The sequence below is a fragment of the Bubalus kerabau genome, chromosome 2 (assembly GCF_029407905.1).
Source record: "Bubalus kerabau isolate K-KA32 ecotype Philippines breed swamp buffalo chromosome 2, PCC_UOA_SB_1v2, whole genome shotgun sequence".
In the NCBI taxonomy this organism is placed as follows: Eukaryota; Metazoa; Chordata; class Mammalia; order Artiodactyla; family Bovidae; genus Bubalus; species Bubalus kerabau.
The window spans coordinates 191,162,343-191,232,595 of record NC_073625.1 but is presented as its reverse complement, the minus strand read 5'-3'; the positions used below and the strand labels follow the sequence as shown (position 1 = coordinate 191,232,595).

Sequence of the window (70,253 nt, the reverse complement as noted above, 5' to 3'; positions counted from 1 at the left end):
ATAGAGGTTCTCCATCTTTGGCTGCAAATAATATAATCAATCTGATTTCAGTGTCAACCATCTGGTGATGTCCATGTGTAGAGTCTTATCTTGTGTTGTTGGAAGAGGGTGTTTGCTATGACCGGTGCGTTCTCTTGGCAGAACTCTATTAGCCTTTGCCCCACTTCATTCTGTATTCCAAGGCCAAATTTGCCTGTTACTCCAGGTGTTTCTTGACTTCCTACTTTTGTCTCCTTTTTATTCACTTAAGCATGCCTGCTGCCGCTGCTACGAAGTTGCTTTAGTCACGTCTGACTCTTTGTGACCCCATGGACTGTAGCCCACCAGGCTCCTCTGTCCATGGGATTCTCCAGGCAAGAATACTGGAGTGGGTAGCCACGCCCTCCTCCAGGGGATCGTCCTGACCCAGAGATCAAATCTGTGTCTCCTGAAGTTCCTGCATTGCAGAAAGATTCTTTACACTGAGCTACCTGGGAAGCCCCTAAGCATAACTACTTACTAGATTATCTGCCCTGACAACCCCCAGACAGAGTGTTCGTGAGCCTTATTCTGCTGTCTGTGGTTCTTTGGCTCATTTATGGTGCCTTATTGCCTGGGTGCATTGTGAGCTTTTACTAGGACTTCCTGTGTCCTGAACTTTTACCCTGGGAGCCTTTGGAGTCAGGTTGAACTTGGGTTCTCCCAGAGGCACTGCCAGCCTGAAACTACTTGAGCTGAAATTATGTGCCTTGGACCCCACAGGGGATGTGAATTTGGGATGCCAACCTCCTGAGGGTCTGCTGTGGACACAAATCTTGAGGGAGAGGCTTCCTCCACTGCTCAATGGCAATTAGGGGCCGGCAGTCCCCTGGATGGGGGTTGGGGTGCTATTCTGGTTCATCCATATGAGGAGGATGCTGGCTCTTCCATGGGTAGGAGGCCCCACTGGAGTGCACTTCCCCCCAGCAGAGTGCACCCCCACCAGAATGCACTCCCACTAGAATGTACCCCCCACTGGAGTGCACCGCCCCTGAGCCTCCCCCACCTGGTCTCCCCTGGCTCCCCCAGCTCCTGCACACGCTCCAGCTCCAGCCCCTGCATCTTCACTCCTCACCTGCCAGCTCCTGCAAATGTCTGAGGAAACACTGCTCAGCACTTTTGCTTCCAATGCAAGTGGCGGGCAGGGAACCAAGTCCCAGGATGTGCCAAAAGTAGAAGTCTTCTGTGTGCGTGTAAGACCCTGGTGTGTGTAAGCCCAGGCAGAGGGCTCCCCTGCCTGGACCTGGGATGTGAGGGGAGGAAGGCAGGGGATGGCCCTGGCTGCCCAGAGGTGACCTCTGCACCGATGACCGCGATGGGGCTGGGGAGTCAAGGATGGTCTGGGAGAAACGCTGTTCCCTCTGTTACTGCTATACGGGTCATGCAGCACTTGTGTGGCAGTTCCCTCTGTTACTGCTACATGGGTCATGGGTCACACAGTGCATGTGTGGTACCAGCCAGCTCTGCTCAGTAAGATGCATGAACTGTAGCCGTGTCTCCACATGTGCTGTGTGGAGAGGTTCTTGCTACTAGGATACTCCATAGCATTAGGGTGTCCTGGATCTGGGTCCCTACTTGCCCAAGAGGGAGAAACCACCTGGTCCTGGTTTCTCTGCTCCCAAAACAGCACGGTGAGTAATGAAAAGGCCTTGTGTTATCAACAAGGACACTGAGACCAAGGGGCCGATCCTATGGGGCCAACTCGGGGCAGGACTGTCAGCCAAGCAGTCACTGGGTGAGCGGGGGATCCGGTGATCCAGGGAGGGACCTCCCTACTTGAGAGGGAGTGTGTAAGGCCTGGATACGGAATGCTGGGGAACACAGCCAGCACAGCAGGACCCGGAAGGTAAAAGTCATCTCTGCACACGGCTGGTTGTTCACAGGTCCCTGTCACATACACTGCCAGCTTCATCCCTCATAGCCCTCAGCAGGCATAACTCACATCCTGCTCCCCATGGCCCCACAGCCACACTCGCCATGGCCCCGCCAGCCCCAGGGTCATGTCTCCCAGGTTGGTGGTCCCAGTGGAGGGTCTCTTTTCTCCTTGTTCTGCTGCAGTCCCAGGGAGGGTGCTCCCTGGCTGGGTCTGGGCCCAAAGCAATGGTGGGAGTTTGGGCTGTTCTGGGCTCAAGCTGCTCCTCAGGTCCAGTCCACGTTCTCAGTGTCCTGTGCATCCGGAGTGACCGTGTCCAGGCTGGTACAGGCTGTTGGCCATGGCTTTGTAATTCTCAGACACCTTTCTGCTCCCCCAGTGGAGCTGGCAGGTGGGAGCAGGAGGTCCCTGGGGTGGCTGGCCTGGAATCAGGCTGTCCAACCTCAGGTCCAGTCCATGTTCTGGGGGCTCTGGGGACCCTCTGGTACTGACCTCCCAATGCCCCTTAGGCTCTTCTCTTGTGTTGGTGGGCAATTCACCCCAGCCCTGCCACTCGATCTTGATGCTCAGGACATCAGCCAGGCTCCCCACAACATGGGCCAAGGGTCCTCCCGCCTTCCCCCCAGCCCTGCTCCCCAACCAAGCCTGTCTGTGGTCGAGGGGTTCCTGGACACTGCAGCCCAGAGCCTCCCTGTCCTGCCTCGGGCCTAGCCCAGTCCAGGGTCTGGCCCTCCTGGTGATCACCTGCCCTCCTAGGGCTGGGAACAGCAGCAGCTCCTCAAGGTGGACTTTGTGAGGACAAGGATCAGCAGACTGAGTGGGGTCACACAGAGTGGGGTCACACCTTCCTTTGATGTGGAACACCCAGCCAGGGTGGTGGGCATGTCCACACCCTCCTGTTAGCCCCTATACCCACCTCTCTCCTTTGGTGGTCCTCTTGGGCTGACTCAGCCTCCTCCACTTCAGAGGTGAGCAGGGTAGGGGTGGGTGGGGGAGGGGTGGGGGGATTGGAGGGGGTGGGGGGGGCCCTGGCTGACCAATCAGTGCACTCCACCCTGGCTTCACAACCATGATTAGTTCAGGATGAGCATGTGACTCCTTCCTGACCAATGAACATCTTCCTTGGGACATTAGCTGGAACTAGGAGAAAAGAGGCACAGTCAGCCAGCTGTGTCCGCCAGGGGGACGTCACCCTGGGGCTGGCCGAGGCCATGGACAGTGGGGCCAACAGGAACTCACTAGAGTCAAGGGGAGAAGCAGAGATGACTCTGCCCAGGCTGAAGGCACAGGTACCCCAGGAAAGCAGCCCCCTGAGTGGGTCTAGCTGGTTAGAGCAGAGCCGGCCTCAGGTGAGGGTGTGTGGGGGTCTCCTGCTCCCGCCTTGACGGGTCAGAGTGGTGGGGTGGAGACCACACCCCTGCATTTGGGTACACACCACCCATTGGCGAGGACAGGTGTGAACAGCGTGTAAGCTCTCAGAGTGTTCGGCAATCAGCAAATATGCTCTGGCAGAAGCAGGTGCCAGGTTTTTTCCAACCACATAACTAATGCATATTTATCACAGAAAAGTGAGAAAACAGGCAAAAACAAAGTGATATACGCCGCCCACAGTTCCAAAGTAACAGCAGTCGGTTGCTCTCTCCTTTTGTAGACATTCTCCTGAGCAGAAATTATACCCATCAGCACCTATGCGTAAAATGGTTCTGCTCTACACACTACTTAGTAATTCTGCTTTCACCACCTAGTGTACCATGAATATTTCTCTATGACAATAAATAGAGAATGTTGTCATTATTTTTAATGGCTATGTGGTATTTCACTGTGGGAATCAATGATGCTTTAAACAAACTGTCCATTGTTAGTGGACATTTATATTTGCTGCTTTTCTTTGTTTGGGGTTTAAACATCTTGTGCATGCATGGATCTCTTTGCACACTTACCTAATTAGTCCTTTAGAGTAAAAGACAAAGCCGAACTCCTGCCATGCCTGTGTTCAACGATCGCATGCATGTGGCCCCAAAATCTCTCGGAGGGGCGGGGATGACAAGTCCCAGCTCTGCTTTGTCACCCTCTGGAGGCTGCACACTTCCCCGTTACAATCTGTGATTCTGGATTCCTAAACCTTTCACGTAGTTCCTGGCTACTTGTGTTTCCCTGGTAATGGACCTCTTTCTCACTTTTAATTAGAGGTGTGTCTTGGTTTGATTCCCTCAGGACTAGATCCTGAGTCCAGGTTTGCCTCTAAGTGGCTTGTTTGGGAGAATAAGCCACCACTTACCGTGTGGCTCAGTCAGTAAAGAATCTGCTTGCAATGCAGGAGACACTGTTAGATCCCTGGGTCAGAAAGATCCAGAAGAAATGGCAACCCACTCCAGTATTCTTGCCTGGAAAATTCAATGGACAGAGGAGACTGGCAGGCTACAGTCCATGGGGTCGCAAAAGTTGGGCTCAACTTAGCGACTAAACCACCACCACCCACCTTGGGAGGGCAAAAGGGGCCAGAAAGAGAAGGCAGCCAGTGCGGGGATCCTATAAGCCACTTGCTGTCCCACTGGGTTGGGTGTCTCCTCCCAAGGCTGGGAAAGCTGAGCAATTGACCCCAGCCCCCATCAGGCATTGCTGAGGCTGCTGGTGGAGATGGGGCTGGGACACAGCTCCCCAGGACTCCAGGCCACCACCGTGCAGGCCCTGAAAAGAGGTGCAGGAGACTCGGGTGGCAAGTGAGGGGGCCGGGACATCTGGCAGGTCAGCCACACACCCATCCTCCGGGTCTCTGCACAGTTCAAAGCACTGACTATCTCGCCACACACTGCGTGCACTGAAAAGCCTGAAATCCCTGCCTCCCACAGCCATTTCCCTTCCCAGTTTGTTTGTGGACTATTTTCAGACCTGCAAAAAAGTTTCAATTCTTAATTTAACTCTGAATCCTTAATTTCTGCTTTTATGAGATGCTTAGAGAGTATTTCTTCACTCAGTGAATACAAACGTTGTGCTCATCTATTCCTCGTGTTTTAATCACTGTGTTTCACCCATCTGGAATGTGGCTTCTTTGACTCCTCACTGGTATTTTGGTGAGAAGCTGGCAAGGGATGTCTGGAGGGGCTGTGAGGCTGGGGGCGTTTTGGACCCTGAACAGCCCAGTTTTGAGTTTATGTCTGTAACAGAAAATGACATAAATCTAGACAAGATCAACGACATAAGTCCCTTTTGTGAATAACAGTAGCAAACATTTACACTACAACGCACTTTCTCACATGGGTCCCTCCCCAGCCCCGGGCACTTGTGTGGACAGGGCAGGGAGTGGCCTCCAGGTTCAGGGTAGAGTCAAGGCCCAGTCCCTGCTACCTGCTCAGCCCGCCAGGCTGAGGAAGGACGGGGACACGGCTGGGGCTGCCCAGGGGTTCCAGTTCTTTTGGGGGCAAGACCCGGGGCAATGCCTGCACAGAGGCCAAAGCCACCCCTCCCTGTGGAACTGCTCTCCAAACAATGGGCAGCTGTGCTTGCTCCTTCCATTCGGACTTGGTGACTCTTCCCAGGAGAGGCAGAGAGCCAGTCTGTGAGGCTCTGTGAGGCTCTGTGGGCCCCTCAGCCTCGTGAAGCTTCTCAACTACACAATGGCAGCCACAGACTGTACATAAACAAGACACAGATGAACGTGCTGTGTGCCGGTAAACCATGGACCCTGACATTGAATTTCACATAACTACACAGGATCATGTCCCATCCTGTCTCATGTGGGGCCCCAGCCCGCCTCTCCTCTGCTCCTTTCCAGGGATGGAGATCTTTGAGCCAGGGACCATCTGGACAGCAGGGTGGCAGGAGAGTTACTGAGCTCCAGGTGCATGGAGAGGCCCCTGCGGGCCTGTTCCTGTCCCCGCACCTCTCCCACCTCCTTCTGCCTTCAGTGCTCGTGGATGACCTCAGGGTGGTGCCACACAGAGCCGCGACCCTCAGCACATTGACAGCAGTCATTGCTGGGGATCAGACACCAGCCCCGGTGAGGCGAGGGGCAGCGTGGACTCTGCAGCCTCGCCTCTCCCCAGAGGTCAGATGACAAACCGCCTGTTCTGCCCCATGACCCTCATACCTGCGTGTGAGAAGCACTGCGGATTTCTGCCCTGCTTGACTCTGCAGAAGTCAAAGGCATTTCCGCTCTTTTCTCCACTTCGATGAATGTTTAGCTGCATGCACTTCCCCCGGGGCTCATCCTAGTGGCCGGGGATCAGCAGCCGGGTCTCAGGGGGCCGGGACAGCATGTGGCTTTGCTGTGCACAGGTGAGAGCAGACTGAAGCATGGTGGCGGGGGAGGATGGCGGTGGAAGCAGAGGCCTGTGACCAGGTGGGTCTTCACAGACATGGGGCTCTGGCACAGCCAGCAGATCCCTTGCTCCAATTGGTCATTTTTTTCCTTCTGTTGCAAGTGCCTTTGGTATCATACCTAAGAAATCTTTGCCAAGTTCAGTGTCGTGGAGTTTGTGTCCGGTATTTTCTTCTAAGAGTTTTGTTTTAGGTCTTAGATTTAGGCGTTTGATCCATTTTGAGTTCATTGTTTATATGGTGTTAGGGGAGGGTCTGAGTTCATTCTTTCACACGGGGAGGTCCAGCTTTCCCAGCACCATTTGTTGCAAAGACCATCCTTCCTGCTGAATGGTCTTGGTGGCCTTGTCAAAACCATCTGGCCACATGTGCAGGGGTTGGCTCCCCATCTGGTCTGTTGGTCTACATGTCTGTCCTGGGGCTGACACCTCACTGTTTTGGCCTCTGTGGCTTCGTAGTAAGATTTGAATTGGTTAAGATTACATCCTCCATGAGTCCTCTTTTGAGTTTGCCCTGAGAAATCTGCATCCACCTGGCGAACAGCGAGGCCCCGCAGACCCGGCACATGGGCCTGCTCTGCAAGGACAAGGGGCTGCCCGGGCCAGTCCCCACATCTGACCTCTCATAATGGCAGCCAAGTTGCACCGCAGAGGCCGCCTCTGTGACTGGCCACGTTGTCCCATCCAGTCGTCCTTCTTCCTGGGACACTGCTGTGTGCCTGGTGCCCAGCCAGCCCCTTACTGCTCCCCTGCACACACGTGTGCTGTGAGGCCTGCCGTGCAGGCTGGGTGTCTGGGCAGGTGTCACTGTCCACCAGTGTCTCCTCTTGTCATCTGTCCCGTCTACACGTGCTGACCCAGCCATGCCTCAGTTTCTGGATGGTTCCTCTCTGGGGGGGTGTTTTCCATGGCTCTATACTCACTTATCCACCAGCACCTCTCACTTACCAGGTGCACCGGGGTGCCACACGGAGCAGGGAGCCCAGCTGCCAGAGACAAGGACTACCAGCGACAAGTCACGGGTGTCACGTGCTGGGAGAAAGTTGGAGTGGCTGGGAGGATGCGGATCGATGCCAGCGGTTGGTGTTGGGGTCGGGGGTGTGGGTCTATGTTATAGTGGTGGCAGAGGAAGCCCTAGGAGGTTACTTTGGACAGAGAGCTGCAGGAAGATGCCCGCCTAACCCTGACAGTGCTGCTGGGTGGACGTGTGAGGTCAGAGGCAAGCGGGTGTGCGGGGCCGGGTTCCCTGGAGGCAGGAGCCCGGGGGAGTGGCCCTGCAGCTGTTGTATCCAGGGTAGGGGTGGGGGCCAGGGTAGAGCAGGAGGCGGATTGCCTTGGAGGGGTGCCGGTGGCGGGCTTCCAATGCTTATGAATGAAGGAGGAGCCGGTCCGACTGATCTGTTGCTAGGCAGGTTCCAAGGCCGTGCCGCCGCAGACAGTGCCCCTGGGTCTGGAGCGCCACCCAGGGCAGCACTGCTGACAGTGACAGGCCATCCTGGCCTCCCCAGGGTGCGTCCACTGGCTGTCCCTGCTGCACTGGCCGGTTTGGAGGCCAAGCGTCCGGTGCGCTATGGAGGCCATCCTGGGTTCTGACCCACTCCCACTCCTGGCCGCACCATGCCACTCCTTCTCCCGCCTCCATCCCTTGACATCACAGTGAGGTTTTGGGGCAGCATCGTTGGCGTCTGGCCACCCTGACTGACCCCAGATCCGCGTGGTCCCCGGGAGATGGGGAATGACACTTAAGAAGCCCCGCTCCTCGCTGCTGCCCTCCTGACACTGAGAACAGCCCTTGTGGCTGACAAAAGCCCAGGCGGCCCAAGTGAGGGCCCCTGCAGGAGCAGGCGCAGCCGTGGACTCTGCTTAACATGGCTCCCCCCGCCCACTGCCCAGCAGGCCCGCAGGCAGGGTCTTGACCTCTCCCGACGGCCAGTGTCCTCTGCCAGGTCCCCAGGCTGGCCCTCTCCATCCAGGCCCAGCGCCAAGGCTCTGACCTGCCAGAGCCCTGATGGCTCTGGTCAGCAGAATAGTGGCCCCAGGGACGGCCACGTCTGGATCCCCAGACCAGTGACTGTGGTGGCCTATGTGACGAAGGGGAGCCAACAGCTGACCTTGGGGAGAGTCTCCTGGCTGAGGAGGTGGGCCCAATGCAAACATCAGGGTCTTGGACATGGAGGAAGGAGATAGGAGAGAGGGACAGAGGGAGGGAGGGGGGATGACTGGCCCCTATGAGACCTTGAGACAGAGGAGGCGCCACAAGTCCGGGACTCTCAGAGCCTCGAGAAGCAGGAAAAGGCAGATGTGGTTCTGCCCTGGAGATGCCCATGCTGTCCAGACACCTGGCCTCCAGCTCTGCAAGGAACATTTGCTTATATGGCAGTGATGGGAAAATGGGGTGTCAGGTCTGTGGTCTCTGGTGGGGCTTCTGGCCCCTGCTAGGGGCGCCCTTCTTCCCTAGGACCTCCTACTCTGCTGGGGCCACTGTATGCCTCTCCCTCCATCCTCTCCCGTCCAGCCCATCACACCTGCCAGGAGCCATGGTCCAGGGCCAGGGCAGGCAGCCCCCAACACCAGGCCTGGAGCCCTTAGGTTTTAGTTCAATGACCCACCAATGGGGCCGCAGGAACGACGAGCCCTGAAGGCAGGGACTGGTGGGGACGGTGGCGTCTTTAGCGGTGGGTGCCCCTCCCCCAGCAAGCCACAGCCTCCAGGAAAGGCAAGGCCCAGTGCAAGACCCACTGGATACCCCCAGTGACCTCACAGACCACAGCCACCATGTCCCCCCAACAGCAAGACCAGTCGTACATGGCAATGGACTTGCAGTAACTCTGTGTCTGTCCCCCGTCACTGCCACAGCCCCATGCTGATGTCAAAAGCCGGTGTGTCCACAGACCAGGCCAGCCCAGGCGGTTGCTGCTGGCTGTGTAGACATGAGGTTGGAAGCTGAGGTCCCTACACGGAGGCCATGGCCACACAGAGTACCGGATGAGGGCACCCTGGGCTCGTCCCGTGGAGCAGGACACAGACAAGCCAGGCAAGTGGCCACGCTGCTCACTGGCTGGGGGAGAACTTAGTTCTTTTTCTCTAAGTCTTCTTGTCCATAGCTCTGTTTGTTCCAAAGCCGTCCTGGCTGGGACCTCAGACTCCTCCTTATACAGGCCGCGTGGGGCAGGTGTGGCCACTGCCTCCACGCCACCACCCAGGAGCCTCAGGCTTCATCCGCAGGGTGGGGACCTTCGTGGCAACAGGTTAGCCATTCCCCATCTGTCCCCCGCATGGTGGCTGAAACAGGCAGCCTGGGGGCGGTGTGGGAATGGAGCCCCAGGGTGTCCTGCCCACAAAAACAGAGCAGTAACCAGAGGCCTCCCCAGAACCCAGCAGCGACAGAGTGTACATGTGGGAGCCGAAGCTGAGCCGCTTCCCAGCACCGCCCACCAGGATGCCAGGGGCCCAGGGCTGAAGAATGTCTGGGAATGTTGGATGGCGGGCGGGCAGGGTGAGAGTGTGCAGCCAGCAGGGCGCAGCGGGCCTCAAGGAAAACAGCGCACAGATAAGGCCGTGCTCCCTTCCCGGCCTCTGCTGACTTTGGCACTAGCAGCGCCCACACTGGACCCAACGCCAGGGGACAGGAGAGGACCGGCTGGGGGGAGGGAGGGGCTTGGGCCCTCCACATCCAGATCCAGCTTCCAGGGGGGAATGCAGGGCTGGCGAGGCCAGAGCGACTCCAGGTCCCTCTGCTCCCTGGCGTCCTGTCGCCAGACTTATCAGGAAATAACGGGCTTGCTGATGAGCATGGGCTGAGCAGTGCAGGGGGATGGGACCCGGGGTCCCTTGGCGGGTTTGGGCCGAGCGTGGGCATACTGCCATGACTATTCCTCCCTTTACACATCTACCTGGTCAGAGCCATAACTGCACGCAGTGTGAAGGTCGAGCAGCACTGACGGGAAGCCCGACCCAGCTGGAGCCGCTGCCCTTCTGGGACACCACCACCACCCTGGGGGCCTCGGCCCTGCCTGCCTCTCCCCCAGCGGTCAGCCTGACATGGGGCCGTGCAAGCGGCGCTCAGCCCAGCACCCTGGCTGTTTCCCTTCTCTTCTGTCCCCCTCGCAGTGGGAAACCCATCCGTGCTAGCTTCCAGCAGCTCCTCGGCCGTCTTGGTGCCATCTTTCTGCCTTTCCCCAGGCCGCGCCAGAGGCTCTGGGGCCATCAGGGTCATCACAGGGGCCGCATGCCCTCGATCGACCTCCCACCGCTGCTCCCCTGGCCCCTCTCCCTTCCTCCCACGGGTCCCAGCCCCTAATCCAGGGCTTGCTCTTGGCTCGTGCTTGGCTGTGGGGTACATCCTGTGAGATCTCACCGGAGTCACAGGTGTGTTGACTGCAGAGGGTGGTCTTGCTCCCCCAGTCACGCAAAGGAAGGCTGACTGCCCCTTGCCTCTAGCCATGCGGAGGCTGCCACGTGCAGCCCCCGGTGACTTGCTCCCCCGGCAAGGGGTCAGGATGGAGCAACTCGGCTCCGTGGGAACGTCTGGGTCATGGAAACAGTAGACCAGACCTGGCATTGCCGAAAAGTGGGCAGAACCAGGCCTCAGGCCACAGCCCGGACAGCCCAACTGGGCAGTGGAGGAGGGCCATGTCCAGTTGCTCTGGGTCCCCTAACAATGCTGCTTCATTTCCCCAGTGGCCACACGTGGAGGGGGACAGTGGGGCTGGGAGCGGCTGGGAGCTGTCCAGTTCCGGGTGGACAGGACTTAGAGGAAGGGAGAGAAGGCACGGGGAGAGGAGAGGCCCGGGGCCGCCCAGGTGGGAGCAACCAGATCCTCGACCGCAGAATCTGGGTCTCTGTCAGCTGACTGCTTCCACTTACTTGTGGGGGCAGGACCGGGAAGCCATGACCGATGGAGAAAATGGTATTTGACCAAGACTTGGCCTGGGGCGTTGGTCTCTCAGCACTGGCCCTGAAGGCCTGCCCAGGCCGGAGGCCCAGAGATGAGGGGCCCCAGGCTGGGAGGAGGGGCACATGTCTCACCCCCAGACTGCTGGCAGAGGACCCATGTGACAGCAAACCCTGGGGACCGGGAGACAGGGGTGCAAGGAGGGGCCTCACCCCCACCCCCACTTCACCTGGAGGAAGAGCATCAGCTCTCTCACCTGGAGGACCCCGCTGTCTTGGGGAGGGCCTGGGAGGGGCTCACCCCAGCCCTGCACAGCTGTATTTCCTTCACGGGAAGGAGCGAGCTTCTGGGATCAGCGAGCTGAGCTGCGCCTTGATGCCCCTGGGCCGTCTTGTGATGGGGTGGGTGGCCCTGCATGTCCGCAGGAGCCCTCCTCGGGCAGGGAAGCCCCTGCTCACCTTAGCCCCATGTCTGTCCGGCCTGTCCCCTTGCTGCCACGTGCAACATTGGGCCTGGTACCACTTCTGCATCTGTCCAGATGCTCTGGTTGCAAAGCCAGGTCCATTCTCTGGTGTATCTCCCACTTAGACAAGCAAATAGCATGGTGGTTGGAGCAATGACAAAGGTGAGGGGACTGATCTGGGCCAGGGAAGCCAGGAGTCCAGGTGGATCCAGGGCCACTGTCCCACCCACTCCCAGGCCTGTTTCTGCAGAGGATCTCCCTCCAGGCTGGCCCGGGGTGACCTCCATGGCTAGCAAGCCCCAGGAACAGAGAGGGCCCTCCCCCTGGGGCCAGGGAGAGTGTCCAGATGGCTCAGCTCAGACCACATGACCATCCCTGACCCATTCTGACCAGGATGATGGGTCAAGGCTGCCTCACACACCCAGGTCTGGAGCCCTATCTGGAGCGAAGCATGTGGTCTGAGAACGGGGCGCCCCATCAGACGTGAGGCAGATACTAGACATAAAGCCGACTGCAGGGCAGGGTGAGGGCTCACCACTGATTGTTCACAGAGTGAAAACTCTAGGAAAAAACCAGCATCTGACCACAGGGCTGGGTTAGACCCACTCAGGTCTGCACACCCGGTGGGATGTGGAGTAGCCAGGACACGCACAGGGAGGCTCTCAGTCGCCCGCACAGACAGAGTGTGACATGAGAAAATAGGCTGCCAGTGACAGCCACAGGGCGGCCCCACAGTGTCTGAAATGCCGCACGACAAAGTGGACACCAACACAGATTTCATCACAGCGGGAGAGTGCCTGCGGGGTTTATTGTCCTCCTTTGGACAATCTGCATTTTCTCAAGTTTCTAAAAGGAACACACATTAATTCTATAATAAAGAGGAAAGCACAGCTATTAATATATGTCCGCGGGTACCCCAGGCCCGGCTCAGCTTCGGCAGGGTCTATGGGAACGGATGTGTTCTCGTGAGGAGACAGTGCTGCTCTCAGCTGTCATTTGTGGGCTGCGTGGATGGCCTGGCACCACATGCCCGCCAGCTGGTCATCCTCCATGCAGAAGAGAGGTGAGGACTGCAGACACCCAGGGTCTTCACAGAGGCCCCATCTCCCTAGCCGTGGGCCCAGGACCTCACACCTGGCCTCACCCGGTCAGGCCCTCTGTCTGTCCTGAGCAGAGGGCACGTTCCCCATGATGCCCGCCTCCCACCACTCACCAGCTCCTGAGACATGTCAGCAGGACCCTGACCCCCTCCACCAAGCAAAGAGAGGTCTGGTGGTGTCACAGAAACACACACAGCCTCCACCTGGGATCACAGCACCCCCCCAACTTGGGGTCCAGCCTCCAAACAGGGTCACAACTCCCACTTGAGGCCACAGCCTCCACCCGGGGTTATAGCTTCCACCTGGGGTCACAGCCTCCACACGGGATCACAGCCTCCACACAGGGTCACATCCCCCACCCGGGGTCACAGCCCCCATGCGGGGTCATAGCCCCCACCTGGGGTCTCAGCCTCCATGCAGGATCACAGCGTCCACATGGGGTCACAGCCTCCACACAGGGTCACAGCCTCAATGCAGGGTCACAGCCCCCCGAAACCTGGCTGCCATAGACCCCCCTCAAAGTCCCTCCCCAGATCACCTCCCTGGCTCCCTGCTGCCCCCCTGCCAGCATTAAATGATTCTGGTAGGAAAATAAAAACAGGAGTCCAAAAATTGATCTCACGGGAGGCCTGGTCTGCTCTGATGAATAATTCACTTAAAGCAGGCGCTGCTTACACTTCAGTTCTGAATTCTCTGGTCAAACATCCATCAGGCAAATGAACAGAGCTACTTAAAATGGGCTGCCTGCTGGTCTGCGCCTCCTGGGCGGAGCCATTCTTGGGAGAGGGGCTTCTGCCAGGGCGCAGGGCCTGAGGCCAGGCCGGGTTCCAGCAGGGCTGCTGGGTGAATGAGGCTACATCTCTGGGTGGGTGATTCCCTGAACATCTGGCTTCTCAGCCTCTCACAGGCTAGGGGTTTGCTGACTTAGAAAACAGCCTGCCTCCACGCATCCGGCCAGCAAAAATGGAAAGAACAGAGAGGTCGCTATGCTGTGGGGTGGACATGGCCCAGAGTCGGTGGGCTGGCAGGGGGGCTGCCATCTGCTTCCGAGGCTTCTGCAGGTGGCCTTTCTGACTTCACTCTTCATTCCTGTGTAATGGGCACGAAAGCAGTTCATGAACGGGCACTGTTGGGCTAGGTGGGATCTTCTCTTCCTGGCTGGAAACTTGCAGGGTGCTTGTCACATCCAGTCCAACCTAAACCTCCCCAGACACCCGGGACACTAGGGTGGTTCCTGTCCCTCCCCTCCCCCACCCTCCCCCTGGCTCACACAGCCCCTCGCCCACCCTCTGGTGGTCATGCCCTTCCGGTGGGAACATCCTCCCGCCAGCCCCCGAGGCTCCACTGCCAGCTCTCTGCCCAACACCTGTGGGTGGTTCCTTTGCTCCCTTCAGTCCTCTGTCTTGGCTGCCTGACTCCCCATTAGAATAGGAGCTCAGAGCTCCCATCAAAGGACCAGGCCCTCGGGGTGCCAGTCTCTGGGAGCGCGGCTGGGGGCTCTGTCAGAACATCCCCAGTGATGAGCGCGCACACCCACTTCCGGCATCCCATTCAGGAGGCTCCAGGGGCCTGACCCTCTGTCTGCCCAGCCGAAGAACAGAGGGTGTGTGGTGCCCAGGTGAGGAGAGGCCAGGCTGCAGAGCTGAGGAGTCCTGCCCTTCCCTGCAGAGATCCACCCCCCTGGACCCAAGCTGCCCACAGCGAGGGGGCTCAGGGGACCAGGGTCACGTGGCCCAGCCAAGTGACCATGTGGGACCATGTGGGGTGTTGGGTGGGCTCTGCTTCCCCTCGGCCACCAGTCACTGCTTCCCATACCTGCTGATTAAAACTTATAAATTCACATTTTGAGGCAAGATAAGAAAAATTGAAACAGAAAGCTTCTGTCTGCCCTTTGGACTTCAGTGTTCACCTGCATTGACCAGACCGCCCCAAGGACAGGAAACTCAACCATGATCTAACTTCTCTCCTCCTGACACCAGTCATGTAACTTCTGAGAAGACATCCGTTTCTCAGTCCTGTACAAGATCACAGTGACCGCCCCACCACCCCCCCACCACACACACACACTGGCCTTGTACACAGACATCTTCGGTGAATTTGGAGTAAAATGCCAGTATGTCATTCCCCTTAAAGGCAGTGGTTTAGAACAGACTGCTCAGACACCCAGGGAGATACTGGGCTGGAAGTTCTGAACATAAAGATCAATGGTTGTGATCGTGCAATGCTTCATGGAAGAAGCAACATGAGGGACTCATTTCCTGGGCCTGAACAGACCAGTAGGACAGGCAGCCCAGAGGCTCTGGGCCTCATCTGGGGACAGAACATGAAGGGAGCATTCTCGCAACAACGTCCTCTCCTGACCCGGGAATGAGCCCCCAAGGGCCTTGGGACAAACTGATCATGAAATGCCTCCAAACTTTGGTTGAAATTAAACCTGAAAGTCTTCCCTGGTAGCTCAGTTGGTAAAGAATCTGCCTGCAATGTGGGAGACCTGGGACCTATCTCTGTGTTGGGAAGATTCCCTGGAGGTGGGCATGGCTACCCACTCCAGTATTCTTGCCTGGAGAATTCCCATGGATGGAGGAGCCTGGCGGGCTTCAATCTGTGAGGTTGCAGAGTCAGACACAACTGAGTAACTAAGCATAGCACACATCACAAGACTGAAAGGGAGGGGATTCTAAAATAAGGAACATTACCCGCCCCCCCACCCCCAGCTCTATGAGGATCAGGTCATTGGGGGTTCAAGGTGAGGAACAGGCTGAGGCTCTCTGTGCTCCAGGAAGACAGGCAGAACTGGCCCTCAGATGACATCTTCAGGAGAAAATGTTTATGATCCTGGATTCCTGCAGATTCCATGCTTAGAAAAGCACTAAAGCATTAATGGAGGCGTCTATTCCCGGGGACCAGCAGCAGCCTTCCACCAAGACGTGTGCTTGATTACACACACTCCTCCACCAAGCCACACGTGTACAACCGCCACCTCCTTGGAACAGATCTCAAAGTTACGAGAGGCTGCCCACGGGGCCAGTGCTCAATTTGGCTCATGTACAAGCGTCCATTTCTTTCTTAGACTGACTATTGATTAGGGTTTTCATGGACAGAATGAAGCCATTAAAAGCACACCCTCCACGAAGGTGGCATCAGGACAAGCTGACCTTCCACAGCTTGGTGACGGGTGGTGTGCCATGGGGCCCTCCCCCTCACTCCTGGCAACCTCCACCGCCAGGTCCTGCCCCACAGCTGTGGATGCAGAGAGGGGTTGGCCAGGAGGGGTCTGGGGCAAGAGGAAGGGTTTGTCAGTTTCAACGTGACCGGAAGGGGTGTGTCGAGAACTGCAGCCCCCGTGACAGGAAACAGGGTACCCACCAGCCGCAGGGAGCCGGGAGATACCCCAAGAGCCATCTCTGGACCAGAGGAGGTAACAAATGGCCAGAAAACCACATCATCTCTGGGGCCCAGCACCCATGCTGCTGTCTGGGTTTACCTAGCCTCTCTGTGAACAGGAGCCCACTCTGCTTGCACACCTGGAGCTCAGTGAATAGGAGCCCACACGGCTTGCACACCCAGACCTCGGTAAACAGGAGCCTATGTGCTTAGCTGGACTCAGGAATTTCATTTTTCAGATCTGCCCTGAGGAAGTGCCACACTGAGACCCATTTACACACACGGAAGAAGCCTGACCCCCACCCATCCGAAGTTCAAGAAACTGCTCCCCAGTTTCTGCAGATGGGGTGGGGAGCCATTCTGCAGGGTTTTCTGACCAGCTAGGACTTGGCCTGGGCAGGGCCAAAGTCTGGACAGGCGCTGCGGGCTCCAGAGGCTGAGGGGCAGCAGGCAGGGAGGGGAGCTGTACCTCAGCCCACCAATCCCGGGCCCACCTGGTTTCTCTGAGTCTAGCGCTGGCCTGGTGGTGCCAGGAGGCTGGAGATGGGGCATCCTTCTCCTGGGGTGGACACAGGAAACATTATGCCATTAAGAACATCAAACATGTCAGCTGCCAGTGAGATTGTCTGTGATTCCGACTTGTTTCTTCCTATTTCTGCATTTTCTAGATTTCCTACAATAAACTTTTTCAGTTCAGTTGAGTCACTCAGTTGTGTCCAACTCTTTGCAACCCCATGGACTGCAGCACACCAGGTCTCCCTGTCCATCACCAACTCCCAGAGCTTACTCAAACTCATGTCCATAGATTCGGTGATGCCATCCAACCATCTCATCCTCTGTCGTGCCCTTCTCCTGCCTTTAATCTTTCCCAGCATCAGGGTCTTTTCCATTGAGTCAGTTCTTTGCATTAGGTGGACAAAGTATTAGAGTTTCAGTTTCAGCATCAGTCCTTTCAATGAATATTCAGGACTGATTTCATTTAGGATGGACTGTTTGGATATTCTTGCAGTCCCAGGGACTCTAAAGAGTCTTCTCCAACACCACAGGACAAAAGCATCAATTCTTCGGCACTCAGCTTTCTTTATGGTCCAACTCTCACATCCATACATGCCTACTGGAAAAACTATAGCTTTGACTAGATGGACCTTTGTTAGCAAAGTAATGTCTCTGTTTTTTAACATGCTGTCTAGGCTGGTCATAGCTTTTTTTCCAAGGAGCAAGGGTCTTTTAATTTCATGGCTGCAGTCACCATCTGCAGTGATTTTGGAGCCCAAAAAGATAAAGTCTCTCCCTATTTCCATTGTTTCCCTGTCTATTTGCCATGAGGTGATGGGACCGGATGCCATGATCTTAGTTTTCTGAATGTTGAGTTTTAAGCCAACTTTTTCACCCTCCTCTTTCACTTTCATCAAGAGGCTCTTTAGTTCTTACTGCCTAATAAACATCTTATTGTCTAATAAAAGGACAATACTTCCCAACAAATGGAGTGACCGGGACTGGGTTACTTTCCTACCTGAAACCACCACCACAGACGGAACACGTGACACCAGGGTTTCCAAGGCCCCAGACATCGGGCCACAAAGAGCCACGAAGCCAGGGAGGTGGTGACAGAGGAGCCCTGGGCCGCTGTCATACAGAGTTTCCACGCCTCAGCACAGGGGCACCCAGCAGAGCCTGGTGGACCTCCCAGGTTGAGGATACTGAGAATCCAGGGAGACCAAGGCAGCAACAGCTCTTGTCATGTACCCGTGAGGATAGAGCTGCACACAGACCCCAGGGAGACCCAGAATCCCTGCATCCGCAGAAGAGCACAGGTTAGAAACTGAATTTGTGGTTGGAAACCTTTCCACACAAATAAGTCCAGGCCTAAATGGCAGCCTGGAGGATTCCACCCAATAGTTAAGGCAGAACTTGTAGTAATTCTACATAAAATCTTTCATAAAATTGAAAAGAGTAATTCCCAAGTCATTCTATGAGACTATGTTGAAACTCAGCATTCAAAAAACTAAGATGATGGCATCTGGTCCCATTGCTTCACGGAAAATAGAAGGGGAAAAAGTGGAAGCAGAGACAGATTTTCTTTTCTTGGGTTTCAAAATCACTTTAGATGGTGACTGCAGCCATGAAATTAAAAGATGCTTGCTCCTTGGAAGAAAAGCTATGACAAATCTAGAGAGCATATTAAAAAGCAGAGACATCACTGCTGATAAAGGCCGTATAGTCAAAGCTGTGGTTTTTCCAGTAATCATGTTTGGATGTGAGAGTTGGACCACAAAGAAGGTTAAGTGCCAAAGGATTGACGCCTTCGATCTGTGGTGCTGGAGAAGACTCCTGAGAGTCCCTTGGATAGCAAGATCAAACCAGTCAATCCTAAAGGAAATCAACCCTGAATATTCATTGAAAGGACTGATGCTGAAGCTGAAGCTTCAGTACTTTGGCCACCTGATGCAAAGAGCCAACTCATTGGAAAAGACCCTGATGCTGAGAAAGACTGAAAACAAAAGGAGAAGAGGGTGGCAGAGGACAAGATGTTTAGATGGCATCACTGACTCAGTGGACATGAATCTGAGCAAACTGGGGAAGACTGTGAAGAACAGGACAGCCTGGTGTGCTGCAGTCCATAGGGGTGCACAGGGTCAGACACGACTGAGCAACTGAACAACAGCTACAAATTCTATGAGACCAGCATTATCCTGAGAGAAAAAATCAGACAAGACGTCACCAAGAAAAGATGCAGAAAGTATCCTTCATGAACATAGATGAAAAATCCCAAATAAGTTTACTCAATCGAATCCAGCAACATACAACAAATGTAATACACAGTTTAGCCCAAGAATTCAGGGTTGACTTAGCATTCAAAATTTAATCCGTGTAAATCAGCATACTAAAACCAAAAGAAAAATAATATGATTATCTCATAGACACAGAAAAAAACACTCGACAAAGTTCAACATACATTCTGATAAAAACTCTCAGCAAACTAGAAATAGCCGGGAACTTCCTCCATTGATAAAGAGCATTTAGAAAAATCTACAGCTGACGTCATACTTACGGGTGAGACTGCATGCTTTGCGCCTCAGATCAGGACAGGAGAGGAGGTCTGCTCTCACAGTCCGTCCCGCTGGGGTGGGAAAAAAAGGAACGGAAGGCTGAGGTCACGGCTGGAGAGGAAGAAATGAAGCTGTCTTTGTCTGCAGATGACTGGCTCATCTATGCAGAAAATGTAATGGAATCCACAAAAAAAGTGACTGGAACGGAGGGGGCCTACCAGGTCGCGAGATCAAGGTCAGTGTGAGTTTCTGCGGTGAGCCATAAACAACCAGAAAGTGAAATGAAAAGGAAGACCCCATTTATAGTCACATGAGTTTAAAATATTTAAGGATAAAACTGACAGAAGATGTGTAAGACGTGTACACAGAAAACAATAAGACGTTGCTGAGGAAAATTGCAGAGGACTTAAAGAAATGCGAGGTTACTCTGCATCGTGGTTGGAAGCGGTGATGTTCTTGCAATATCAACCAGTTGATCTATAGAGTCAACAAACATCCAACCAATGTCCCAGGAGGCTCTCTTTCTTCAGTAGAATCTGACAGATGTCCTCTAAAATCCATAAGGAAATGCAAAGGACCTGTAGTAGCCGGAGTAATTTTGAAAGAGAAAAATGAAGTTTGAGGACTTATGCTGAACCTGATTTAAAACTTAATGAAGATAGTAGCCAAGATAGAGTGTTTATATAAAATCCAGATTAAATCCTCATGCAAATGATTTTTGACAAAAATTCCAAGGCAGTTTAGTCGAAAGGAGTCTCTTTTTTAACAAAGAGTGTCTGGACAATTGACTAGCCATATGGGGGGAAAATGAATGTTTATCTATACCCTGCACCATATACAGATATTAAATGAGAATGAATCATAGGTCTAAATGCAAAACCTAAAACTATAAAACTTGTAGAAGAACACACAAGAGAAAATCCTTGTGACTTTGGTTTAGGCAAAATTTTCTTAGGTTCAATACCAATAGGATGATCTATAAAAGAACAAATTGATAAACTAGATTTCATCAAAATTTTAAATTTTTGCTCTTCAAAAGGCATTATTAAGAGAATAAAAAGATCAGCCATAAAATGAGACAAAATATTTGCAAACTATATTTCTACTTTAATTCTGAATATGTGAAGAACTCTCAACACTCAATAATAAGAAAACTAATAACCCTTTTTTAGATTTGAACAGATGATTCACCACAGAAGATACACAGTTTGCAAATTAACACTGATATAGTTTGTATAATTTCCCTGATTCTGGGGAAGGTTGAAGGGAAAAAGAGAAGGGGCCGGCAGAGGATGAGAAGGTTAGATAACATCACCGACTCAATGGACATGAATTTGAGCAAACTCTGGGAAACAGTGAAGGACAGCGGAGCCTGGTGTGCTGCAAAGAGTCAGACATATGTAGAGACTGAACAACACAACGTATTAACACCAGAAATGCTCAATGTCATTAGCCATCAGGGAAAATAAAACTGCAGCAAGATGCCACGGTCAACCTATTAGAACAGCTACAAATAAAAAGATTGACCAAATCAAGCATGGACGAGGATGTGGGCCAATTCACATTCTGCTGGTGGGAATGTAGAATATGACTGCTTTTGAAAAAAACCGAACAGTCTCTTAAAAAGTTAAACACATTCCTCGCGTATGATCTAGCCATTTCACTCCCCAAGAGAAATGAAAACATGTCCATACAAAGACCTGTACGTAAATGTCCACAGCAGTTTTATTTGTAATAGCCCAAAACAAGATGCAAGGCACACATGTCCATCAACAGGGGATGAGACATACAGACTACCATTTCAGCATAAGTTTAAGCATAATCAGGTTCAGCATAAGTCCTCAAACTTCATTTTTCTCTTTCAAAATTACTCCGGCTACTACAGGTCCTATACAGAACAATGGGGTTCTGTTCAGCTTTAAGTAGGAATGAAACTGGTTCACACAGCAACATGGATGAATCTCAAAATATTGATGCCGAGTGACAGAATGATTCCACTTACATAAGGCTGTAGAAAATGCAAACTAATCTACAGTGACAGAAAGCAGATCAGTGGTTTCCTGGAGACGAAGAGCAGTGCAGAGGGTAGGAAGGGGGGACCCAGAGGCGCATGAGGAGTCTGGGGGGCTGGACGGTTCATCAGCTCCACTGTGGTGATGGCTTCATGGGTACACATGTATGTTCAACACTCGTCAAGTTGGGCTTTACATCCGTATAGTTTAATATGCCAGCTTTACCTCTGTAAGGCTGTTTTTAACATTCTGAGTAATGACATCAGTAAAATGGCAGAATGGGGACATCCAAAAAGCCTCTTATCCATAAAAGCAATGAGAACTTTGGCAAAAATGATCGGAATCAACTGTTTCAGACCTCTGGAAATCAACCAAAGACTTGCAATGAGGAATGTTTATTCAAGAAAAACAGCTGAATCTCAGTAAGAACAGCGAGCTCTGTGGCATTTTAACTTGCCCTCCTCCCGTCTGCCTCCCCCACCTCCACAGTAGCCTTGAAAACCAATAGGCTGGCAGCTGGTGGAGGGGGCAGAAAGGAGGTGCTGCCCCCAATCATCAATTCCCAGAAGATCATCATGGTCTGACCTGTCTGGTGGTCCCCAAAGACCACACTTGCAAGGCCGTCTTCATCTGACTTGAGCTGGAGCTCACCCAATGGGAACAGCCATTTCCCCAAGGGCATTTGTTTCTTAATCAAAAGCAAGTGGTTAGGATTCTGGGCTTTTACTGCTATGACCTGGGTTCAATCCCTGGTTGGGGAATTGAGATCCCACAAGACGTGCGGCACTGCCAAAAAAGAAAAAAAAAAAAAAAGAAAACAAACCAGAGGCAGTCATTTAACATTGTAGCTGCCTAAGCCAGCCCATAAATAGCTGGGGCAAGAAAAAGACAAACAAACAAGCTTAATAGGAGACACTGGGGAGTCAGATGTCCACAGGGAGACTTGGAAAGCTCCCATGTATTCCTGGGAGCCTGGAAGGCCATGAACATGCCCAGCACTGTGCATTGCTTGATGAAGCCCTGCATTCTCACTTCTGGCCAACCTTCAGGTAGGAAGTGAAGGCTAAGGCAAAGTTGGCAACTGCTGGCTGAGTGTTGAACGTGCCCCAACACACACACACAGAGCCCCCCAGCAATGACTGAGACATTGCTGATATTGGTCAGCAGTTTAAGGAGCTCTCTGTCCATCCATCAGCTGACCTCTAAGGTAGCTGAGGAGACATTTCAGTAGCTACACAGGACAAAGAACACAGACTTTATAGATTAACTCAGAAAATCAGAAACAACAACCACCAAAATACAAATCTCACAACAACAAACCTTGGGGAGGGAAGAGAAACGGACTTCCAGGGTTGCCCCATTGCATTATTTTAAACGTCCAGTTTAAAAAACAAAAAACAAAAAAAAAACAGAGACATGTAAAGAAACAAGAAAGCATGTCCTATACACAGGGAACAAAGCAACCAATGGACACTGTTCCTGGCGCTGTCCAGACACTAAAGTTATCAAAGATTTCAAGTTAGCTGTTTTAAATATATTCAAAGAACTGAAGGAAACCAAGTAAAAACACTAGAAGAGGGACTTCCCTGGTGATTCAGCGGCTAAGACTCTGAGCTCCCAATGCAAGGGGAACTGGGTTCAATCCCTGGTCAGGGAACTGGATACCACATGCCACAACTGAAGACCCTACACAGCTGAAGATGCCACACGCCACAGCTGAAGACCCCACCTGTCACAGCTGAAGACCCCACACGCCACAGCTGAAGACCCCACCTGCTGCAATGGAGACTGAAGATCCCATGTGCGTCAACTGGGACCTGGTGCAGCCAAATAAACAAATAAACACCTGGGGGGCGGGGAACTAAAAGTATGAGGACAACGGGTCATCAGATAAGGACTATCAACAAAGAGACATGAAGAGAGCCAGATAGGATTTCCGGAGTCGAAAAGTACAATAACTGAAATAGAAAATTCACTGGGGGTCTCACTGGCAGATTTGAGCAGCAGAAGAAAGAATCAGCAAGCTTGAAGATAGGTGAGGAGCAGAACAACAGAGGAAGAAAAGAAAGCAAAAGGAGCAGAGCCTCAGAGACCTGAGGGGCACCACTAGCACCCAAAATCCACATCAAAGGGTCAAGAAAAAGACAGAAGGAAGGACCAGAGGGAATATTTGAAAAACTAATGACCTACAGCTTCTCCGATTTGATGAAAAACATCAATTTACACACTGTAGAAGCTCAATGAACTCTAGGATAAACTCAAAGGGATCCCCATCTCTGGATACATCATACTTGACTGTAGAAACATTCAAGTCAAGGAGCGATCTTAAAGGGGGCAGTAGAGAAGTAGGGAGTGTGAGAAAGGCTGAGAGTTAATTTCTCATCAGAAACCATGGAGATCACATTCACAGTTCTGGAAGACAGACAGTCAACCAAGAATTTTATGTACAGTGAAACCATCCCGCAAAGTGAAAGGGAAGCTAGGACACGTAAATGGGGGCTTCCTTGGTGGTCCGGTGGTTAGGACTTGGCACTGTTGCTGCCAGGCCCTGCGTTCAGTCCTTGGTCAGCGAACTAAGACCCTGCAAGCCGAGTGGTGGACAACAGTGAGAACACAAAAGACACATAAACAGAATAACAAGATTCAGTGATAAAAAGAAAGAATACATACCTTTATAAATATTGATGCTTTTGAGCTGTGGTGTTGGAGAAGACTCCTGAGAGTCCCTTGGACTGCAAGGAGATCCAACCAGTCCATTCTGAAGGAGATCAGCCCTGGGATTTCTTTGGAAGGAATGATGCTAAAGCTGAAACTCTAGTACTTTGGCCACCTCCATGCGAAGAGTTGACTCATTGGAAAAGACTCTGATGCTGGGAGGGATTGAGGGCAGGAGGAGAAGGGGACGACAGAGGATGAGATGGCTGGATGGCATCACCGACTCAATGGATGTGAGTTTGAGTGAACTCCGGGAGATGGTGATGGACAGGGAGGCCTGACATGCTGCGATTCATGGGGTCGCAAAGAGTCGGACATGACTGAGCAACTGAACTGAACTGAACTGATGATACACATAGTTTTTAATTTTAACAAAATGAATAAAAGTAAATAAAATCTGACAGAACCCATCACTAGCAAGCCTACCCTACAAGAAACACTAAAGAGAGGTCTTTGGGTTAAAATGGAAGGGCACTAGATGGTCACTGGAATTGACATTAAAAAGGAAAGAACATTGGGGGCTTGCCTGGTGGTCCAGTGGTTAAGACTCTTCACTCCCAATGCAGAAGGCACGAGTTCCATCCCTGGTCAGCTGGCATGCAGCCTGGCACAGCCAAAAAGAAAGAAAAAAATTAAAAAACATTGGGAAAGGTAAAGATAAAAGATGGAACAAATGTATTTCTCCATTTACAGTCTTAAGTTGTTAGAAACACAGTTTCCGTACTACCCAGAAATTCCACTTCTAGGTGGAGAAACACATAAAACCTTGTATAAGAATGTTCATTTCACTATCATTCATAATAGTCAGAAGGTGAAAACAACCCCAATGTCCGTCAGCGATAAAGGGGTGAACACAGTGTGGTCCGTCCATGAAATATTACTTATCCATGAAAAGGAACACCCCTGACGTGCTACAGTTTGCGGGAGCCTTGAAAGTCTATGTTCAGGAAAGGAAGTCAGGCTCAGAAAATCCTACACTGTCTGAGTCCATTCATAGGAAACATCCAGATAGGGAAACCCATAGACACAAATAGCAGAGCCGTGGTGGCGAGGCTGGGTGTGGGGAAGAATGGATGGGATGGCTGGTGAGCACGGTTTGTGTTTGCGTGCATGCGTGCTCAGTCACTTCAGTCATGTCTGACTCTTTGCAACCCCATGGACTGTAGCCCACCGGGCTCCTCTGTCCATGGCATTCTTCAGGCAAGAATACTGGAGTGGGTTGCCATTTCCTTCTTCAGGGAATCCTTCCTGACCCAAGGATTGAACCCAGGTCTCCTGTGGCTCCTGCATTGCAGAAGAATCCTTTATTGCTGAGCTACCAGGGAAGCCTGGGTTTGTGTTTGTGGTCATGGAAAAGTTCTGGAACTAGAGAGGGGACGGTGTCCTTCATACAGCAGTGTGCACGTGCTAAATGATGCTGAACGACACTTTTAAAGGATGAATTGCAAGGTATGTGAATTATACCTCAATTTTTTTAAATTCTGAAAGAGAGGATTGTTTTCAAAGATGACAACTATGGCTAAAAGGAGCACGAATGCCAATGCATGTCCGCTGTGCCAGAGCCAAGGGTCAGGCCTGTGCCCACCTTTGGGGAGTATGCGCCCAGGGCCGCCAGGAGCTGGTCTCCTCTGCAGCTCTCAAGGAGCAGTCTGGGCTGTCCTGACCCAGACGCCCTCATGCAGTGGGTGCCCTGGCATCTTGCTGCAGCAGCTGCAGCTTCTTCTGGCCTTGGCTGGCCACCAGCCCTCCCCCCTGCCTGTCCCTCGGAGGCCTAATCTGCTCACATCTGCCATTGATTTCTAACTGGAAGGATGTTGTGTTTACAGTGTGGTAAGCTGAGCAGACCGCAGGAGTCAACCTTGGGGTGGGGGAGGCGGTGTGCCGGGTGCGCCTGGCCCTCGGCTAATGTGCCTGTGTCCGCAGAGTCTGACCTGGGTCCCAGGGCCTGGTGTCAGGGTACGAGGAGGCATAGAGGCGGGAGGAGGAAGCCCGGCCAAGCCCCACCACCGGGCAGAGGCAGGCTTCAGTCTCCTTGAATCTCTCCAGCAGCTGCTTGCTATAGACTCCCACATGTAACGCATCCTCTGACTCTGAAATATTAGGGCCACCTGGCTCCCCTGTGCACCCATCACCCCAGAAGGTATGCAGCTGGGGAGACCTAGAGGATTTTGGTTCTGTGATCCCTGCCCTCCTCTTCAAGGAGGTGCTAAGACAGGCAGGGGTCTGTGCGTCTGTCCACAGCCCTCCCTGGCACACAGACATCAGGACAGATGGACATGACTCCTGCATTCATTCCTGCGGAGGTGGGAGGGTCATCTCCCACGTACCCGAGCATGCCAGCTCCCCTGCTCGGCTCGCTGAGACCCCACCGGGACACGCCAATCAGACTGTCAGGCTCAGGGCCAGAGATCGAGGCCTGAGTGCAGAGCAGCGGCCCGAGGTCCTGACCGCCCAGCTCAGCACCTGCCAGGACCACCTGCCCCTGCACGGGCTGCTGCTGGTCTCTGAGATGCCTGCAGGAAGCCACCCTGGGCCCCCACGTTTAGGAGCCTCCCCTCATGCCCTTGGCTGGATCTGGGGCTCTTCCTTCTACAGACACTGTGGGGCAGTGGAGGATCTCAGGAGCCAGGGTTTCTGGGCCCAACTGAGCCATGAGCCAGCTGCGTCCCCACAAGTCTTATCCCCTCCAGCCGAGCCACTTGGACAGGATGACCTTAGAGGCAGGTCTGGCTCCTGAGTGCCCCCCACCCCAACCCACTCGCTCTGGGCTTCCTGCCACCGTATCACCGTGCCTGTACCTGGCAGAGCTATTGGACTGGACATCACAGGTCCCCCAAGCCCCAGAGCTGGTGCCAGCTTCCCCTCTGTAAGAGGCCAACTCAGAAACATGGCCTCTTCTAGGAAGATGAGCAGGGGGCTGGGATGGCGACTCTAGATGTAGAACCCATGGAGCTGGCTGCTTATGCACAAGCCAAGAACAGTGGACGGCATGCCCAGAGGTTGTGTCCCAGCTCCAAGCTACGGCCACTGGGCCTCTGGTCACATGAATGTCCATGGCTCCGGGTTCCGGCTCCCGTGGGGTCAGACTGTCCCAGCGCCAACCGGCAGAGGGCAGTCACACCTGTTCTCCAAGGCGGCAGTCTTACCTTCCCCAGGATGTCACAGAAATGGGCTCCGACAGGAAATGGGCTCTGGGCTCCGGCTTCTTTCACTTGGAAAAATGCACTGAAGGTTGGTCCATGCCGTGTGAAGGCCAGCGTGGTCCTTCCTGTCCTATGAACGACCCCACCATAGGCATGTGGTGCCTGCTGGAGGCACCTGAGTTCTTCCCGCATTCTCATCCTTACAGAGGACAAGCTTCCAGTTCACCTGGGCAAGTGCATTAGCTTGACTGTGGACATGTACACCAGTGGGGACTAAATACCATCTTAAATCTGGAGAACTGTTGGAAGCCGGTCATCTCAGGGGAGCAGTGCCTGCTGAGGCAGAGGGCAGGGGGTTGGGGGGTGGCGGTCCTGGGGCGGGGGCATCAGCCCAGAAGAGGAGCACGCACCACAGAGCCCACCTGGGGACAGCTGGAGGGGACAGGAGGCAGGGACCAGGCCACAAGCCACCTTGGCCTGAGTGTACAGGTGGGCTGTGCTGAGGCTGTACCTGAGCTTTGGGTTCTGCTTTTCCACAAAGAACTCAGAGAAGGAATGCACACATTCCCAGACCAGGGCCTGAGACGCCTGCTGAGACCCTGCTCACACCACTGCCCGCAGGACTGGTGCCGAGCGAGTGGGCAGAGGGCCCCGTTCTCTCTCCGCCATTGGAGGAAGCAGTTAGGGCCACTTGGAGAGACTTTATTTCTTGGAAAACATCACAGCACAGATCTGCTTGCTCTTGCAGTGTTTGCAAATATCATAGAATAATTGGAAATTACCCTTGCCCGGAAAAAATTTCACACAATCAGCTCTCTCGCCAAGAACTTCTGGAGAAAGAAAGAAACAGGGAAAGTCCAGGCCACGCTCATCTGAAGATCCAGGCCCGTGGCGGAGCTCCGGTTTCATTTTAGTGCAGTTTTAAAAACCGCGGTGCCTCTGGGCCATGGTCCCCTGAGATTGGAGCTGTGTCTGGCCACCTTCCTGATTTCCGTGTGTGTCCTGGGTGGGCTGGATCACCCTGCGTCCCCAGCAGGCCCCAGATCTCACGACAGCCCCCCACCCCCACCACACTCCCTGCCTGTGAGGGTCGCCCAGGGAGTTACTCTAGGGCCAGAGCAGGAGAGAGCAAGACACTGTTGACCACACAAGGGCCCTGAACATCTCTGCTTGGAAGTGAGACACTCTCTTCTGGGCCAAAGCAGGCTGATAGCCACGGCAGAGCAGACAGGAAATGCAGCCAGCAAGGAGAGGGCTTGGGTGCCTGTGATAACCCAAGCTGAGGCCTCTGGGAGGGACCCCCTGCTGCCCAAGAGAGGTCAGCACAGCCAGGGGTCTGGACTCTGCCCCCCCAGGACCAGACAGAGAGAATGGGGCGTGGGGTGGGGGGTGCATGCGGGAGAGACAGGGTGGGTGGGGCCTGGGTTCAGAGCAGCTCAACTTGAAAAGGCCAGATTGCCACCTGGAGAACAACAGTCCACAGGGTCAGGGAGCCACAGTGGACCCAGGAGAAAGGTGGGGTTTGAGGCTGATTGGTACCTGGAGGGCAGGGGTGGGGTCTCAGAGAGCCTGTGGTCACTTCCCACGTGAAGGACGCTTCTGACCCTGAGCCTTAATGCAGCCGGGACATGGTTGACCCAGGAGGAGCCCACAGGGCCACAGCCAACCCCAACCTGGACCCCAGCCCCTAGGGTCACCCCGGCATGTCCTCGCTCCTTTAGGAAAGCCCTCTTACGATGACCTCGCTGGGTGTCCCACGTGGCGAGGACAGACAGCCAGCATGCAGCTGTGCGTGCACCTGCCACTCAGGGGCACCATGAGCCGGGAAACGTAACTGTGATGAGAAAAAGAGAAAGTATTGCCAAAATTCCAACAAGCCGAGGGGAAATTAACTTATCAAAATGCCATTTAGGCACAGCTTTGCAGAAACAAAGCTCAGAACTCGCTGGATGGATGCTTCCGTTGCCTTTGTTCAGACTCCTCGTGGTCCTTCCCACCAGCGCAGCACCAAGCCCAGACCCGCCGCCTCCAGGCCCCCGACGGGCGTGAAGGCTGCGGGCAGGAGACAGGGTGGCACCATGCATCCGGGGGTCCACCGGCCACTGTCCTGGGTCTCACTCCGCTGCCCACACTGTGGGGGCATCTGGAAAGTGAGGTCAACATGGACGGGAGCGACAGGGCTGCTCTTTCTGCCTGTCCTTGACCTCTCATTGTCTCCAGCTTCAGTGCCAAAAGGAGACTGGCTGGGTGCCCCCCGCCCCGCTGGTTAAGGACAGTGGTGCCTGTGGAGGGGCTTCTAATCAACTGTGTTGGCAAGGCCAAGCCTTGAAGCTGGCACTGGCCGGAGTCCCAGAGACCCTCCTGGTTCACCGGCCTGCAAGGCTCCCATGGTAATTCCTCCAGTCCTTAGGGGAAATCCCAGGATGCAAAGATGGGAATCAGAAAGCCGCACACAAGTAGGGCTGAAGAGATGGAGTGGAGTTGGCCTCAGCCGGGCAGCTGGGCGTGCAAGGTGGCAGGCTGTCTTTTTGTTGTTGTTCAGTTGCTAAGTCGTGTCCAGCTCTTTGCAACCCCGTGGCAGGCCATCTACACCCACACGAACTCCCATCCCCTGCCGTGATCGCGCTGGAGAAAGGGGCCAGATGCTGTGGCATCCTGACACCCATGTCTAGCACCTGTGGACACTGGTTCAAATCCAAAAATCCTGTATTTGCGATGTTTTTAAAGAAAAGAGCATTTGGGGTCACTGAAGTCAAGGGAGCATCAGGGTATCCTCAGGACCTAAGAAACCCAACGAGAATCCAGTTAGAGAGAGGAAGTGCCTGAATACCTGGCAGCTGGTCTCTTCCTGGGCAAGAGGGGACCTTGCCCACCCCCGTCCCCCCACCACCACGTCTGCAGGAGACGGGCAGGCGAGGCGGGAGGCTGGACTGAGAAGTCCCTTCTCAGATTTTAAACAATAAGAAGAAAGTGAGGAAGAGTTAAGGTGTAGTTTTTTAAAGATCTCTGCCCTATATTTTCTGCTGTTGGCTGTTCTAAAGAAGCATTATCAAAATATGTTCATAAGACACTGGCCTCGAGAAATTTTCCCCCAAAATTAAAACACCAATTAGTTTAAGAATCCTGCTGCCGCCACCCCTCTGAGGTTCAGAGTTCACGTTGGCCCATTAAAGGCACTGCTAAGGCTGCTGCAGGGCCTGTTTTCAACCTTGCCTACCTCTGCATCCCCCAAACTAATTTGGCCAAAGAATCCACTTTTCACCCAACAGCTGATACTGACCCAGAGCTCCTGACACTGACCTTGGATGAAGTTGCATCAGAATAACAGCACAGAGGGTGAGTCAGACAGGTTCTGGGCTCCTGATGGTGGCTTCCTTCAGAACAGGACTTTGAAACCTCCCTCATATGTGGGCCACATGATGGCTGTTTCTCCGCTTCTCTAGGCTCTGGGCTGGATGGTGCCCCTTCTCCCAGCAGAGAAAAGTGAACACCAAGCCTGGAAACACAGAAGAGAGACAGTCAGAGGAGGAAAGTGAAAGTGCTAATCACTCAGTCATGTCCAACTCTATGCAACCCCGTGGACTGTAGCCCACCAGGCTCCTCTGTCCATGGAATTCTCCAGGCAAGAATACTGGAGTGGGTAGCCATTCCCTTCTCCAGAGGATTTTCTCAACCCAGGAATCGAACCCTTGTCTCCTGCATTGCGGGTGGATTCTTTACAATCTGAGTCATCAGACTGTAGCTCCTCAAACAGCGTGAAGTGTGGCTACAGGAAGGCAGGGCCAGCAGTGGGCAGACAGACCCAAGTGACAGGACACAGGGCCCTGCCCCATGCTGAGGGGGCCTGTGACATCCGTTCTGAGTGTCCCCGTCCTGAGTGTGTGGGCTCAGCCCTTGTGTGTGTGGTGGGCAGGGCTCACAGAGCTGCTCAACAGTGGGCGTGGCTCTTCTTACAGATGGGAGGGCTGGGGAGACCAACAAGGGTGGGGGTGTGAACCCAGCTCAGGACAGGCCCACAGGCAAGATGTCCCCCACCCGGCCCCTCTTCACCTCAGACACTCAGCCTCTGTGACCCTAAACATTCCTGCAGCCCAGACATGCCAGCTGCCAGATGGGCAGGTGGGCAGCCAGTGCACCCCAAACCTGAGGTTGCTAACGCCCCTATCATTGGGCTGAGCTGTGCCCCCAAAAGCTGATGGTGAAGCCTCCAACCCTAGGGACTCAGAACAGGGCTGTATTAGGAAATAGGGCCGTTAAAGGGTTAAAGGTTAAAACGATATCGTATCACTAGGGGGGCACTCAGGCCTACAGGGATGGTGTCCTCGTAAGAAGAGGTGAGGATACAGACATGCACAGAAGGGTGGCCTGAGTTGTTTGTCTTGCATCATTAAGCCATCTGGGGTTTCTGCAGGCAGGGTGGGGGGCCCAGACCCTGGGCCGCGGTTATTTGGCCCCAGCTCTGGGCCGTGTGGCCCCCACACCCTCAGCTGCTCCTCCAGCGTCATTCTAGTTGCTCCCTCATTTTCCCTCGGGAGATAAAGCAAATGCCTTCTCTGAGATGCACCTGACTGGGTACAAAATAGCTTAAGAGTCACTCTCCCGGTTCTAGCAGCGGCCCCCCGCACCAGCCCCGAAACCAGCAGGAAGAGAGGAGGCGGCTGTCACCTCGCCAGGGTCCTTGCTGCGGTGTCAGTGAGTATGGAGACCGCAGGTCCTCAGGAACGTGGCAGCCCATGGGCGGCGGGCCCTGGGGAGGCTCCAAGGCCATGTGGTCCAGCCCCTGCAGACCAGGGAAACGGGCTGAGGGGGGACATCCCCAAATACTCTTTTGGGGTGAGCTGCCCCCTCTGGAAACCTCATCTGCCCCTACAGCTTCCCCCAAAGAAGCCAAGCAGCACTTGGTGGGGGACCCCTTCCAGCCGGGACAGCTGGGGGTCTGCTGGCCCCCACATCCAGGACCCTCGGGAAGCAGGGCCAGGTCAGCGAGTCCCCACGCCATCACCGGGCAGCTGGCCTGTGCAGGGCAGCTCCGTGAAGAGGGCGCAGGGGAAGGTAGGTGGGGGGAGGCCGAGTCCCCACTGTTGCCACCACCGGCCTCAGGGACACCTTTCACGGCACTGGTCACACCCATGGGAGGCTGGGGCTAGGAGAGCCAGGTGCCAGCCCAGCCAGGTTTCTGCGGCTCATGGCCTTGGCTTCAGATCACCTCTCCCATCTGCAGGGGCTGCAGGGGAGCAGGGCCCGACCAGCACCCAGAGCTGGCAGCACCCAGAGCGCCCGGGTGCTAGGGCCTTTCCAGCAGCCAGGAGAGGCCAGGCCTGATGCCCACCTGGAACTGGGGCGTCTGAGCCTTGGGCACCCCCAGCCCTCTGCAGCGGCCCCTCCTCTGATGGCCTCAGGGTGGCCGTGGGTGCAGGGCACCAGGAGGGAGGCACCTAAGGCTGGCAGAGGCCAGCAGACTCAGGGCTGCAGTTCCCTGTGTCCCCGTCCCCAGGCGCCAGGCAGGGGTTGGGGGCCCCTTCAAGTCCTGGGGAACCTCCCACAGCCTCCCTTGCTGAGCCAGGGGCCGTGGCCTGCAGGGACTTTGTTTGCGGCCAAACTGCCCCCGTGGCTGCTTGCCCAGGGCTGGCTCCTGACCCCCAAGGCCCTCTTCCTCCCCACACCAGTGTGTCCTCAGGAACCAACGATTCTAGGCGGGAGGCAAGCGCGCGGGGCTGACACCCCAGCTCCTAGCTCAGAGGCGAGATCCAGGTGACAGCATCATCAAGTCCTCAGCTGCCTGCAAAGCTGAAAACCCAGACTGAAAATAAAAGGTGTTTCTCCCCGAGGCGCCCAGCGCCGGGCCTGTGATGATGCCCCTACCACAGAGAGATCCCGAGCTCCTCCAGGTCACACAGGGACGGCGAGGAGAACTCACCCCCAACCCATCCAGGTTAGAGGCTGGAAGGCTTGGCCTCCAACCACCCAGCGGCTCCTGGCCTCCCTGCAACCCCAGGGCCCACAGCCCGGCCTCCCCAGGAACACCACTAGAGCATGCTCTCCCTGACTTGCATGCTGGCCAAGGGGTCTCACACCCACCGCACTTGAGAATCACCCGGAAGAGGTCCCAGATCTGGACTTCTGTTTCCACCCAGCCCCAGGGAACCCATACCTCAGGCCCAAGGTGGCCTGCACGCAGCTGGGAGCCACGGCCTTGGACAGACTCCAGGGCCCCAAATCTCCTCCTTCACCATGAGTACTGGCCACCAGGCACCACACCATGAGAAGGCCACCGGACACTGCAGCCCCTGCCCCGCCCCTCCCCCACCGGGACCCCCCCTCAACCCCTGCCCCCCACTGAGCCACCCAGCCCTGGGAGCACAGTGTGCGCAGAGCACTTCACTGTTTACAGACCCTTGCTCACCCCTCCCATCTCTGTCTGGTGGGCAGAGCAGACGGTGCCCCCTGAGGCCACCCACGGGAGCCCTCCACCCCCTGGCTGCTTCAACCTGCCCAGGGCTGTGGCCTCAGCAGATGGTTTGGAGCTGAGTGGGGTGGCTCGGGTGCACAAGGGGAACAGGTCAAATTCCAAGAAGCAGAGAGGGCTACGTGGGCACAGCCTCCTCTTGACTCTTAGCAGGACTGAGGTTTAGAAGGAAATCTGCGGCTTTCTAAAGAATGTTCTACATGAATCCTGCAGGACTTGGGTCAGGAGCCCCTGCTGCCTAAGGACATTGTCTTCCTCCCTGTGAGGGGGTCAGAGGCGGGGTGGGGAGAGGCCACAGACCTACCTCTGAGGGCAAGGTCCCCTCCCCCACACCACGGCTGGGCTTGGAGGGATGTTGGAAGCGAGGCACCTCCAAGGAGCTCGCCTGGGGAGCAGGTGCCTGAGGCCAGCCCTGCAGGGGCAGTTCTGCCCCGGACCAGAGCCCACAGAGCCCCAACAACGCACATGCGCCAGCCCCACCCAGAAGGCCCCAGGTCACAGAAGCAGCACATGAAGTCTTGGGTCCCTGCTCTTCCTTTCTCCAGCCCAGAGCTGGCCCCGGCCGCACCCCACCCCACCCCACCTACTCACCCCGCCTGCTCTGCCTGGGTTTGGGCCCCCAGACTCAGGCTGCAGGCTGCCATGCTCAGGGCCTTTGCACATGCAGAGGAGCCTCCCACAAGGCCTGGGCTGGTGAGCTCAGGCCCCAGTGGCTCCAGCTGTCCCGGCTGTGGCCCCCAGCAGCTTCTTGTTTTCCTTCCTCTCCAGGGAGACAGGCTGTTCCTGCTGCTTCCAGAAAGTGTGTTTGTTATTTGTTCCTGGAAACACCATCTGATTAAACAGGCTCTGTCTGGACCTGCCAGTCAAAGGCAGCGGCTCACGTGGGCCCCTCGAGGCAGATGGCGAGGCCGCTCAGTCCTCCAGGTTGGGAGCGGCTCTAAACGGGAAATGGCAGAGCCAGGGGGACCCTCCCTCAGAGCATGGCTCCCCCGGCATCAACTGGCTGCAGAATCTCCCTCTGCAGGTCATCACCCCTCAAGCAAACAGACACCAGGACCCAGGAGTTCAAGAGCAAGCACACACAAACATGCGTACACACACATGTGCAAGGGGCACATGTGTGAGCCCGCACACACGTGAATGCACTGTGTACGCATGTTTGGACACACACATATGAGTATAGATAAGCACTTGTGCACACACTCAGAGGCCCCAGTCCCAGCAGCAGGGCACAGTTATAGGAATATCAACTTAACACCTAATAAACAATTGAGCAGAAATGTAAATCATTAATAAAGTCTCCTAAACAAAAGTCAAGTGGGAATTCTGTTTATAGCATGCAGGAATGCAGAATCACTGACTAAACACCCAGCCTCTTGTGCTTGACAGCCGCCCCCAGTCTCCCCGCTTCCCCTCCCCAGATGTCCTGAGCCGTCCCACCTATAGCCCACAGCCCTGGGGACACAGGCAGAGACCTGGCCCTGTGCTTGAACAGATGGGGACCCTCAGGGAGGGCCCAGGTTTCCCCTGGGTCAGTCACTGGCTGGCCAAGACTCCCTCCAGTCTCAGAATCTCCAGGACTCATCTAAGGGCGGGAAAAGCTCATCCCAGCCCCAGGGTCCTCTGGAGGCATCACCATGGGCAGAGTCCAGTGCTCATGACCACATGCCACCTCACACCTCTTCATAGTACACGGCCAGCAGGTGCTGCGTGGTTCACTCCACTGCACGTGGGGTTCCGTCATCCCCACGGTGTCCCATGGCGCCTGACGTGGGTTTTGTAGCCTGAATGGTAGCTTGACATGCCCACTGGGGATGGGGCAGGTATGGGGATGGGACAGGTGTGGGGAGGGGGCAGGTCTGGGGAGGGGGCATGGTATGGGGAGGGGACAGGTGTGGGGATGGGACAGGTATGGGGAGGGGCAGGCATGGGGCTAGGATATGTGTGGGGAGGGGGCAGGTGCAGGGGAGGGGGCAGGTGTGGGGAGGGGGCAGGTGTGGGGATGGGACAGGTGTGGGGAGGGGGCAGGTGTGGGGATGGGACAGGTGTGGGGATGGGACAGGTGTGGGGAGGGGGCAGGTGCAGGGGAGGGGGCAGGTGTGGGGATGGGACAGGTGTGGGGAGAGGGCAGGTGCAGGGGAGGGGGCAGGTGCAGGGGAGGGGGCAGGTGTGGGGAGGGGGCAGGTGCAGGGGTGGGGGCAGGTGTGGGGAGGGGGCAGGTGTGGGGAGGGGCAGGTGTGGGGCTGGGATATGTGTGGGGAGGGGGCAGGCATGGGGAGGGGCAGGTGTGGGGATGGGACAGGTGCGGGGAGGGGGCAGGTCTGGGGAAGGGGCAGGTATGGGGAGGGGGCAGGTGTGGGGCTGGGATATGTGTGGGGAGGGGGCAGGCCTGGGGCTGGGATATGCATTGGGAGGGGGCAGGTTCAGGGGAGGGGCAAGTGTGGGGAGGGGGCAGATCTGGGGAGGGGGCAGGCGTGGGGCTGGGATATGTGTGGGGAGGGGGCAGGTATGGGGAGGGGGCAGGCGTGGGGCTGGGATATGCGTGGGGAGGGGGCAGGTGTGGGGAGGGGGCAGGCCTGGGGCTGGGATATGCGTGGGGAGGGGGCAGGTGCAGGGGAGGGGGCAGGTGTGGGGAGAGGGTAGGTGCAGGGGAGGGGGCAGGTGTGGGGAGGGGGCAGATCTGGGGATGGGGCATGGTATGGGGATGGGACAGGTGTGGGGAGGGGCAGGTCTGGGGAGGGGGTAGGTGTGGGTACTAGGACAGGCGTGGGGCCTGGGCAGGTGTGGGAATCAGGAGACGAGGAGGGGAGGGAGGCACAGAGCCTGTCTGAGTTCTGGGGCCTATGGGCAGGGCTGGGATCCAGGGAAACCCCTTGGTCCCAGGAGAGGCACCAGGAAGGGCAGTTGGGGGTTGGGGAGGGTGACGAGTGAGGCCAGGATGAAGTCCCAGGAGACATCGGCAAGCAAGGGGCCTAGGGCCATGAGTGAGGACACCCTGAACGGCCAGGCCCCAGGGTGGGCTCGGGGAGAGGAAGGAGGAGACTGGGGTGGGCCTGGCCAGGGGTTGAGGGGCTTGTGCCAGACAGGAGCCGGGTCTACATGGACACACAGGCTGGGGCCTGGCCGGGCTGGGAAGCTCGGGGCTGCAAGACAGCCGGCTCCAGGGAAGGTCAAGGTCAGCCTCTGCCTCGGGGGGTCGAGGGTTGGTTGTGGTGGGACAGGGTTGGGGCAGCCTGCTGGGCTCTGGCTGCCCAAGCTGCCCCTCACTCAGGTGTCCAGGACTCTGGGGTATGAGCTTTCTGTCCCCACCTCACAAACTGCCCCAAAAGCAGCAGCTTCACACGGCCGCTCGCCTGGTCTCCATGGTTTCTAGCTGCTCCGCCGGAAGATTGGAGGCCAGAGGGTCCGTTTCCAGGACACAAGTTGGCCAAAGCCTCACAGTGCACCTGCCCACAGCTGCCTGTCTCCTCCCGTTGTGCAGGGGCCGCACAGCCTCCCAGAGCCTGGTGTGGACAGGGCTGTGTGACTGTCTATCCCGAGGCCACAGCGCCGTGGGGGCCATGCCAGCAGGCTCTCGTGATCTGGGGACCCAGGCCTCAGGCTCCCCTCAGTGGAAGGGGGCCCAGCCTCCCTGAGCCTTGGTGTCCTCGTGTGTGACCCAGGACAACAGTGGCATTTATGTCATGGGGCCAGAAGGAATCCAGGAAGACGGCACACGACGACCTTCAGTCCAGAGCTGGGGATGGGGAACACCTGATGCCACCTGTGTTAACTCCCATGGGCCGCGGTTCCAGAGGTGAGCCATGGAGGATGCCTGGCCACATTTCACCCCTTTGAGGCCACTGTCCGTGAGGGCCCTGTAGCGGCGCCTGGAACTGGGTGCCCCGGAGTCTTGACCAGCAGCAGAAACACTCCAGGGCTCGGAGTGTGACCACCCCTGGGCTGAGGTCACACTCACATTTTTCAGGATGCGCATAGTGCAAATAAAACCAAAATATTATTACAAGGCTAAGTCCTGTTTTACAGCTGCCTTTAATATATGACGGTCTTGTTCAGCTTCATACAAACAACTTTCCCTTTGCTCCGAGCAGCTGTGTGTCTCTGCTCGCGGCCCCAGAGCCGGGTCGACGCCAAGGGGCAGAGGGAGAGGAGCCACAGCAGGGACCAGGGTCCCCAGCCAAGGGCCCACCCCCGATGCTCCCCCCAAGGGCTCCAGAGAGACCCCTGCTTCCTCCGGGGGGCTCAGCCAGCCGAGCTTGGTTCTGGGGTGCAGGTGGGGGAACAGTGCCTGGTTTCCTTCAGGAAGGGGGCCCTGTGTTGGGGGCCTGCCATGTGGCCGTGGACTCCCAAGGCCCCTGGATACCTGACATCTGTAGACAGCTGTCCCGGCCAGGATGGGTAGGGCGGCTGGGACTCACCCTGGTGTGGTGCCTTTGGGCACTAGCCGTGGGCTCAGGCCCCCAGTTCGGCTGGCCCTGGACGAGGTGCCGTGGTCTTTCCTGGCCCTCGTGGCTCCTCAGGCCTCCAGACGCCTGGCCATCAGAGCCCTGGCTCTCTTCCCAAACCACTGCGTGATTACTCGGCCATGGGAAACAACCAATCCCTGGGCTGCCAGTGACCCCTGCTCTGTCCTGGGGGCCCAGGTCCCCGTGCGGCGGTCGAATCTTTCTCCTTGTTGGAAACGGCAGGATGAGCCAAGAACCAAAGCCCCCACCAGCGCCTGGAAAGCACAGCAAGGAGCTCCTGGCAGCATAGAGGTCCCGGGGGAGCGAGTGGGGGGTGCCCCTCCCCTGACGGCCGCCCAGGGAAGACACCCGACTCACCAGAGGCAGCTCCCCAGGGACGTTCAAGGTCTCAGGCGTACCAATTCTATGGTTTTTCTACTTGCCAAACCAGCCACTTTCCCCTTTTTTCACATATTTCTGCTGCTTCCTTTGGCTTTGGGCTGTCTTATTTTTCTTCTCTCCAGTCTGGAATTGAAAGCTTAGTTCATGTATTTTTTATTCTCTCTTGTGTATAATGAAAACACTTACAGTGATAAGTTCTCCTCCGAGTGCATTTCTGGCTGCCTTCTGGAAGCTTCCCTGGGGAGTGTCCTCTGTGCTCGTCTTTTCCAGGCCTCCGTCATGCCCCATGGCTCCCCCTGGGGCTCAAGGCTCTCTGAACATCTGTTCTTTTTGCATGCTGTCTGAGTGTGGCTCTAGGGCTTCCCAGGTGTCTCAGCGGTAAAGAATCTGCCTGCAATGCAGGAGACACGTGTTCGATCTCTGGGTCCAGAAGAGCCCCTTGAGAAGGAAATGGTTACCCACTCTTCTTGCCAAGAGAATTCCATGGACAGAGGAGCCTGGTAGGCTACGGTCCAGGGAGTCACAAAGAGTCGGACACGACTTAGCACACACACGTGAGCTGAGTGCGACTCAGGTTAATTTTGGCTCCACCGTGTGTGTTGGAGAACTCAGAGCTTACCGAGTCTCTTCTACGGGCCTGGTGTACGTTTCCCACGCCCCAGGTGCTGCCTCTAGCAGGGACAGACAGGAGCAGCCAGACTTTCAGCATGAAAGTCCCCAAGGGAGCCTCTGTTTCCTGGAAGCACGTCTGATCTGCTGTTTCTTTCTTGCAGAAAATTCTTATTTCCCAATATTCCTGGCCGCCCTGCTGGTGGTGCCCTGCCCTGGCCTCAGCGACGACCTGTGTCTTCTCCTAGGTCTCCCCCGTGGGAACCAGGAGGAGGTGTATCTGTCACACGACGCTAGGTTCTGCTGCTGTGACGAACACTCCCAAGGTTAGCAGCCTCACAGTCAGGCTGGACCCGTGGCTGGCACAGCAAGGCCACTGTGAGCCAGCCACCCTCACACAGGACTAAGCTGGGGGACAGGCCAACATCTGCAGTGCTGGGGTGACCACACAGCTCAGTGCGTGGCATGCAGGGTCGCCCCGACTCGGGAAGCTGCCCCCACAGTGCTGTGTGTTACATGCTGTCATGTCCAGATCAAGTCTGGGGCTGTCCCAACCCCAGGGAGCAGAGGACAGAGGCTCACCTTGAGCCAGGGGAGGAGGGGGCTCAGTGCACAGCCTCGGGATGGACCATAGCGGGTCTCCACCACAGAGACAAGGACAGAAGGGGCGGGTGCCCTACCTGCACCCCAGTCACAAGGAGCTGCTTCTAGGCCACCCACAGAGGCAAGTTTTGAGGTTCCATCGTGCTGGGAGTGTTGGTGATTGACTAGTCATGTCTGTCCTGATGTGGCCGGGGCACTGGTGCCCACTGTTCACTGGACTTGGAAACGTTCCTTGCAAAACAGGTTTTGTCACATGATGACAAGGGACACCAGCAGGCTCCAGAGGCCAAGCAGGAGGGGAGGGCCCTGGTTAGGGACCTTGTGGGACCCCAGAGCAGTCCTTCTGAGATGTTGGGACCAGGACATCAGCCAGACAACAGGACATCCAAGGGGCGGGCCAGGGTGGCTGTGCAGGATCCACCCCAGGGGGAGTTCAGGATAGGGGCCAGACCAGGACAAAGCCCTGCCTGGGACTCCAGGGGCGCCTGAAGCAGAAGGGGCTGAGGCCCAGATGCTCCCTCTGTAGGGAGCAGGGTGAGGTCCAGCCTCGGGGTCAGGGTGGGACAGGGACTAGAGGAAACACCCCCTCCCCAGTCCACCAAGAGGAAGCTTGTGGACACTATGGAAAGCTTCCTGGGGATCCACAAGAAAGTCTCGTGGTTCAAAAGCAGTGCAGTGCCCCACCTCTCGGCTTCGGGAAGGAGCCAGGAAAGAGTGCAGGTCATGTGTGAACAGAGCAGACACAAGCTGTGACCCCAGGAATGCAAAGCCGTGTGGCACGTGGAAAACTAATCGCACCATCCACCCCCCAGCAGGAAAAGTAATAACAAAAACACATGACTCTGAGCAGGAGCCAAGAAGGAATTCAATAAAACTCAGCATCTCCAGGAGAAGCGCTCGAGAGTTAGGAACAGGGGGCTTCCTTCCTATTTGGAGCGGAGTGAGGGCAAGAGCAAACACCTACCTTGTGCCTGCAGCGTCTGCTTCTAAACTCAAGTGTCAGCCCCTGTAGTTACAACACAGGTGCGGCTTTTAAACACATCCTCTACCAGAACAGGAGCAAGCCCACCCACCCTGACTGCAGTCCAGACCCTTACAATGTAACTGAATGTTAACATGTCCTTACAACATTAAATATTTAAGAAGCAACTTTTAAGCCTCGGATGAGGCAGGCGAAGCTGGCTGTGTCTGGTCAACACAGTCGGAGGGAGGATGTGTCCTGGTGACTTCAGAACTCAGTGAAGTGGCTGCAACAGGACACACACGAGACCCTGGGATGGGACCCCAGGGATGCTTGATGACACTCAGACGTGTGGCCTCAGGCAGGAAGAGCTAACGGTGGATGGGAATCCACTGGGTCAAGTCTATAAGCTTCTCCTGGAAGAGCCTGGGACCCAGGGCAGGGGGGCCCCAAAGAGGACAGCAGGTCAGCCTGACCTGACTCTGGGAAAGGAGCCCTGGGGTCCACCCAGGGGACAGGAGGAGGGCAGCCAGGGAGGGAAGGAGGGTGGGTCTGCCCAAGGGGCTACAGGCAGGCTCCACGAAGGAGGTGGCCTGGCAGGGGCTCAGGAGACCAGCCCAGCAGACAGACTCTCCTGTGGCCAGGCAGGAAACCCAGGGGCACTGTTACAGTGACCAGGCTCCAGAGGGCCTGTGCGTGAGCGGAGCCCTGGGCCACAGGTCGAGTGGACGGGGCCTTCGGGAAGACAGCTGGGCCACCTGAGTGGGGCTGGGGCAAGGACAGGGCCATGCCCAGCTCCTCCCCAGGATATGGCCTAGCCATAGCTGAGGTCTCTGCAGGCCCAGAGCAGTGTCCCAGACCTGCCTGGTGTCCAAATCTCAACTCACCTCCCACAGAGAGGTGCAAGAGCCTTGCTCTCCATAGCAGAGACTGTCCCTGCCTGCCCAGCTCCCCTGGAGTCTAGGGAGGGCACATAACCCAGTCCTGGCCAGTGAGCTGAGAAGGGACATCCCTGGGTGGGACTCTGAGGAGACCTTAAAATGGGAGTAGAGCAGGTTTCCCCATTCCTCTTGCTGTTTGCCCTCTGCCTCTCCCCCTTTCCTGCCTGGAGTGTGACGTGATGGCTGGGGCACTGGCAGCTTCATTAGCACCAGGATGAGTAGAGGACAGTGGCACCTGGGCTGCTGATGACACCCTGAAGACTTGGACTGCCTGCTTCCAGACCCTCATCATATGAGGGGCAACCCTTCCCATTTTAAACATCATCAGCCACAGTTCTCTGTTACTAGCAGTCTGTAGTAGGGACTAGCAGATGACCAAGGCACCCCTCATCCTGGGCCTCAGCAGGACAGTGTCCCCAGCCTGCTCTGCGGTAATCCCAGGTCCAGGACAAACCCACCCTTGCATACTGCCACCCAGCCCAATGCCTCCAGAACCCCATCTGTGCAGACACAGAGTCAGGAAGGCCCCATCCATGTAGACGCACAGCCAGGAGGGGCCTGCCCGGGGCCTCTGCTGCTGTCTGCTCTGGGGTGTGAGTTCCGCAAGCACAGAGCTGGTGCCCCCCTCACTCACACTTGCTGCTGCCCCCCTGCCTCCTCCTCCAGCCCCAGACTAGGCTGACAGGACAGCTGGGCCTGTCCCACCAGAGGTCCCTGTCGGGAGGGCTCTCTTCACCTGGTGGGGTGGCTCGGCTGGCCACAGATTAGGCCTGCAAGGGTTGGCCAAATGAGATGGAGCTGGAGGTGAGCCCTGCTGATGATGCGACGAGCATGAGGGTGCATCAGCTCTGGGAGGTGGGGGTACTGGGTCATCCAGGCCAGGTCCTCAGGCCCGGGCAGCTGTAGGAGGCCGGCCCGCTCGTTCCCTGTAGGAGCCCTGCAGCTGGAGGGCTGACTTGGGCCTGGCACTCTAATTAAACATCATTATGTAATTACTCTGCTCCCAGCCCAGGAGACGCTGAGGTGGGAGTAATTACCGCTGAGCTAGAAACCAGACCCAACGCAGAAGGGCGCTGGCGGGCAAGGGGGCTGCTCCCCCGGGGTACACCAAGCCTCGTGTTGTGGCACACCTGGTGTTGGCCTAAACTGAGGGCGAGGTCAAGGGGTAAGTGGGGTCATGGGGTGGCCAGCGCCAGCTGGAAGGAGGCCCCTGTCTCCAGGCTCAGTCTCCCTCTGGAGGGAAGGGCCCAGCTGGGTCCCAGGGACCAGAGGAATAGGAGGGACGAGGCTCAGGCCCAGCAGAAGGCCCACGGTCCGGAAGCCTCTGTGGCACCAGAGGAAACACTTGGATTCAGAGATACAAATAATCACAGACTTTCTCCCCAGAATCTAAAAATAAAGATTTCTTAACCTTAAGGAAGACTTTAGAAACATGATCCAACATCAGGAGTACGCCTGTAGCTGACACTTTAACCTGTCACTTGAGCCTCTTTAGAGAGACAAGACAGGACAGGGCGGCAGCCGCTGTGAAAGCCCTCCAACCCCTCACCACCCCCACCACCCCTGCCCCCGGAGCTCCCGACCCTGGGAACCCTGAAAGCCTCTCAGCACCGTGACCTCAGCCAGGCTGCATCACCGGCGTTATCACTGAGCAAGGAGCGTTCAAGCAGCGGCACATCTGGAGTCGTGCAAACCTGGCTGCAGGCGGCTCGGGACCTCAGCCATCCCGGGAGCCTTGCCTGTGCACCGTCCCCTCCCTGACGGGCCCCACCTGGTGGATGCCCACCCAGGACACCGAATCTGAGACACCCAATGCCGGGCACAAACAGGGCCAGCTTGCTGTAGGCTGGGTGACACCAGAACCGATGCGGGACACAGAAGCTTCCCTGGTGGCTCAGCTGGTAAAGAATGCCTGCAACGCGGGAGACCTGGGCTCGATCCCTGGTTGGGGAAGATCCCCTAAAGGAGGGCATGGCTACCCACTCCAGTACTCTTGCCTGGAGAATCCCATGACAGAGGAGACTGGTGGGCTATAGTCAATGGGGTCACAAAGAGACTGAGCAACTAAGCACCCACGTCAGAGGGTGTGGCCCCCGCACGAGCCAGCCCTCCACCCCCCGGTCCCCAGGCCGACCCCTCCCTCCCCTGTCCTGAGCCCTGCCTCACGCAGCAGCAGAGTGATTCACTGGGGGCCCCGGGCGACGCTGACCAGGGCCTTACCTAGGACACCAGCACCCCCCCGGGGCTCTGCTGCCCCCACTCTCAAGTCCCCTCTCCTTGCTGCTCACATCCTGCCCCCTGCGCCTCCAGGCAAGCAGCAGGTGCCCACTGCTTGCCATGTTGACCGAGGTCCATCTTCCTAGGGGACCCACCACCCCCGCCGCCACGGACTCTGCCCTAGCGTCTCATCTGTCTTGCTTGGAGGCCTCGCTCCCTTGGCCTAGCAGCCGCTGCTCCTTCTCTGGGTGACACCACTGCCCAGGCCACTCTGCTGCACGCCCACACCCCTCAGGGGCTCGTCCACTGGCCCCCTCCCCCCAGGCCACTCTGCTGCATGCCCACACCCCTCAGGAGCTCCTCCACTGGCCCCCTCCCCCCAGGCTACTCTGCTGCACGCCCACACCCCTCAGGGGCTCCTCCACTGGCCCCCTCCCCCCAGGCCACTCTGCTGCACGCCCACACCCCTCAGGGGCTCCTCCACTGGCCCCCTCCCCCCTCCCCCAGCCCCCACTCCCTCTCCGAGGCCTGGGACTGCACACTTTGGAAGGCCTGGGGGCTTGCAGGACTCTGCCCCTGCCTCTGCCCACTGCTGGGGGCTGCAGAACGCCTGGCTGGGGAGACCCGTCCGTGACCAGAACCCCTCAGAGGCCCTGTAGGGCGGACACCGCAGACCAGGCCCACCAGCCTTCAGACCCTGAAAGCAAACTGAGTTTAAAATGCACATGAAAACCACCCAATCGTTTGTCACTTAATTTTATTACCAAATAATCCAAGCGCATTCTATGAAGATTAAAAACAAGGTAAGCAGCACAGAAATCCCTCCAGGTCAGAGACGGCAGCCAGCAGGCTCCCAAGAGTGGGGAGGGAGAGGGGGTCTCTCCCACCCGCCCTCCTCCCCCACCCCACCCCCAACCGTCTGGGCGGCAGGGCACTCTGCTCAGGGCGGGGGGCATTCCCAGACAATTTCGGCTTCTCAGTCACATTCCCAGCGAGTCCGCCGCAGTGGAGGGCAGTGGATGGCCGCTGCAGAGGACGGCAGCGTCGGGCTCGCCCCGCACCTTCCCGTCCTCCCCCCAGCCCCACAGGTGAGGTCAAGGAGAAGGTCCTGACATCGGGCAGAGGTCAGAGGCCCTGAGAGAGGGCACCGCGAGAAGAGTGGCCGAGCTGCATCCAGCTGCAGTCAGCCTGGAGCCCCCAGAGGACCAAGCCAGAAGGCTTGTCTCTTAATATGACACACGTGTGCGAGTCACTGCCCACAAACCCAGACGGAAGAGGAAAGCGAGGAGAAGGCCGGCCGCATGGCTGCACCACCTCCTGTGGGGCGGGCACTGAGCTCCATGGACACCTTGGGTTTCCAGCAGTGTTTTTATTGCAAAAATACATGTGTCGTCACAATACTCCCGTGTCAACTGCCTGTCTCCCGCCTGTGCCAAGCACAGCAGCCGTGTCGCAGAGGAAGGGGCTGGCAGCCCAGGGGACAGTGGCCAAGCCGGCCCTGGGCACCTCCTCGTGGGTGGCCTCGGCGCTCTCACACGCCCCACGGGGTCAGGGCTGCCCACCGCCCTCCAGCTGCATCTGCTCAGCCAACCGCCGCCCAATGGCCAGCAGAGGGCTGGCTCTATAGGCCGGACTGGCCAGCAGCTCCTGGAACCGCGTCCGTTCTTCCTCACTGAAAGAATGGAGAGCGGAGGTCAGTGGGAAGGGTGGGTGCGGCGCAACCAGCAACCGCAGGGCCAGCCTCGGCACAGCCACCCCGCAGGGAGGGACACCAGCACAGGGCTGGGCCAGGGCTGGACGGGGCGGGGTGTGAGGCAGGCTGCGGGGCTATGAGGTTCTGCCTGGTGGGTCTGGGTGTGGGGGCGGATGGGTGTCTGAAGCCCGGGGGAGGGGGCACTTCAGGTAGGAGGGGAGGGGCTGCCCTGGGGCCTGTTGGTGGGCACACAGGCCCCTCATTCGCCACAACTGTGACAAGGAGCTGCTGTCTAAGGCGGGGAATGCACACTGCACACTCAAGACCTCACACGGCAGCTCCTCGCCAGCTTGGTCCCACAGGAGCAGGGGTGCCGGGCCCGGTGGTGATGGGGGTCTGCAGTGGGCCCACCCTTCCTGCAGAAGGCCCTGGGCCCCGAGTCCACGGGGGGGCTGCCTCTCTGTGCCCATCCCTAAGCCCAGCCGGCCACGTCACCTCCCCGAGGCGCCAGGGCCAGCTCACACCTCGGCCCTGCAGCCCAGCACAGCCACGGGTGACCTGGTCAGGTGCCTCTAGGGACATCTCTGCCACTGAAACTGAGGTGACCTGGTCCGGACCTCAGGGCGGCGGGCCCGCCACGGCCCTGTGGCGAGGCAGGGTGGAGAGCCCAGCCTGTACCCTCCACAGGTGCGTGCCCAAAGACAAGGTCAAACCCCACCATGCCCCAGCTTTCTGTGCTGTTAACAGGGAGACTTTAGACCCCAACGGATGGCTGACTGATTGGCCAGGTGTCCACACTCCCAAGACACCTGGGACCCGGGTCCCAAGGGCAGCCCCCCAAGACCCAGCGGCTGCCCTCAGCACTCCAGGGGAAGGGGCTTCCTGGTCCCTGGAGACAGTCGTCCACGCCCCCCAGGTTGAGCCCCAACACACCAAGGACTCGGGTGGGGGAAGCCCTGGATGGGCCGTGTGGAGGCAGGCAGGACACCGGGCGTCCTTTGCGGGTGTGTGTTTGGGGACAGGGGGCAGGGTGTGCGGTACTCACAGGAGCTGCAGTCTCTGCACAGCGCTCATCCGGCTCAGCTCGGCGGGCCGGGGCCTGCTGGCCGCCCTGCTGGGGACACGGAGAAAGGGGTCAGCATGGCGCACATTCGAGTCTCGACTGGAGGCCACAGTCTACACAGGGTCTCGGCTGGCTTGGAAGGCTACAGGTGCCACACGGCAGGAAGGACCTGGCAGAACGGGAACCCAGAAAACCTGTGAGTCCTGAAACACCACCTAACTCTGGCCTGCAGACCAAGAGCCCCCATTTCTTATTCATGTTCCCTCTGTTCCCTGCTCAGCTGCTCTGGGGCTACTTCATCCCAACTCCTTCCCGCTCCAGACCCCCAAGACAGCCCCTGGACACTGTGGCCCTGTTCCTTTCACCACTGACCCCTCTCTGTGTCCACCACAGAGCTCCCGGAGGCCCCACCCTTGCCGATCCGGAGGGCCTGGTTCTCCCTTCCCCCAGCCACGCCCCCCACCCAGGAGGTGGCGCCTCCATGCTGGGAAGTCAGGAGGCCTGGGGACTTCATGCCCTGAATCTTCATCCCCATCTAGTTCAGGTAAGAAGGCCTCCCACGGCCTCTTCCTGCTCTGACAGTCAAGGGCCCCAAGGTGCAAGCACACCCCTGGGAGTCCCCTCAGGGTCCAGAGGCAGCCTAGGGTGACATGGGGCGGGTGGCAAGGAGAGGCAGGACCCTCACCCAAGCCTCAGGACATGTCCAGGGCCTGGCAGGCCGCTCACGGGAATGGCACGCCCCTCCCCGCTGGGGTTTTCCACTTTGGACAAAGGCAGGCAGGGTGGATTCCCGGAGGCCATGGGGGCGCAGGGAACTGACCCCCCTGTGCTCACCCCAGTGGCCCAGGGCGGGGACATTCACACCAGACACCAGCCCAGGTCCTGCCCACCCGCTTCAAAGGCTGGAGCCCCAGCTCACCCAGCACCTGGGTCTAGCTCTGGCTGCAGGGCCGAGAGCACTGAGAAGGGACAAAGAGTGGACAAAGACCTTCCTGCCAGAACTGAAGCAGCTGCCCACTCCCGAGACCCATGGAGCTGGAAGAAGACCCTGGCCCTGCCAGCACTGGGGGCTGTGGCTCTGGGTGCTAAATGCCTTGGGGTAACCCTTGGGGAAGTTGCTCCAGCAGAAGTCTGTTTCCCAGAATGCAAGACAGGCCAATGCTGTCCCGACAGGCTCCCTTCAGCTGGCACCCAGTGCCTGGGGATGTAAGTGGGCCCGGGTGGCTCTCAGCTTCAGGGCTCTTGTGCTACCCCATCCCTCCCCCTCTGATGTGAACAAACCCTTGTGGCACCCACCCCAAGGGGACTGGGGCCCAAAACCAAATGGGACTCTCATCTCAATCCACAGCACTGGTGGATGATCCCGAGGCCCCAAGGTCCAGGAAGCCCAGCTGGTAACAGGCGCCAGCTCCCAGGGTCAGGCCCCCCCCGTGTCAGGCCACCCGCTGTCGTCCTCTACAACCTTTGGACCATGGGGGAACCACTTTCTCTGGACTCAAACCTTCTCCCTGGTGAGCGCAGCCCACTGGCAGAGCACCATTTGCTCTGGTCTTGGGCCCCTCAGGCTCTCCAGGGGCTTGAGGGCCAGGTCAGTGCTGGGCAGTGCCACCTGTCGGGGGGAACACCCAACAGCCCACTGGGCCTGCTCAGAACCTCGGGCTCTCCCCACACCACCCAGATTTGGGATGAACCTGGGGCAGCCCAGGGCCTCTGTTGGGGTATCCCAGCAGGTGACTGGACCCAGGCAAGGCACTTGGGGTCTGGGTTCCCAGGCACAAAGCTGCCCCACAACACATCCTGCCCAACTCTGATGCCGGGGGCAGCTGAGAGGGTGGGCATTCCTGCACCAGGCCCCAGAAGCCCTGCCCTTGTGAAGCAGGAAGAGGCCAAACACCCGGCCCAGCAGACCTCCGGGGCTGACGACAATCCCACTCCACCCTGCCAATGGGAGGAGGGCGCAGGATGGAGGGGAGGGATCGAAGCCTGCGGCCTCGCAGCCCACCCCAGGGCCGAGTGTGGCAGGGCCCCTGTGGTCCTGGGCGAGACTCCGGGGCTGCCCCCTGGGGCCCACGGCGGCGACTCTCCTGGGCCCTCCCCACATCCCTCCTTCCTCGGCTCACTCTAATCGTGACTGTGAGGGTAACAGTCCCACGGGAATCGCAAAGCCTAAGGGTGGTCTCGGGGACCCCAGCCTGCGGAGAGGGGCCAGGACTCCCCAGCCGTGGTCAGACGTCGGCACCCAGATCATGGTCTCTCACACCATTTCCAGCGGAAGGGACTGGGCTCCCTGGAGGAACACTGACTCTCAGACAGGAACAGGAAATGCCTAGATGAGCCTGGAGCACCTTGTGCCCGAGGAAGGGACGTACTCAGAAACAAAACACAACGGCCCCCACGGATGGGAGTGTCGGGGTGGGACAGCAGAGCCAACCGAGGAACTCCCGAGGGCCAGCGCCAGAGCCGGTTCAGCAGCAGAACAGAGTCGTACTGGATCACGGCCCAAAGCATAAAATAAATAAATACCCCCGGGGCCAGCCTGACGTAAACAAGTGACAGAGAAGGAAACCAGGAGGATCCACGTGGCTCTGCAGCTGTCCCGTCCTCAGGGGAGGGGAGCGCCCCCTCCTCGGGTCGGGGGTGGGCACAGCGACCTCCTCCCAGAGGACGGTGGGAGGTGGTGGCAGCATAGTGGAGACACCTGCCAGACTCGCCTGAGCCGGGCGACCACGGTCAGCGTCCACCATGGAGGTCACGTGACGGCAGGCACCCTGACGGGACGTGGTGAGAAGGGCCCCTGCCCTCTGTGGTCTTCCCTGAGGGGCGTCCTGAAAAACGCCTGGCTCCTCCTCCAAACCGTCAAGGTCCTTAAAGACAGGAAGGTCTGAGAGACTGTCACAGCCCAGAGGCGCTCTGAGGGGACACGGTGGCTGCATGTCACGTGGGGGCCTGGCTGGAGCCCTGGGGCAGCAGAAGGTCAGTAGGGGAAACTGAGGAGTCTGAACAGACTGAGCTTTTAGCCGACTATTATTTATGAATGAAGCTGGTTCCTGACTATGACAAACGCACAGGCTGATGTCAGACGTGAGGAGAGCCGTGTGACTCTGGGCATCACCACCGTAACTTTTCTATCATCAAACTCTGCTCTAGAATAACGTTTACCTCAGCAGACAGCTCCTGGTGCCAAGAGGCGGTTGGGGGCAGGGTGATAGTGGCCGGGAGAGCGCCCCCCGCCCCGGCCGCCTCGCAGGGCCCTCCTCCGCTGCAGGCCGGTGTCTGCGCAGCCCTCTCCCCTCTGGGAGCACCAAGCACATTTTTTGGATGAGAAAACTGCAAGCAGGGTGAGGACGCTTGACCGGGTCACATTTTTGTTCAAGAACCAGGAATGGAATGTGCATTTCAGGCTCCAGCTCCATCACCAAACCTCAGCTCCGATGGCCACTCCTCGTCTGGACCCCATGCTCTGGGCATTCCCATCCCAGACTGGCTAGAAATGACCACCTAACTCTGCAGCCAAGGGGCCCTGAGCCTGTCACCCACCACCTCAACCCTTCCTCCTCAGAGGGGTATTCGGCAGGAAAAAGAATTATTTCAAAAAGACAAAATCAAAGACAAAGTAAACGATGAAAGTCCAGGAACCATGATAGGACAGGAAGGCCTCCAACTCCCCATTCGTCCTGAAGTCAAGCCATGGTCACACCTGGCTGGTGCACAGCAGGACACTCTTCTGCAGCATGGGGTCCCAGGGGAGCAGGACGAGCCCCAGGAGGAAGGCCCAGCCTGGGGCAGGGGGCTGGGGTGACAAGGGCAGTGGCTGGGCAACGGGTGGGAAAATGGAGCTGGAGGGACCCCCAGGCACAGCACCCGGCTGAGTGGCTGTGGGAGGCCATCGATACGCCACCGGGCACCCACTCCTGAGAAGGCCCAGGGCCCCCACCTCATGGTTGGGCCTGAGACAAGGGTGTCCCAAGTCAAGACGGGCCTCTGCAGGGTCAGTGCCCGGCCCGGCCACACCACTGCTCAGCCTCTCCTGCGGACACGACACTCACCGTCGGGTGGGGGGCCGCCGGCCACCGGTCTCCAGCTCCAACAGCTCAGGGAGGGCGTCCCTCAGGGGCTGCAGGTCCCCCACCACCACCGTGGCCCTCCGCCTCCTCTCCGCCTTGAGCTTCTGTTCTGCCAGCTTTATGGCTTCAATCTCTGAAGAAGAGGGACACAGGGTCAGTGAGAGAGAACCCAGGAAGACAAGTGTCTGGCCATGGACTTTAGCAGCAGAGGGTCCCGGCTCCCAGCCTGCATAGCCAGAGTTTAGCCGGGAACCCAGGGTGGGAGGGGGTAGAGGGGTGCAGCCCGAGCAACTTGCTCCCCTTAATCCTGGAGATGGCTGTGGAATCACAAGCCTGGGGAGACAGGCTGCAGGCAGAGGAGCTGCCCTTGGGGAGGCCAGGGCCCTGAGGCCTGGAGGAGGGGGTGGGCGGAGGGGTGGGCAGGCAGAGGGGCCTGCAGAGTCAGAGCAACTGGTACCCTCCCCTCTGCCCCCCAGTCAGCTTTCTGGGGATGCACCCAGAAAAGAGAAGTAGTCCCCATGGGAGGCAGTGACAGGGTGAAGGGTCCCCAACACTGGCCAGGTGTAAAGCAAGGGGGGGGGGTCTCAAGGGGGCTCCTGCACGATGTGGGGGCTGTGAGGAGGGGCAGGGGCACTGGCCAGAGAGACAGGGTGACAGGGCCCAGGTCCAGGGTGCCAGGTGGAGGGCAGGGCGTGGGTGAGCCGCTGGGTGAGGCCGCTGTCGGCCAGCAGGGCTGTGGCCACCACACACGGAAGGGCCTCGAGATCTGAATTCCATTTTATAAGCGGTGTGTATTCTGAAACTGTTAATAAAACACGCTCTCAAGCACGTTGTCTCCACAGTGTGGTGTGTGGACCCACCAGCTCACTAGTCTGTGTGCAGACCTTGCTCCAGGAGACTGCCTGAATCTGTGATAAGCGATTTGTTAATTGTTCTGTATCAGATTCCTTAAAAAAAAAAAAAAAAAAGCTCTGCTTCTAAAAAGCTGGGAAATGAGGCTGTGATGGATCTGGGACGGCTGGACCAGAGCAGAGACGCTCCCCGCCTCCCTACTGTTCGAGTTTTACTGGGCTATAAATAACCAGCTGCAGACTCTGAATCTCCTCTAAAAAAAAAAACTGGAAGTACCCTCCCAACAAGCGGTCGGTGGACTGAGTATGGCCAAGGGACCAGGAGAAGCCAGGAGAGAGGTGACAGCCAGCAGCCCAGGCAAACCCGACAGGGGACCTCTTCCTTGCAAGGGATGTGGGTGTGTGGCTGCCCAGCTGCCCCTAAGGGCAGGTGTGAGAGGTGATGGAAGTGGGCACGGTAACCAGGGGAGCGGTGATGACACCAGACACAGGGCAGGCCAGGAAAATGGGGGCTGGACAACTCAGGACAGCCCACCCCGAGTGCGGGAGGTGTGTGTGAAATGTGAGGGGTGCGTGCTGACCCCCACAGGCATCTCCAAAAGAGAGTAATTTCCAGAAACTGACTACTTGGGAAGCCTGGCAGGAGCAGCCCCTCCCAGCTAGCGGTCACCCCCAGAGGCCCAGAGAAGCCCAGCAAGGGCGAGCCAGACAAGCCCAGCAGGACACACCTGCCCCAGCCGTAAGGAGGCTGCCGCAGTCCAGGGGCCTGCACCTCACTCCAGAGAGCTGGGCTGTGGGACAAAGATCACCCTCATCTGGGTCCTTGGGCCCTGGCCCAGGCCACCCCTCAGTGTTGGGACACTAGGATTTAAAGGCAACGATCCAGGGCTCTCCATGCTGCCAGGGCAATTTATTCAGCTCGTCAAGCTGGTGCCTCTTCCCTGGGAGCCCAGCACCCAGGAGGAGTTGGGGGTCAGGGGTCAGGCAGGGGACCAAAGAGAGCAGGGCAGGCCTGGCTCCTAGCAGGACACAGGACCCCTGTGTGCCTACAGAGGAGCCAGCATATCAGCGTTTTAGGTTAGTGACAGGCGGGGTCCGCCCAGCACACATCTGAGGCGCGCAGCGACGGCAGCACGCGGGCACACGCGCCGGCGGGTCACTGCAGCGGCTGCCTCCAAAAAGGCCGCAGTTGCCACAAGAGGTGTCCACAGAATCTGACGAACTCACTGCCCACTCAGGGTAAAGCTCACAAGGAAACCAAGAACAGGAAGAACTTCCCCAATCTGAGACACTATCTACCAGAAACCGCGTCTCATACACACGAGACATCCTCTGATGAAGCAGGCCACAGAAGGGACGGTGCAGACCCACGCTGACCCAGCCGAGCCCGGGTGAGGGCGACTCCGAGCCTGGGGTGGGCGACACGAACAAGTAGCTCCTCCCCACCCCGCCTCAAGCCTGCGCAGTGCCAACAGGGCCTGTAGTCCACGTGGTGCCCAGAAGGTCAGGCACAGTTCCCAGGAGGGTCCGTCCACCCTGGTCACCCTCCCCTGCTTCCCTGCCCGCATCAGCTCACCCATAACAAACAGAGCTCGAGTGAGCACCACCGGCTTTATGCCCCAACGTGGCCTGAGGTTACTGACCCTGAGCAAAGCAGGCTCACAGGACAGTGACCATGGGCCCTTGGCTCCCAGAGACTAGAAACAATCCTCACCCCCTCCAGCTGCTGCAGTAGGAAGAGAAGACATAAAACAGAGACTGGAAAGAGAGGTAAAACTGTCTCTATCTTAAGTATTGTAGCACGATCGTTTATGTAAAACATTCTACCAAATCTACAGGATAATTACCAGAACACACAATTTTAACAAGATCAGAGGGTACAGTGTTAATAATAATTAATAAATGATAATATAATAATACATAGTAAAAACTGGAAAATGAAACTTTTGTGAATTCCATTTATAATAGCTTCAAAAACTATTAGCAATAAGCTAATGAACAGTTAGCAATAAGCTTATCCAAACAAAAAAAAATCTAAGACCTCTACTCTGAAAATCACACAACAGGATGACAGAAATTGAGAAAAATTTAAATGAAAGGAAATGTACAAACTAGGTTTCAAAGAGGCAGAGGAACCAGAGATCAAATTGCCAACATTGGTTGGATTATGGAGAAACCGGAGCTTCAAAAAAATTCTGCTTCACTGACTAAGCTAAAGCCTTTGACTGTGTGGATCACAGCAAACTATGGAAAATTCTTAGAGACTGGAATATCAGACCACCTTACCTGTCTCCTGGGAAACCTGTATACAGCTCAAGAATCAACAGTAGAACCAGACATGGAACAACTGACTGGTTCAAAGTTGGGAAAGGAGTATGACAGTGCTGTGTATTGTCACCTTGTTTATTTAACTTATATGCAGAGTACACCACACGAAATGCTGGAAGAATCATAAGCTGGAATGAAGATTTCCAGAAGGAATATCAACAACCTCAGATATGCATATAATACTACCCTAAGGGCAAAAGTGAAGAGGAACTAAAAAGGCTCAAGAGGCCTTGATGAAGGTGAAAGAGGAGGGTGAAAAAGCTGGCTTAAAAGTCAACATTCAAAAAACTAAGATCATCGCATCCGGTCCCATCACTTCATGACAAACAGATGGGGGAAAAAAAAAACAGTGGCAGATTTTATTTCCCTGGGCTCTAAAATCACTGCAGATGGTGACTGCAGCCATAAAATTAAAAGACATTTGCTCCTTAGAAAGAAAGCTATGACAAACCTAGACTGCGTATTAAAAAGTAAAGACATTACTTTGCCAACAAAAGTCCATACAGTCAAAGCTATGGTTTTTCCAGTAGTGGTGTACGGATGTGAGAGTTGGTTGACAAAGAAAGCTAAATGTCGAAGAATGGATGCTTTTGAACTGTGGTGTTGGAGAACTCTTGAGAGTCCCTTGGACTGCAAGGAGATCCAACCAGTCCATCCTAAAGGAGATCAGTCCTGGGTGATCATTGGAAGGACTGATGTTGAAGCTGAAACTCCAATACTCTGGCCACCTGCTGCAGAGAGCTGACTCATTTGAAAAGACCCTGATGCTGGGAAAGATTGAGGGAAGGAGAAGAAGGGAATGACAAAGGATGAGATGTTTGAATGGCATCACCAACTTAATGGACATGAATCAGAGCAAACTTTGGGAGACAGTGAAGGGCAGTGCTTCATTGACTACGCCAAAGACTTTGACTGTGTGGATCACAATAAACTGTGGAAAATTCTGGAAGAGATGGGAATATCAGACCACCTGACCTGCCTCTTGAGAAACCTGTATGCAGGTCAGGAAGCAACAGTTAGAACTGGACATGGAACAACAGACTGGTTCCAAGTAGGAAAAGGAGTACGTCAAGGCTGTATATTGTCACCATGCTTATTAACTTGTATATAGAGTATATCATGAGAAATGCTGGGCTGGAGGAAGCACAAGCTGGAATCAAGATTGCTGGGAGAAATATCAATAACCTCAGGTTTGCAAATGACAAGACCCTTATGGCAGAAAGTGAAGAACTTAAAAGATGCTTACTCCTTGGAAGAAAAGTTATGACCAACCTAGATAGCATATTAAAAAGCAGAGACATTACTTTGCCAACAAAGGTCTGTCTAGTCAAGGCTATGGTTTTTCCAGTGGTCATGTATGGATGTGAGAGTTTGTGAAGAAAGCTGAGTGCTGAAGAATTGATGCTTTTGAACTGTGGTGTTGGAGAAGACTCTTGAGAGTCCCTTGGACCGCAAGGAGATCCAACCAGTCCATCCTAAAGGAGATCAGTCCTGGGTGATCATTGGAAGGACTGATGTTGAAGCTGAAACTCCAATACTCTGGCCACCTGATGCGAAGAGCTGACTCATTTGAGAAGATCCTGATGCTGGGAAAGACTGAGGGCAGGAGAAGGGGATGACAGAGGATGAGATGGTTGGATGGCATCATACTCAATGGACATGGGTTTGGGTGGACTCTGGGAGTTGGTGATGGACAGGGAGGCCTGGTGTGCTGCGGTTCCTGGGGTCGCAAACAGTCGGACACCACTGAGCGACTGAACTGAACTGAAGGGCAGAGGAGCCTCGCATGCTGCAGTCCATGGGGTCAAAAACAGTCAGACACAACTTAGTGACTGAACAACAACAAAAGATTAAAGGAAAAATTACCGTGTCCGTGGATGAAGACCCAGCCTTGTTAAAACAGCACTTCTGAAGTGATGTACGGATTCAAAGCGATGATCTGGAGGTCACTACTACACCAGGTGGCGGCGGTGGTGGTGGCTTTAAGAAGCTGACCAGCCTGTGATCAGTCACATGGAAATGCTAAGAACCTGGACCCCCCAAAGCGGTCTTGAAACAGAGGGACAGACATAGGACTTCCTTGTCCAACCCCAGGACCTGCTTCACAGCTGCAGCTTCAACAGGCTGGAACCGAGGAGGGTCAGCGAGCAGAACAATGGTGAGAGGCGTTAGCTTTCCACAGACATCAGGATGATTGCACAAGGAGAGAGTCTTTACGACAAACACTGATGAAACCAAAGGAAAGAAAACCCTGAACCAGTGCTTCACATCACAGAAAATGTAAATCAAGATGGATCAGAAATCTAAATATCAAAGCTAAAACCATAAAGTTTTCAGAAGGGTAGTCTTGGGACTGGGCAGTTTCCTTAAACAAGGCACACGCACGCGTGCACACACATATGCACGTGCACACACACTAAACATGCAAAGAAAAGAGACAAAATCAGTGTCCTCAAAATTAAACTTCTGTTCAGTTAAAAAAAAAAAACTGTTGAGAAAATAAATAGGCAAGTTACAGTCTGGGAGAAAATTATCTGCAAAACACATCTGAGGAGACTGACCTCCAGGACAGAGGATTCCTGGAGTTCAATAATAAAGAGCCCTCAGGAGCCTCGGGAAACAAGGCCTGGGCGTCAGAACGCCCCAGTGGGCAGCAGCAGACAAAACGCCCATTCACCACAGGGACAGGCACCTCACGCTCAGCAGAACGGCCAGGACTGCAGGACTGGCGTGCCGGAAGGGCTGCGAGCAACCCCAACTCCCCCGCGCTGTCGGGGGCGTAAGCGTACAACCACAGGAGAGGAACGTCTGGGAGCTGCTTGTAAAACTAAACATACACCTGCCCTATGACCCAGCATTCCATTCCAAGTGTTTACCCAGGAGAAATGAAAACATATGTCCACAAAAAGACTTGTGAAGAATGTTCATCGCAGCCTATTCACAGCAGCTAAAAAGAGAAAAGACACCAGGTGTCCATCCACAGGAAAGTGGATACCAAGCAGTGTGTCCACATAAGGAAACACTTCTCAGCAACACATAGGCCCAGACCACAGCTCCACCCAGCACAGATAAGCAGGAGAACCCAGACACATAAAGACTGCCCTTACCCGATGTCCAGAGCAGCAAAGCTTGAACTCGACCTGAAAAGAGCAGACGGAGCTGCCTTTGGGGGCGGGGCCCGGCCCACGTCCCGAGAGGACTCTGCTGTGTGCCGCGCGCGCACTGGCCCCATGTCACCACACAGCACAGTGAAGGCCCAGGCCACTACATGCAGACGTCACCTCAAAATCAAAACCAAAAAAAACCGTAAACAAATACTGACCTCTAGCAGAGTTACTAGGGAGAAAGTGTGCTCAATCTGTAATCCACTTTGGAACATACAGCTAAAACAAGGGTTGGCGGCTGGACCAGACAGATGGGACAGACAGACAGACAGACAGACAGCCGTGATAAAGAAGTGAGGCGCTCATGGTAAAGTCTGGATGGTGGGCAAATGGGCATCCACTGTAGAATTCTTCCCACTTTTCTGTACAAAACTTTTCATAATAAAGTACTCAGTGAAAGAAATTTGGGAGCTGTAGCTAAAGCTACAGTAAGAGGCTAACATTTAGCCTTTCATTCAAAAATAAATGACTAAGTTACTAAAACAAACCTGGAGAAACCAAGAACAGGGTATTAAAACAACAGAAACGAACAATTTAGAAAACAAAACAGGAGACGACAACTAAAGACAGGCATTCCTGGAACAGATAAGACAAAATCAATCAGAAGAGAGAGAAGGGGATACAAATAAAGAGTAATAAAGAGGTTAAATAATGAGAAACTAGCAACTCTGCCAATAAAGGCTGAGATCTGATTAGATGGTTTTATGGGAAAATGAGTGAGTGACCAAGATTAGCTCAAGTAGTTAAAAAAAGACCAACCATCACAGAAGAAAACTTAAACATCATCAGAGAACTATAGCCCAGAATATTCAGGGGTCCAGTGGTCCCGGCCTATTAACTTTCCAAATCCATTTTACAAAGAATATTTTGCACAACCCCATGCTACAGACCGTGGAAAAGAAAATGCATGAATGGACATTTCCTTAAGACACATCCAAAAACTGAAAGAAAACTTAAAATTAACAATTATGGATGAAACTGATACATTTCTCTAAACATTTTTAATTTATTAAACATATAATTTGTTTAAAACCTTCAAGGAAAAAAATAATGCTGGTCATTTTTAACTGTGTGAGAACATGAAAAAAACATTTCAAAGTAGTTTTAAGTCAGCAAAATCAGACTAAAAAGATAACTGTAAGAAAAAAAAAAACAACAAAACAATGTTCACAAGAAAACCTTCAGAAAAACACCAGCAAATATTCAGCATCATGAAAAATAAGTGTATTTTCCAAAATTATTAAGAAGAAACCCACCCTGATAGGCAGGCCAAGGCACCCCCATAAGAGGGCGAAGGCTGGGGTCCCTGACCCCACCAGTGGGTGAACGGCAGCTTCTGCCAGGGACCCCGAGGGCCACACGTAGGCCGGGAAGGTGATCTGAGAAATTTCGTGTCATAAATCACCTGACCCTCAGGCACTCCCTCTCTGACGTTTTACCCACGAGAGCGGGTGACACTCCTGGTGGGGAGTGAGGTAAGGCCGTGCAGACCCTCGCATGGGTGACAGGGCCACCCTGCTGCCATCTGCCTGTCACAGTGCAGGCCGCCTCCTCCAGGGCCCAGACCACCCAGAGGCCGGGTTCTGAGCCAGCCCAGGACAAGGGTCCACTGGGGACAGGACAGGACAGGACGGGGAAGCTTACTCTGCAGCCACCGCTCGCGCCTCAGCTTCAGCTTCTCCTTCTTGGGCAGAACAGTCTTGGCCTCAGCACCTGCCAAGAGAACACATGTGAGCAGGACAGACCAGGAGCCCAGGTTGCGCCTCTGTTCAGGGCGCCCGCCGCCGCACCTGGCCGTGGCTGCGGGACACCCGGGACCCAGGAGCTGCAGGCCACCCGCGCACTGGGCTTTCACTGGTCTCCCCAGAGACAACACACACACCCGGCGGGTGCACTCTTCAAGATCCAATGGCCGCAGACTTTCGGCATCTAAGTAGAAGCTGAGAGGACACGCGCTTGTCAGGGTGGCCTACTGCTCAGTCAGTTCAGGGAAGCCAGGACTCCCACGGGGCTCCCACCTCTTCTCCAAGTCAGAGCCCACACCCACAGCCTCATGCCTAACCTCTGCCCATGCCCCAGGCTGACCCACTCTCCTCCCCACTCACCCTGGCCCCTCATCCCTAGCAGGAAGGACCGCCAGTCACCCGGGGCTGGTCAGCCGGCTGCAGGTGCCCAGGCAGGGAGGCGGGACAGAGGGGCTGCACGGCGGGGCCCACGCGGGTGCCAGGCTGCAGGGGTGAGGTGAGGACGGCTTGTCCGGGACGGGAACTGAGTAAGGGGGACGGTGGCAGGAGGCAGAGGGCGGCCTCACATGGGGACCTCGGACAAGACTCAAGCCGGACACCTGTCCCCAAAGGTCCAGGAAGCCACCTTTTCTGCCCCAATCCCATAACTTCTCTAAGATTTTGAAATCATTTCAAAGAAAAAGAGTCTACGACACATGGAGAATGATGGAATCCTAAGTCTGCAGCCTGTGATCAAGGGACAAGTTGGCAGATGGGTCAAGACCACCCTGTACCACCCAGGACACCTTCTCAGCAGCCAGGACCCCCGACTCACACTCAGGAAACAGGTCCCAGCATGCTGACCCTGTGAGGCCCAGGCTTTGGGGAAGGCAGGGTGACCAACGCATACCTCCACATCAGCTGCTGTGGAACATGCGCTGTAGAACCGTGAGCATCTTAGTGATGCTTCAGGTGAGAGGGTCACTTCAGGTGAAAACTCACCGGGACAGAAGGAATCACCGATAAAGCCCAGCCCGCTCCCTGGGGAAGCATGGCTCCTTATAGAGACCTGAGCCCAGTGACTTGAACCCAACCTCAGGGCTGATCCAGAGGCACTGCCTGAGGGCGGCCCTCCCACTAGGAGGAGGAGGGCAGGGACTTGCTGCCAGGCTGGACGCTTCCTGCCAACGTCACCCCCTCTAACCACCTGTGTCCTGTGCTGTATGCAACAGGCCAGCGACCATCCACTTTCCTGCCCCGAGATTCTGACCCCCACTGCCTGCGGGGCCCTGGAGGTCCCAGTGCACCCGGCTCCTTGGCACCCCGGGCCTGTCCGGATGCATCCTCATGCAGCCACGCCACAGCCAAATCCTCCTGCCTGTGGCACCAGCCAAGAGCCCACCCAGAGCCAAGAAGGGGCACTGAGAAACATCTGTCCTCCTCCTCCTCCCACTGGCCCGAGGGCCCAGCCCTTCCCTTGATGCCATGCAGGCAGAGTCCTCCAGGCTGGACCTGACTGCCCTTCCCAGCTTCCCTGTCAGGCAGAACGGGCTTGACCAGACGACAGCAAGACGAGCCCAGCAGTGGCCTTCCCTGCCTCCAGCTGCCAGCAGGCCCAACGCAGTGGCCTGTGCCCTCCAACTCACTGGTCGAGCACCCAGAACACAGGCCCTGCCAGTCAGGGTCAGGGTGTCCCCAGAAGCTGTGGGCTCCTCCCCTCAGGGCCTCCCCATGGCAAGGAGGCAAGAGCCTGGGCAAGATGGGGAGGCGCGCAGAGCTTGCGGCCACAGAGGTCACAGCACCTCCAGCAGCAGGCAACCAGCGCCACAGCCAAGACCAGGACAGTGTGGTATCCTCCAGCCCCCAAACCCACACACGCTGCTGTCCACCGAAGACCTCCAGGCCTCCCCTCCGCATCCTCTGGAGGTCAGGGGGAACGAGGGGAGAGCCAACCACCACCCCTCCAACCCAAAGCGGACCCCGCCCAGGGCCGGATGCAATGGATGGCAGCTTCCTCTCAGCCTGGACACCTCCCATTCCACTTGGAGAGGAGTGAGGAGAACTGGATTCTGTCACAGCCCTGACCTCACAGCTGCAGGAAAGGTGGGGAGGTCTGATGGGGAGTTTCAGCACAAGCCCCTCTGGGAGGTGCTCGGATCCTCCAATGCCTGAGGTCAGCCTGCCCAAGCCTCTTCCCCTCCCCCAGGCGGGACAGGCCTGAGGGCCAGGTGCAGCACTGCTGCCCTCTGCTGAGCGCCTGCCTGCGCGTTTCAGAGGAAACCGTGGTAGCCGGCCAGCAGGGGGAGCTCGGCTACAGAGCGAGGGAAGTCAGGCACAGAGCTCTCTGCCTGGGGCCACCAAAACATGGTCCCTCCACCGCGACCTCCAGGCCAGCAGGGCCACTCACCACCGTCACATCCCCAACTTCTCCACCCAGAGCCCCTGCAGACATGCTGCAGGGCCACCTCCTCTCTCTGGTCCTTCTGCTCCTGCGTCCCCGACCAGGCCTGTCCTCCACCTGCTCACGCCTCCGCTTGAGTCTAGGGGTGAGGACTGTCCAGTCCAGGGTACAGAGGACTGGGGACACCCAGGCGCTTATCTGAGCACAGAGCTTGTTTCCTGCATGGTCGCAGTGCAAGGGAATATAGAACTAGAAACAGAACTGGCAAGTGGCACCCCATGGGAAGAGGATGTGGGAGCCCAGAAGGGCCCCAGACCTCTACTGGCCCTCCAGTCCCCGGTCCCCACCCAGAGCTGAGTCCTGCTGGTGGTGGGTGGGGGCAGTCTGTGGGGTGGGGAGGCCCATCATCTCAGAACCCAGTGCTTCCCCCTAGGAGGCTGAGCCCCTGCCTGAATCAGAAGGAAAAGTGGGGGCAGTCCTTGGCCGGCAGGGCTCCCAAAGGAAGCCCTGAAAGAGATGCCACTAGTAAGGCCCACCAGCCCTCCTACCCTGGGCTCCACCAGCCCCACTGAGTCCAGGCTGCAGGGGAGGGGGCACAGCAGACCCCGGGGAGGGGGGCACCACCAGGCCCCGGGACCACATGACCACAGGGCAGCATAGCACGTGCCCACAGGGGCCAGGGAGGTGGGCAGTAGAGCTGCCTGCCCCCCAGCCCGCAGTGAGGACGCTCTCGTCCAGGTGGACAGGTACCCTGCCTGCACGGCCCAGCAGGTCACAAGCAGAGCTGAGTCACTGGACACCACGTTCCCCATGACCTGTGTCTGCCCTGGCCACCACTCCAGCTCAAACCCAGGGGGCTGCCAGGCCCAGCGCTCAAGGGAGCCAAGGCATGGGCCAATGCGGAAGCAAGTCTGCTGCTGCAGAGGGAGGTATGGGCACGGTGACAGACACCTGCCACTGGGAACTGGGCGCCTCGGCCAGCAGAGAGGAGGCCCGCTCAACGGGACGTGTGGCCAGTCAGGCCCGCAGCTTCCCCATCCTAAGGCCAGGCCCAGGCACCGTTCCCAGTATTCCACAGTTACAGACTTGTCTCAACCCCAACACAGAAATAAGGCCTGGTATTACCCCGACCCCCAGCAGGAGGCTCCCGAGCACACGGCCTCAGGCCGCCCACCCACCTTCTCCACCCTCGGCACTGGGGCTCTCAGGGCTCTGCCAGCCGCAAGGCCACAGGCACACAGCCCGCTGCTGAGCTCCAAGCTCTGGGCCCTCTCCTCCTGTCATTCTCCTTTAGCTTTCTGTACACTATGACTTTTTTTTTTTTTTTTCAAAAAGGCTTCTGACTGGGGAGAGACTGCTTTCCAAGAGCTGGCCAGTCCCCGTCTTCTGCCTCCTGGCCCTGCCTGCCAGCCCCTCAGACTGTAAGAGATGTTCTCCTCTGTGGCTCCTTCTCCTCCCTGACCAGCCCATAGAAGAAAACACCTTCCTTTCTTCTCTCCCTGCCCCTCTAGCACCCCTGTGGTTTTCAGGCCATGCTACTCAGATTTTAGTGTCCCCTCCACCTCGAAGTGACACCTCATCTTTCTGATCAGCCATGCTCCCCGGGCAGCCCACGCTGTCTGTGGCGGCCTTTCCAACGACCCCTCAGACTCAGCGTGAAGGCTCAGGGTAATTGAGTGTCTCCCGCGCACTGAGACAATCCTATGAGCACAGGCTGTCATGCCCACAGGCACGCGCCAAGGCGCTGCCACCTCAGAGACAGCGACCAGGACCACAAGGACTGATCAGGAGACCCGATGACAGCCCATCACAGCTCAGGACCAAGAGGACCCTGGGTCCAGGAGGAGATGGGCACTCCTGTGCTCCCATAGTTGAGAGGCAGGACCCACTAGGCTGTGGGCCAGTATCCTAAACCTGGCAGCATCAGAGACTTCTGGAGGGGTGTGTGAAGACAAGGTTCGGCAGGTCTGGGATGGGGCCCCAGTGGTCCTGGTGCTGGCCCAGGCCTCCCCGAACTGGGTGCAAAGCCTCAGACCCACCCCACCCACACGGTGCACGGGGGAAGGAGAGCAAGAGCTGAGACAGCACCACAGCTGTGCCAGGGGCGGGCCCGCAGTCACTCCCAGGGCGGGCTGCGTGGCTCTGAGCTCGGCCACATCGCCCCCCACCCCCTGGTGCCGCAGCCTCGTCTGCACAGGAGACAGTGCGTGTGCATTAGTCCCTCACCAGTGTGAGGCTGAAGGGGCCTGGACAAGTCCTGAGCAGGCCCACAGCACACCTGCCCAGCAGATGCCACGCTCGCCTGACGGATGCAGGTAACAGACGCTCAAGATGCAGCGCCAGCAGAGCACGGCCCTGTGTCCCCTCCACTCCCTGCACACCTCTCAGGGACACCAGCGCCAGCAGAGCACGGCCCTGTGTCCCCTCCACTCCCTGCACACCTCTCAGGGACACCAGCGCCAGCACAGCACGGACCTATGTCCCCTCCACTCCCTGCACACCTCTCAGGGACACCAGCGCCAGCAGAGCATGGCCCTGTGTCCCCTCCACTCCCTGCACACCTCTCAGGGACACCAGTGGCAGCACGGCTTCTCTGCTGGGTCCCCTGAGCCCCACATGGAGGTCCCGCTACAGGGAGGTCAGAGGCAGGTGCTGGGTTGTGGGCTGTTCCCTGCGGGACCCACCCTCTCAGGTAAGTGGGGATCCGTGTGCTGTGCCTCTGTGGACATGGCTCACAGCGAGGGGACGTCTGTCAGCTGCCGCAGGAATGCAAGCCTCCCGCTCAGCAGCCCCTCCTCCGAGCCCCGGACAGAGGTGAGATGTCCGAGTGCCACGCTGAGCACCAAGTGCCCAACACTTGCCAACGGACAGAGAGTGAGAAAGACAGAGGTACGCAGGAGGGCAGGGACGGCAGCACCCATCGGCTCCCTGGAGGACTAGCTCCCTCGGCAACTCAAAAACCCTGGAAGAGTTTTTGCCCAAAATGATAAAGAGCTGCTCTCTATAACACATAAAAATTCTTCATGATTAAGAAAAGTGATCAAAACTGCCCAGTACACAAACCACAGGAGAACCAGTTAACACACAAAACTGCTGGATCGTGTGGGTCACCAAAGGGGCCTGAGTGGCCGTGACTCCAGACCCTTCCTGCCCTCCCGACGGCAAGTCCCCATGGTACCCCCCGATCCCCACCCCTGAGCACGGGAAAGTACTCGGGCAGGACGCAGCCAGAGCTCTGCAGGATCCAGCCCAAAAAGCAACAGGAGGGTCTGAGGGTGAGAAGATGGCGCTGAAAACACACCGCTCTAGGCGCCGGGATTACTCCGGGCTGGAGCCAACAGAGCCAGCAGGTTGTGACTCCCCTCATCTGACCCAAGCTGGGAGCTTCTGAGGTGAGGACTGCCTGGGTCCCCTCCTCCGGGGAGGTTTAACGCCATAAGGACGCCAGAATGAGGACCACAGGGAGCCGCATACACGAACCTTCCCCATGCTCACCGCCCACAACACTGCTGCTCCTCACTCAGATACTCCAGAGGCCCAGGTTCTCACCACGCCTCTGAGCTGTCACTGAGGCTTGGGCGAAGCCTGCACACGGTCACGGGATGTGACCTGCACACAGCAGTTTTTCTGTTTTTCTCTTGTTAATCTGTCTTCTCTTAGTCTAACCGGCAGGGTCCTAGCTGAGAATCTAGGAGGGCAGAGACGAGAAGGCTTCCCTCCCTACAGTCTCAATGTACAAAGAATAGCAAGGAGATCTGGATAACTCTCCAGTGAAATTAAAAAAAAAAAAAAATCCAAACCAAGCTGCAAACAACACGATCTCACAGGCAACACTCGACATAGGCTTGCCTATGAAATAACTACAACTTACAACTCCAGCAGCAGTTCAGACCGTACATGGAAATTCAGAAAAATAATGCTCAACACCGGAAGCCCTGCCCTGGAGGCCAGAGTGCTTCAACAGGACTGAGGACGCTTCTCTCAATCGCTCAGCCGTAAACACGCAGCTAGCATAGGCGGCATGAAGGCTTCACCTGCCGAGAGCGGACGAGGTGTGGCTGCCCAGGGCAGGAGAGCCGCCCCCTGCTCCAGGACCAGCCCAGGCAGGACACCGGGCTAACAGTGTCACAAAGCCCGAAATGGGGGGCGTGCAGTCGGAAAGAAGACCTCTCCCCACGATACAAAAGGGAAGGAAGAGGGGCTTGGGGGCCACAGTGCACCCTGGATCCTGCCTGAGGCGTCAGGGAGACGGGGGATCCTTCTACTTTGCTCACCTGAAATAAGGTTATTACAATCGATGTGTTCAGGTGTGCTAACAGCCCTGTAGGCGTGTATGTCTTTTTTTTCTAAGAGCCCTAAGAAATACAGACTAAAGGATTCCTGACGGAAATGCTGTTTGCCTCAAAATAGCCCAGCGCTGTGCTAAAGGCAGGAGATAGGCACATGGAATGTTTAATACCATCTTTCTGTTCAGCACATCTTTAAAACTTTCCACTAAAGAAAAAACACCTCTTGGGCTTCCCTGGTTGTCCAGTGGCTAAGACTCCATGCCCCCATTGCAGAGGGCCTGGGTTCCATCCCTGGTCAGGGATCAGATCCCACATGCAACTAACACCGAAGCAGCCAAATAAATAAATAAAAGCACATATAAGGTGCACAGGGCGACCTGAGCTGCGCTCCAGCCTGTGCCTGTGGGCATGTGGAAGCTCGCCTGCACCGAAGCTCCCCACCCCAAGATCCATGCTGTTCGCTCTTAGCTCTCACCTCTCTTGATGGAGGTGACGCTCCTCGTCTCCACATCCAGCTGCTGCACCAAGGCACTGGGGTCTATCGTGGTCCCAGCAAACACATCAGCGTTCAGGCAAGCCAACTCCTGAAGAGGCAAGACGGGAGACTTAAGACTCGCTCTGCAGCTTCAAGACCCCTCAGCGAGGGCCAGACCCTGGCTTCTCCAGAGCAGGAGCTGGAGCTGGAGAGGAACCCGAGGCCCACCCCCACCCCAGGCTCCAGGACTCTCAGGTCACATGCTCCTTGCAGCCTCAGCTCATCCCCCACCCCCCAACGCCCGCCCCTGGGCCTGGCTCCAGCCTCGGGACCATTTGAGACTAGACCCAGGATCAGTAACAATTACAAATCACAACATTCAGGAGCCCCCGAGAGGGGACCCAGGTTTCCTCCCAAACCTCCCACCATCTTACTCTTCCTGTCATTCATGGCTGCTCCTCCACCTCCACACTCTCCCAGCAATCTCTGGGTCTCTGACCACATTCATCCCACACCGAGGTCTCACAACCCTCCAGGTCACTCTGCCTGGCACACCATGCTACCCCAGACCCCGCCTCCGAGGCCCGGCCGCCTCATTCAGGTCCAAGCTCCAGGACGGGAGCCTTGGAAGGGGCGTCAGTAACCCGGCAGCTTAGGCACAACCTCTGAGCAGACACTGGCCAGGCACCACGCTGCCCTGGCCTGGGGGCAGCTTCCAGGAAGCGGCATGATGGCAGGTTGGAGGCAGTGTGAGCTCAAGGCTGCACTGGCTCAGGAGTGACCAGCTGCACTCGCAAAGCCTCCAGTCCCTGCTGAAGGTGGGACTGAACTGTGAAGGCAGCCTCCCAGCCACACAGGCACACCCAGCGGAAAGGGCAAAGGTTTCTATGGCCACGGGGGCTGAAGCACAATCTGACAGTAAGAGGCTTGCGCCAACCCAGGCTGCCAGGCTACAACACAAAAACAAGAAAACATAATAGGCAGACAGGAGGGTGCACACTGGTGCAGAATGGTCTGTTACACAAGAGCTGAGCCAGGCCAGGGAACAACCGAGATGACCTGCAAACACCAGCACTTCCGAAGACAGCCAGCTTTCAAGAACAACAGAGCAGGACACACGCAGAGAGACTGGAAACAAGACCTAGGCAACAGAAGCTGTGTCTGAGGGGCCCACGTGTTGGATTTGGCAATGACCTCATCTCAGCCACGGGACTGAAAGAGAGCATGTCTAAAGAACCAAGGAAGTACAATGACAATGTCTCATCAGAGAATACCAGCAAAGAGACAGAGCCATGACCAAACTGCTCAGACTCCCCTGAGCTTTTCAACTAAACCCTGACATTTCACAACACCCAAAGGACAAGCAACAAGGGAAAACAGGAGAAACTGATGTTACAACAATTAAAAATTCTATGCTTCCAAGGGTAATATCAAGAAAATAAAAAGACAACCCATTGAAGTGGAAAAAATATTTGCAAACCATATTTATCTGATAAAGTTTAGTATCTGGAATATATAACTCTGACAACTCAACAGAAAGAGAAACAACAACTTTTAAGTGAGCAAAGGACTTGAAAAGACATTTCTCCAAAGATAAACAGCTAACAAGCCCAGAAAAAAAGAAAAAAATTCAACATTATTCATTATCTCTTCAGTTCAGTTCAGTTCAGTCGCTCAGTCGTGTCCGACTCTTTTAGGGAAATGCAAATCGAAAGAGTGAATACCACCTGACATCCAGCAGGATGGATATAATCAAAAAGACAGACAACAACAATCGCTGGTGAGGATGTGGAGAAATTGGAGCCCTCATGTATTGCTGGTGGGAATGTAAAATGGTGCCGCCATTGTGTAAAGTAAACTGGCAATTCATCCAAAAGCTCAACTTAGAATTCTGTACATCCTAGCAATTCCGTCCCCTGAATCCACAGGAAAATTAGTGCAGAGCAGCAGCATGACAGCCAAAAATTAGAAACAATCTATCCACCAACTTATGAATGGATAAACAAAATGCAGTGTGGTCTGGTTTATTCAGACAATGGAGTATTTTTCAGCCATAAAAAGAATGAGGACAACAGAGAAATAAGTGCTACGAAAATAATGCTATAAGAACAAACCTCAAAAACATGTTCAGTGAAAAAACCCTGACACAAAAGGCCACATATCGTATTAATTCCATTTATATGAAATGCCCAGGAGAGGCAAATATATAGAGACAGAAAGCAGATTCGTGGTTGCCAGAATGACTGATGGTAAGTATGGGATTTCCTTTGGCGGTGACAAAAACATTCAGAAATTGGTAGTGACGGTTGCACAAATCTGTGAATATTCTTTTTAAAATGCCCAATGAATTGTACACTTTAAATGGATGAATTTTATGACATGAATTCTATCCCAATAAAGTTTTATGAAAGCCAGGGCATTGATGCCAGATCCTGGGATCACACATCAGCTCCTCCATCAGCAGCTGAATGCCCTTGGTAGTTCATTTAAACTCTCAGTTTTTTTTCCCTGCAAAATGAAGGCTGGGACTGTTACAAAGATGTAAGGTGACAGGCACACAGCAAATGCTTAACAAACATGGTTGTTCTCTTCAGCATTACTGACCCAAAGCCACGGTTCCCACAAACCAAGAGGATTTTGTCCACTGTCCAAGTGTTGGCCCCTTGACTACAAACACCAGTAAATGCTTCCAGGCAGCTCCAGGGTCAGCACCTGGATAAACAAAACACGGTCTAACCACACAGTGGAAGGTGCTTCCACCATAAAAAAGAATGAAGCATTGTTAAACATCATACAACCTGCGTGAGAGCTGAAAACACTGTGCTAAGTCCAAAAAACCAAACGCAAAGGCGGAAACCTACAGGACCCCATCCATGTGAAATGTACAGACACAGGCAAAGACGAGCGGCTGCTCAGGGCCGGGAGGGCTGAGGGGACCGCCAAGGCAGGGGATGGGGTAGGGGAGGGAACAGCTCCAGGGTACAGCATGATCTCTTCAGTTTGCTCTTTCCTTTTTTCCTTAATCCTGGGAAACCCCTTTCCTTTCCTTGGAGCGCAGCTACGACGTAAAGGAATATTGACCTTTTTAGCGCAGATTTCTACAAGTCGAGGTGGAAGGTTTCTGGTTCTCCCTCGCAGAACTCCAGACGCGGAGCAAGTCAACCTCTTGCTCCGAGCCTGGCGGTCCACGGAGGCCACAACACTTCGTGGACCGGAAAGGCTCACAGACCGTGCGGCAAAGCCCGCCGAGGGCGGTCCTGGGGCCGCAGGGACGCTTCGGGGGGCGGCAGGGGACCCTGGGGCCGCACAGTGTGGCGCCCGACTCCGGCCCGCGGCCCCCTTCTTCCACCCGCTCCCCCTTCCCACACCTACCGCCCGCAGTATCCTCAGCTTACCTTCCCCGCGACTCCACCAGTCGAGGCCTGCAGAGGGGCTACCTCCCGGGCGGGGGACGCGAGGCCGGGCGCTGCCTCCCCCGTGGGCCTCACGGCAATCTGGTGCACCCGGGCCCTCAGGCTCCTCACTTTCCCCATCTTCCCAGCGAAGAGTCACAGCCGGCTGGAAGCCGCTGGGCTCAAGCGGCACACGCTGCCGGAAACTGGTCCGGCACTCTGACTGCCGGGCGGAAACAGGAGTCGCGATCCTGCCCGCGCCGGTTGTTAGGCTTCAGAGAGGAGTAGGCCGGGGCCACAGAGGGGCGGGGCTGCGGTGCAGACGGCGAGGTCCTGGGGCACCTGGCCCCGCCTTCGGCCCCGCCCCGCCTCCCAGGGCAGGTGTGGTTGGTTAATCGCAGCCTCAGTGTGATCTCGGAGAAGGCAATGGCACCGCACTCCAGTACTCTTGCCTGGAAAATCCCATGGATGGAGGAGCCTGGTGGGCTACAGTCCATGGGGTCGCTGAGAGTCGGACACGACTGAGCGACTTCACTTTCACTTTTCAGTCCTATGCATTGGAGAAGGAAATGGCAACCCACTTCAGTGTTCTTGCCTGGAGAATCCCAGGGACAGGGGAGCCCAGTGGGCTGCCGTCTATGGGGTCGCACAGAGTCGGACACGACTGAAGCGACTTAGCAGCAGCAGCAGTGTGATCTGGGGAATGATGGGTTAGAACGCTGGAGGGGATCAAGTGTGAAGTACACGCGTGTGTTTGCTTGTGCCTGTCAAAAGTGCCCTCGGGGGAGGAAGAGAGCAGAGGACTGAAGGCTGCAGGCACCTCAGAGACATCATGCCAGGACTTACAGGGGCGACTTCACAACACGGATCTGGACTGGGGCTGGAGAGAAATGTCCCTGCAAGAAGCCCCAGAAGCCAGCTCTCAGGTCCTGCGCTCCCACCCTGTCTGTAGTCCTGCTATCACCGCCTCTGCAGGGCCAGGGTGGGTGTCTGACCAGTGCCTGCTAGACCAGCTTTCTTTGGCTAAAACCTGTTGCCAGCCTGCGACCAAGCCTAATGGAACTGCTGGGGAGGCTTCCTGGAGCGTGGAAAAGGCTGAGCCCACCACCCAGTCATATCCCCACCCATCTGGTGGCACCTGCAACTTCTTTAAAGTGTGTCAGGAGACATTCTCTTGTTCTGCAGCTCTGCCAGGCC

The 70,253-nt window shown here is 56.2% G+C and overlaps 1 protein-coding gene across 3 annotated transcripts; it reads right to left on the bottom strand.

Annotated features, from left to right (window-relative positions):
- Positions 1 to 44,966: 44,966 nt before the first annotated feature.
- Positions 44,967 to 69,322, bottom strand: SLX9 (SLX9 ribosome biogenesis factor). 3 transcript variants are annotated; one of them, XM_055569829.1, is made up of 6 exons: positions 69,060 to 69,318; positions 65,665 to 65,773; positions 58,420 to 58,488; positions 50,415 to 50,565; positions 46,351 to 46,419; positions 44,967 to 45,284 (listed from the first exon to the last, which is right to left on the bottom strand). In XM_055569829.1, the coding sequence occupies exons 1-6, from the start codon at positions 69,195 to 69,197 to the stop codon at positions 45,161 to 45,163; spliced, it is 660 nt and encodes a 219-aa protein (XP_055425804.1). In that variant the 5' UTR covers positions 69,198 to 69,318; the 3' UTR covers positions 44,967 to 45,160. The 3 variants fall into 3 exon arrangements, 2 of the variants coding, with proteins under 2 accessions (XP_055425804.1, XP_055425805.1); XM_055569830.1 differs by having other exon boundaries at positions 46,351 to 46,416; positions 69,060 to 69,317; XR_008710783.1 differs by having other exon boundaries at positions 45,205 to 45,284; positions 46,351 to 46,537; positions 69,060 to 69,322.
- Between the last annotated feature and the right edge of the window lie 931 nt (positions 69,323 to 70,253).

Bases quoted from the DNA above. Each gene is read 5' to 3' on its own strand.
- SLX9 (XM_055569829.1), bottom strand. From the start codon at position 69,197: ATGGGGAAAGTGAGGAGCCTGAGGGCCCGGGTGCACCAGATTGCCGTG. The intron at 50,566-58,419 runs GTAAGCTTCCCC...CCTCTTCTTCAG, and splicing joins GCGCGAGCGGTGGCTGCAGA to AGATTGAAGCCATAAAGCTG. The intron at 46,420-50,414 runs GTGAGTGTCGTG...CCGTGTCCCCAG, and splicing joins CGGCGGCCCCCCACCCGACG to CAGGGCGGCCAGCAGGCCCC.